Below are 72,089 nucleotides of genomic sequence, written 5' to 3'. Positions count from 1 at the left end.
TGGCCATAAATCTGTCCCATCTTCTCAAGGTTAACTTCAGTCTTCTGCTGGCTGAGAGGCTTCATCAGTAGATCCACCACATTCTCTGTGGAGTCTACTCTCTACACCTCAATGAATTTTTTTTTGAGGTATTCGCGTATGATGTAGAACGCTGCTCTATGTGCTTAGACTTCTGGTGGAACCTTGGCTCCTTAGCGAGGGCTATGGCACCATTGTTATCATAGTGCCGTATAATGACATCCGATGACATGACATCGAGCTCCATAATAAACTTTTTGAAGCAAAATACTTCCTTAGTAGCTTCAAAGATGATGATGTATTCAGCTTCTATGATTGAATCCATAATAATCGGTTATTTGGAACTCTTCCAACTAACCAAACCTTCATTACATAAGAATATACACCCCTATGTAAATCTTCTATCATCGACATCAGACATAAAGTTTGAATCAGTGTATCCCTCCACTTTCAGCTTAGATCCTCCTCCAAAGATCAAAATAAATTCTTAGTCCTTCTCAAGTACTTAAGGATGTTTTTCATAGCAATCCAGTATTTTTTATCTAGATTCAACTGATATCTGCTTGTGACACTCATGGTAAGGGCTATATCAAGTCGAATACATAGCATGGCATACATGAAGCTTCCTATAGCCGAACCATAAGGGATCTTGCTCATGCACTGGACCTCCTCAAGTGTATCAAGACACATCTTCTTGAAGAGATAGATCCCATGCCTAAGAGGTAAAAGTTTTCTCTTGAAGTTTTTCATACTGAACCTCTTCAGCATCTTCTCTATATATATTTTTATAAAAAATCTAGCATCCTTTTAGATCATCCTTATAGATCTTTATTTCAAAAATGTATGATGCTTCCCTAGGTCTTTCATGGATAATTCTTTTGACAACCATACCTTGACTAAGATTAGCAAGAGAATGTCATTTTCAATCAGGAGGATGCCATCCACATACAATACGAGAAATGTGACAACATTTTCACTGATCTTTTTAAACACATACGATTTCTCCTCACTTTTGATGAAATCAAATGATTTGATTATATCATTAAAGTGAGTATTCCAACTCTAAGATATTTGCTTAAATCTGTATATGAAACTTTATAACTTGCAGACATTGTGATCACTATCACTAAAAATAAAATTCATAGGCTACTCCATATAAATATCTTCCTCAAGATATCCATTTAAGAAGGTAGTTTTCACATCCATCAATCAGATTTTATAATCATAATATGCTGCAATAGCAAGCAGTGTCCAGATGGATTTCAGCATGGCAACTGGTGAAAAAATTTTTTGATAGCCAATACCTTTGCATTGACTATAATCTTTCACTACCAGTCTTGCCTTATAGATCTCTACCTTACCATCCGAATCTATTTTTTTTTTTATAGATCCATGTACATCCAGTAGATACTATACCTTCGGATGGATCTACTGAAGTCCAGATATGGTTGAAATGCATGAAGTTAATTTTTGACTTCATTACTTCTATTTTTTAAAGTCAACATCTAATATCGCCTTATAGATTTTGGGATCATCTCTATGATCCCTACTTCCATTAGGAATACTTTCTCTACGTCTTCTACAAATATACCTAAGTACTTTTTAGAAGGATGAAAAATCCTACTAGATGAGATGGAGGAGATACTATATCTACTGACTCACTATAAATAGGTTCTGTCTCTAGGACTCATGGCTCTTCAGAGACCCTCTCTTCGAGCTAAATTTTTCTCCTACTATCTCCATCCTGAATAAACTATTTTTTCAAGAAGACAATATGATGGCTCACAATCACATTATGATCCTCTAAAGGGTAAAAATACTATCCTATAGATTTCTTGGGATACCGTATGAATCGAGCCTTAATAGATCTGCCTCTAACTTATCCACCTGCTGTCGCTTGATATGGATTAGACATCTCCAAATCTTGAGGTAACCAAAACTTGGATTCTTAACATGCCATATCTCATACGACGTGGTAGGAACGGATTTAGAAGGAATCCTATTTAAAAGATAAATCATAGAAAGTAACGCATGTTCCTAAAGAAACAATAGAAGATCTATGAAGCTTATCATGGATCGGACCATATCCAATAGGATCATATTCCTCCTTTCGTATATCCAATTAAGCTGAGGTATTTTCAGAGGCATCTACTATGAGACTATGCCATTGTCCTTGAGATAGCTTTAGAATTCTTTATTAAGGTATTCACCTTCTCAATCTGATCGAAGAACCTTTATGAATTTTTTTGTTTGCTTTTTTACTTTATATCTAAACTTCTAGAATTTTTCAAAGACCTCAGATTTGTGTCGCATCAAGTACATATATCCATACCATGAATAATCATCAGTAAAGGTTATGAAGTAGAGATAACCACTCCTGACCTACTGATAAATACAATAATATAATATAAAAAATATTAAAATCTTTGATAATTATTCTATGTTATTTAGAATTTAATACTTTTTATGATTGTTTCAGAAATTATGGACCAATCAGCAACTCAAACTCAAATCAAGGACTAAAAGATGTGTCACGTGTATCTGAAAGTGGGCTTTGTGAAGGCCCATAGGCTTTGGTGTGGCAGGATGTACCAAGTGGTTAACGGTGCTATACGTGGGCTTTGCGAGACATTGGAGCTATACAAGACAACACTACTGAGGACCCACGCACGTGGATGCGCAAAAGAAAAGCGGCATCAGGCTTGGGTGCTAGGCACAAAAAGGAGGACTCATGCGGGTTTAGTAAATCATGAAGGATTGTTCTGAAAATTCCTTAGAGGAAAAAGTGCTGGGTGTGGTATTGAACACGGAACGTGCGCTAGGAGCAAAAGAAGAGAGTATACATGGTATTATTGAAAAAAATTTGTTTCTTTTTGGATTTTCTTTTAAGAGGGGACATGGGTTGCTAGGTTTTGTGACCTTTTAAAGCTATATAAAGAGATGTGGGGTGATTCTAGAGAATCCATCTCTCCCTTTCTTTCTCACGCCTCCCTTAGGTTCTTTAGCCACCTTGTTCTCACTTTCTTCCATCCTTCCAACACATAAGAAGAAAAGTCAATCAGGAGAAGATCGGCCCAAAGCCAAAGGAGGGAGAGAAAGAGCTAGATAGGAGATCTTAGCTTAGGTGATTTCTTTCTTTTGTTTATTTTCTATTTTGAATCCAACTCCAAGGCTCTTTAATGGCTTAGGAGTTGGAAGTTTATTGTAATCAAGATTTTAATATTCCATCAATAAATCTTCTTTTCTTTTATGTAAGTTAAATTCTACAACATTTAATTTTAGTATTAGGATAGTTTTATTTATTTTTTATAATTACTTTTCAGTACTAGAATTAGTTTCTTTTAATATTTTTAATCTTTTCTACACCTCTACCAAAATTATGTCTAGCTAAGCAACCCTCTAGGATTTGTGATAAAGCTAGAACCCTTTTTGGTTTTAGTATTTATGTGGATAATTGTTATTTCTTAAAGAGATCTCTCCTTCCATAAATCTCAATTTTTCTTTCTCTTTTAATCAATCTGGATGGATTATAGTTGGATCAAAATCTCTTCATAGTCCATGCTTAAGGTAATGATCAAAGATAGGTGACTAAAGTAGAGATTTATCATCATCCTTTTCTTTGTGCAACAAGGATTTGATAGATCATAGTTAGGTTAAGTTCTTTCAAAATCTATGATTATTTTAGTATAAAGAAAGATTAGTAATTTATTTAGTGCATGGGAACAAACTTGATAGGCTATTATTTTCTAGCTATTCATAGCCTATGCTTAGTTGTGTCATGTACTAAAAAGAGAAATTGAGCATAAAAAGAGAAACCAACCAAGTAAATACCTAAATCAAGGGTCCAGTGGATTCAAAAATCCTAGATTTCTAGATATTGCCTTTCTATATTTATTTCTTTTTCTACATCTTTAGTTTTTAATATAAATCATCATCTTCTTGTCAAAGCTCACCTGAGCAGCAATCTAACACAAACACAAAAACACTCAATTTTTCATAAGATCGATCTGTATTCGTCGAGCGTGCTACATTGCATACCGTACGCTTACGGTTACTTTTAAGACACATCACCTACACATCAAATGAGTCACACATATTAGTATGTATTAGAGCTAATATTTTAGTGATCCTTTCTCCACATCCCATAAAGGATAGCTTGACCATCTTTCTTTGAAGTCAGGACTCACAAACTGGATACGACTTAAAAGTCAATGGCTCGAAAAGGTCATCTTTCTCCAATTTATTAATTCTATCCTCTTCATATGTAGAGATGGCATCGGGTCAGGATCGGGATAGATTTCTAACTATCCAAATTCAAACCCAAATACCCAATAATCTACCCAAATACTATCGTGACTAAATTTTTTTTGCCTAAATCCATCTCAATCGAGTATCGAATAATTTGGATTTATCCAGTCCGAACCCACTTGAGTCACATTGAGTATTTTTTTTCATTTCTATCAACTCTAAAGTCATACTATCATTCCACAAATCATACCTGCCTTAAACAAATAAAATTAAAGAACACTTAGTTCCATGTTCAATCAAAATAAAATTAAAACTGTCTTAAGTAAATAAAATTCAACAATACTTAGTTCAACAATACTTAATTCCACGTTCAATTAAATAAAATTCAAATGTAATATAAATTTAATAGACCAAGACAATCAATAACAATACTTAGTTTCAATATCTCTGAAGTAAATAAAATTATAAATATAATTTAAAAAAAGCACATCTAAGTTTTAAGTTTCAAAAAAACTTCAACAATAATTAAACCTACTATCAATAGCCGATATTTGAAATTCAAGTTCAAATTTAAAATATACTAAAAATAGTAATCATATTGATGTATCTTGTAATTGCATGAATATTTTTTAGTCTTTATTTGGCTAAAATATTTTACATGAATAAGTTAAGATTTAGCAACTAGTAGGTGATAATTTATAAAATATATTTAATATAATATATATATTTTAAAATACTAAAATAGTTCAGATCGGATTCGAGTCGGTATCGAGTTGGGTGCATAACTATCTAATCCCGATCCGAACACAAAATTAAGCATTCGGGTTTTACCTAAACTTGGCCCAAACCCAATCAATGCGTTAACCACCCGACCAATCGGGTCGGGTTGGATTGGGTACCCACGGGTTTGTGTTTTGTTGCCATCCCTATCTATATGGCCTAGCCTAAGGTACCATAGATATCTTTAGTTTAGCTTATTTCTTGATCTCTTAGATCCTATAGTATTCACTACTTACTTATTAACATTGATACGCACATCAATATGCAAATGATAGAGATCATCAATCATAAAGGCATGTACAATAATTTTATTTTTAAAATAAATTATATATAAGTTCTTATTAAAATTAAATATGTAATCATCCTGTGATAGCACAGATATAGAAATCAAATTTCTGCTAGCTACAGATATATAAAAATAATCTCTAAGTTCTAAACTATATCCTAATGGTAATCACAGAAGATAGGTGTCTAAGATGACAGTAGCAACTCTTGCCCCATTGTCGACTCGAAGAGTAACTTCACCTTCTCTCAACTTCTATTTTTTTTAAATCCTGCATTAAAATACACAAATATGCACAAGAATCAGAATCTAAAATTCAACTGGAAGAAAAAAAAATTGTAAGATTAGTTTCTATAATAAGCAAGTCAAACATACCTTCAAAAGGTATGTCCTTCTTCCTGTTCTTCAAACTCGTCAGGTATAAAGCCTGTTCCACAGTAAGAACAGAACTTCTTGAACTCTTCAAGGTCACTTCAGCTATCACCAACATATTGAGTAATTCGGATAGGGTGCTTTCAATCTTATTCATATGATAGTTTGCAATAAACTGTCCATATGAATTAGGAAGGGATTACAGGATCGGATCCACTTACAAATCCCTATGCATGATCATTTTGAGCTTCTGAAGCTTTTCAATATTCTTGATCATTATCAAAAATAATCATCGACTGCCCATCATGTATCTTCACTCTGTAGAGTATCCTGAAGACCTCAAAGCGAGCTATGTAACTCTGCTCACCATATAACTCCTGCAGATGAGTCAGTATTTCTTTGACAGTCTTCATATCTTCATGCTGGCACTGTAATTTATTTGACATAGATGCTAAGATGTAGCACCTAGTCTGATTATCATCATCTACCCACTTGTCAAGTGCAGCTCGCTGATCAGGAGATGGATGAGCTAGCAACACAGGCATTTCTTGATCGAGAACATGAGTCAACTTCTTAAAATTGAGAACTATTCTCAGGTTCCTCAGCCAATCCTTATAGTTGATTCTGATCAACTTGTTAGTCTCTAGAATATGAGCTAGTTGGTTGGAAGTCGATATGATTAACTGCGGAGAGTAAAATTTTCTAATTAGATATTTGTACTTGATTTTAATTTACTTTAGAGACTTTAAAAACAAACATAACTCTCGCTATTTTTTCGAATCTCTCATACTCTTCGAATAGAGAAACGAAAATTCTTATGCGACTAGGATTTCAAGTGGATACTGTGGTCCCACTAATCTTCGTGCATCTCACCTAACAATTATTGGTGACGTGCAAACCAATGAGTGTATAACTCTTTGTCCATTGCTTCTCTAAGTAAATTACAGCGACATCGGTTTCTAAATCCTGTGGCCTTATCTAACAGTTATTGATTATATTTTTTAGTTAAGTCAGACCCACTGTTCATCAATAGGTGTAAAGTCATTATTAGGTCTCTCACCTAATAGTTATTAGACCTAACCCTATCTCTATCTTGGAGCATCTAATGCTAATAGAGTGGTTGCACCTTCTCAATGCAACTGAACCACTATGACTAGTATGTTGAGAACAATCAACGTCAGAAAGACGCCCCCATCTCTACAATGGTGGAAGATTACTAGACTTAATCCATATGAGAAGATTTATTAAGGTCTCTTTTAACCATTTACATCTTATGCAAATCTTTAATTGATTAGGGCATGGGTTCAGCTCAAATCACTAGGCACCCAAGTTCAATGATCACAGTTGGCTATGTAAGTAAAAGATTAATAGGTTCCGCTGTCAATGGCAACAATCCTAATTAAATAACCATTGTTCAATTATTTGTCTTAGACATCAATTGATCCTGATCAATTTCAAATTGGGTTAACCTAAGTGATTGAGGCTCGAGCCACTGAGCCAAGATCAAATTTTGGGTCAAGATTTTTAACACATGCAACTTAATCAATTTGATCTACAACTATTGATTCGATCTCGAGCAGTCTCAACCTAATCGCAATCAACTCCTTGATTCGATTAGATTAATTGCCCATCTCGATTAAGCCCATCATGTGCCAATCAAAAATTCTTAGACTCTAATCAAATTAGAGATCCAAATTAATCTACCTGTAAACCCAATGCGTAGAAATTTCAAATCTTAACATAAAATTTCAAATCTGAATTCAGATCTGAAATGGATTTTAGATCTAAACAAAACAATACCAAACTTTTTCAGATCTGAAAGAAAATAAATTTATTTCATATCTCAAAAAATTTTAGATCTGAAACAAACACATAATCACATCATATATAATGCAAAAATTTTAGATCTCATAATTTATAATGTTCAACATCATTCTAGGACAATGATATAGCATAATTGAGTTATGCTAGAGCAATCTTATGTCAAAATGATGTCGAACCAATTAATTAAATTCAGATCTAATTTTTGCATATCAGATTTCAGATCACATGCAATCATATTCATATCAGAACCATAGCTCTGATACCACTATTGGATTAGACTGTTTCATGCATGTAGTTTTAAAATTTTTTTCATATGCAGTGAAAATAAAAATAGATTAAACTTTTTAATCTAAACATGCATTAGATCTAATCTACTAAACCATCTAAAATGGATCTATGATACTAACATGTTCATGCCTTTGAAATATGATCTAAAATTTTAATCTACTAAGTGGAGATCCAATCTCCATATCTTTGCACGAATTGATCTACACCGCAGTCTATGATCGTGGATGTTTGGATTCTTTGAGCGGCACAAGCATCCGATCTTTACAGATATCCATACAAGATCTTGATCTGATGAAAAGCTTCTTAATCTCTTGAGGTGCTAGCTTTCTTGTGAAGATCACTTCCTGATAGTTGATTGAAGATCTTCTTCAATCTCTCAGACCCTCTCAGAGATGAAAAGGTGTTGGAGGAAGAAAAATAGGAAGAAGAACCCTTTCTTTTCTCTCTTCCTAGGACCCCATGCCACAAAGAGGACCATGCCTAGATGTCTCACGCCCAACTTCTTTTCCCTTCAGATTTTTCATGTAGAAATCTGATCACCTACTAACTCACATGCCCCCTTTATTTCTCTCCTTTTATTAGGCATCCAATAGGGAGATAAGGTTCAATCCTTATCAAATAAGGATTCGAATTCAGTTTGAACTCATCCTTATCCACTTAAGAAAAGAGGGAGGCATTGAGAAGGGTTGGCATGAGCATTCTCTATGCAAAAAACAAAATTTGCATGAAGAAGATTGGTGTGGATATGGAGCATGGCTTATTCTCATGGGGCGGGTGCTAGAGAGAAAAAGAGTTCCAGTCCAATGAGATTCTCAAGGTACTCAATTAAATCCTAATTAATTAGGATTTGGTTGCTTCAAGGAGAGAAAAAGTACTAGTCCAACTAGGAATCTAATCCTAACTAATTGGATCCTAATCTAATTAGAAAATTAGTTCAATCAAGTCCCAATCAAATCAGAAATTAGTCTCCTTTGCAATTGAGTTATCTCATAACTCAATTAGGTTTGATCTAATTAAACTCAAACCAAATCAAATTGAATGCAATTCAATTAGACTTGATCTTAATCCCATTGCTCAATCAAATTGAGCTAAATTACAATCCAATTGCTAATTAATCCTCCTACAACTCACTAACTCTTAGTGAATTATTTTATTTATAATTTTGTATCAGATTAATCATCAATCATATTGATAATTAGATTCAATTATAATTCATAATCATAACTCAACCTTCTGATCAGTTAAGAATCTCTATTGTATATGACCTCATATATTCTATTCTATCTGATAGTAAGATATATCGTGATCTCTATTACAATATCATTTAAAAATTTTTCAATAGATTAGAATGATTCCAACTCTATCCATCAAGAATCATCGATCATCAAGATGATACTCGATGAGTCTCATAATCTACCTGTGACACCTAGCAGTATATAGTGGCAATTCAGTAAAATAAAAATATTGAATCTCTAGGTGTAGTTATCGTGTGATTCAGTCATTCTATCATGAGTTTCGACTAGACGGAGATCATGGAGAACTCGTCAAATCTCATTGTCAGTCATATACAAGAATGGTTCGACTCGAGTTCATTTGTAAATTTTTATAAAAATTCTTTTTCAGTATTCACACTTTTTTCAGTCAAAAATTTTTTGAACTCAATTTTGTGAATTGCATAGGACTTTTCTTATCTACCAAGATCGATAGATTCTATCTAGGTACATCTTACTCCTAATAGTGAACCTGAACCTACTATAGCCAACATATACTGTAAGAACCCAAATGGCTAGGAGATCAAGTTTATATGTAGTCAAACTACAGTAGCCTCACTGTGAGTAGTCGAGATACCATAGGTCAAATGATCACTCACACCACTGTAGTATCGAGTAAACCACTGACGAGTGAATAGACATCCAAGTGATTTCTTATATTGATTATGCTTAGTATAAATTACTTTAACAACCACCTGTACTCTCATCCTAGTGTCTCCACATCGAAGATTCGAGACTCATCTGTCCGGAAGAGAAGTAATCCGTGCACTGATCTAATTGGATCGATCACCGTCCTTTATGATGATCCCTCGATCGGGAGCCTTTAAGAATTAATCATCAATAATATATCTCCTAAATTTTCAATACTTTGAGAATATATCTTATCATCTGTTAATCTCTTGGACGAATCATGGACATATAAAAATATAATTGGAGTAAAAATAGTCTTTTTATTCGTAAATAAAATTTACAAGTATAAATTTATGTCTTGGAATTACAATAAAGTCAGCTAACAATTGGCTCCCAAGACACACATCTAACAGACCTAACCCCACCCAAAATCATACAACGAGACCCATAAGTCTACTAACTCATTAACCCATGATCCAGAACCACCAATGTGACAACCCACAACCTAACAAATCAAATCCATGATCCTTCTTACCCATTAACCCACAATCTAGTAACCCATAATCCAAAACCCATACCCAATCAACAACTAACTCTTTAACCCGCTAAATTGAATCCAGAACCGATGCACTCGGATTCATTAATATATCAACCTGAACTCATCCATATCAACAAGTTTTTTTCCCTTGCAATTCAGCAACCTATTGCCAGATTGGCCAACCCCTTTTCTTTTCTCTTTTCAATCTACAATACTATTCTTTTTTCCTCACAATTCTTTTCTCTCTTCTATCTATGCTCCTCTTCGGCCCTCCACCATGCATCCATAATAGGAGGCCTCATTCTTTGAAGTGGACGACAACTGCATTCGCAATAATGACTCTCCTAGCCCTAACTCTAACCCTAATCCTAACCCTCCTTTCTTTTTTGATGATAAATAAAATGGAGATAGAAGGCTACTGTATCCACTACAGCATCCTTCCTAACCAATTCCCTCACATGATGCCTATACACACCAATGAGAAATTATTTTCCTCACATCATATTTTAAAGGATCAAAAAGTTGTCGGATGTCTGATAGCAATCTCCTAATATACCGATGAGGGAATAAAATTACTAAAAATGAAAAACTCAACCACTCCAATAGAACCTCCCCAATTCTATAAGTTTGATTTACTATACCACTCCCTATATATAGAGGACCACTAATTAGACTGATCCATTTGGTCCATTCCTTCTTTCTCCATCTATTAGATTTTCTCCATTCTCTGATGTCTTGTTAATGTGAAATGTTTTTGCTCCAATTAAGGCCAAATATCTCACCTCTTAAAGGGGTAAAGTGAGGTTCTGTCCAATCCTTTACTTGCTCAGTCAGAAGCCGAAACCCTTCTCCCTCTTCTATGACGAATGTGACAGCTTGCTGATATGGATGACAACTCAGCATAGGAGAGAATAGATGATTAACATGGTGCATGCCTTTTAACAGCCAACTTACCATCCATGTTGACTCAGCACCATCAGCAGAAGCGAGAGCACCGTAGTAAAGAGAATGTAAAACCCATTCTGTCCCCATCAAATAAATGGGTTGTGTATTCCCCTGATGTTTATGTACACTGGGTTTCAAAAATCCTTCCGATCAAATGCTTTTTTTCTCTTCCCTCTATACATTGTAAGACAGCAAAGCAAGGACAGCTTTTTTTTCCTCTTTCTGTGTGCTGCACTCCTCTTATACGGGACAGTTCAGAGCCCCTTCAAAAAGCCGACACCTGTCACAACACATGGCGTTATGGGAAGACTCTGACCTCCCCTTTCACGTATGGCATAAATGTGCTAGCTTAGCCAACAATGCTCCAATAGTGCAGCAAAATTTCGACAACTTTCTAATAATGCTCAAAATTTATGCTGAATTTCTTGGGAAACTAGGCCTAAAATTCAGGAATAAACTTTTATGTGTTTCTAAAATTCATGCTGGAAGGATGTTTAATTATGTTATACGTACACACGGATGGAAGAGGAGAGTACACCATATTGCCGAGGACAGGTGCTTTTCCTTCTATTGGTAAAAAAAGATTACTTTTTTTCTAATCCTAGTTGCATAAAATTAATTATATATTTTTATTTTTTAAAAAAATTTAACTCTGAGTATGCTTAAGTGTATACAAACAATCTAAACAAAGTAACTAAGTAAAAAATATTATATAAAATTTTTAATTAATTATAAATTTTTAAAATTTATTTAATATATAATTAATATGAGATTAAATATATGTCTGGTTGTGTCCTCACGTTAGCCATCCCATAAATTGGCTGAGAGCAGTCTATTTGAGCCATGGACCTGGATGTCAGGCGTGCATCAGATTTAGGCAGACTTGGGTTTGAGTCTAACCACACTTGCAACCGCATAGGATGCGACTCAACCATATAACCATTCACCACCCGTTCGATCTAAAACTGAACGGAAAATGGACGATGGACAAAATGTACGATAGTAACAGTTTTGCACCGTGCTGCTGTTACGGCCCACTCGCGGGAAAAACCACTGATGTACTCCGCTGGTACAGTGTACATCTCTGCATCCGCACCATCTGTTTAATAAGACCTTAAGATCCAACGGCTGCCATCTGCCTGGCGTCAAAAACATGATTCCGGTGCAGAAGCCCTCGTGTTTCACCCTCTCCACGACTTCATCTCCCGACCGTTACCTCTTCCCTGATGTTGTGACGCAGCAGCAACCAAGCTCCAGCTATAACATGATTCGAGTCCAACTCAAATCCACAGAGCCTTTTCCCAAATTTGGGAGGCTATTATGATGTTTTGAAGAGGAGGGAAAAAAAAATATATAAAAACATATAATTCTTATGGGAGAGCAGTTGATGAGAGAGTGCTCCATTTGGTATTATTGAGTATTTGTCTTTTTGATAGAAATATCAACCGTTTTTTTTTTTTTTTTAATTTTCCTGAGAGGAGTTATTTCTGCACTTCTTCTTTTTTGATTTTTTTTTAAGTAGCAAGGTATGTCCTTTGATGAGCCTGATGGGTTTAGGGTTTAAGGAGGAAACAATTCCAGTTCAGTGAGCTTGATGCTTTTCCTAGTCGATTTTGTCGGAGCTAGAATTCTGCTATATCTCCTTTGAACTGTTTGGTGAGTTTCTAATGGAATCCCTTTGCTGGTCTTATAGATTTAGGGTTTTGGCTCGGGAAAATTGCTTTAATCCATGCAAGAATGCTGTGTTGTCAAATTTGGGTGCACCTATTTGTCTTAACTACCACTGTTCTAACTCAAGGACTTCTGGATCTTCTGTTGTTCGTTCTACTGCAAGGGATCTAGCAGTTCTGGAAAGTCCTACTGCTAAAGAAGTGTTGATTCCCTTCCCTGGTTCTGCTTCTCAGCCCTTTCCACATTTGAGGCTTGAAAATGATCATTTGTGGAGTGCTTTAGAGATCGCAGAAGCTGTCGATGGGGAGATCGTCAGATGGGGTCCTTCAGGAACCATCACGACAGACACCCGAAAGCTGATGCCCGGGCAATGGTTCTTCGCCATTGCTGGCAAGAATTTTGATGGCCATGATTTTGTCACTCAGGAATTGGCTGATAAGGGGTGTGTAGGTGTCATAGGGAATAGGATTTGCAAGCACTGGCATGGGGGGTTCATTAAGGTGGAAGGTGATACCTTGTTTGGCCTTGAGAAGATGGCAAGGTATGCTAGGAATAGGTTTCATGGTGTTGTGGTGGGTTTAACAGGCAGTGTCGGAAAGACCACCACAAGAACCATGATAGCTCTTGCACTTGAGAGCCTTGGTCGTGTCTACCAGACCCATGGGAACTTGAATTATATGGTCGGAGTTGCTTTGACGCTGACTGGGATTCCCATGGATGCGAAGGCTTCAGTTGTGGAACTTGGGATGGGTGGGAAAGAGGGAGAGATTTTGGAATGGCACGAATGTGCCAGCCATCTGTGAGAGTGATTTTGAATGTAGGTCATGGTCATATGGAGCATTTCAGGAGTTTAAAGGAGGTTGCCAAAGCCAAAGGGGAGATTATGACAGAGGCTAAGCCAGGGGATATCTGTGTGTTGAATGCTGATGATCCACTAGTTATGAGCATTCCAGTTCCGGTTGGAGTTAAGAAGGTCTGATTCTTATCAATTATCTATATACTCTTCTTTTCTCTCCACTTTTACATAATTCTTTAAATTTATCTTATGGTCATTCTGTTGGTTATTATATTTATATTGATAAATATATATCATGTTAGTGTAATTGTAAATGTCAGAATCATGCATTGGCTACTATTTTCTGCATCTTGATTCTGTTAGTGAATATGTATTTCTTTTTCCAAAAAGTCATATACACATTGATGTATCAGTCAAGCTTGATATTTGGTGGTATTAGTTATACCACAAATTCAACATTTTAGTACTATGAACAACTAAAACATAAGATTAATCATAAAGAGGGTTTTTGGAAGTGATGCATCTAAATGTCCTTGCTAGGTCATGAATAAGGCCTTATGGCACAAAATGCTGTCCAAAAAGTACACGTTTGTAATTATGGTCATTAAGCACTAGTAATTATAAGAGACCAACCCTCCTCAAATTTTTCATCCAGCTTTATGAGGCTCCAAAAGATTTTTTTCTTGCTTTCTCCTTTAGCATCTGATAAGTAACCATAGTTGTTGGGTCAACTAATTAGTTATGGACTTCGAGTTGACTGGATTAGTATCACCAAGTGCTTGCTTGGATGGTATCATCCTTTCCACTTAGGCAAAGGGACGACAGTTTGGTTCTAGTTGGAGCCCATCCTCAAGAGGTTAGGTGGTATGGAGTAGAAAGGTGAGGATTAGCCCCTCCTGATCTTAAGAGTTAATAGGATTAGGTTAATAAAGATTGATAAAGTAATGAAAGCTTAAATTGTTACCATGTTTTCTCAATTTGTTAATATCATATGGAGACAAAAGCACAAGCAACTGAGTTCTAAAGTCTAAAAGAAGTAATGACCCTTTCTTCTGGTACGAGGTTACTGAAACCTGATCTCAAGTATGTGGCATACAAACACACAATCACCCCACTTTCCTGCCTAAGGAAATGCATGTGTTGATATTGTCATGGCAAAATCAATTGTAAGATGTCACTGGCCATTCAATGCTCTGTTTTGAACAGGGAAATATTTAAGATTGGTGCTGCCTTTGTTCGAGTTCATTTGAGCTATAAAAATGCCTGGATACCAGAATCAGTTATTATGTTTTGGACTTTGCTTTTAGTTTGTTTTAAGCTATAAAAGATGTTTCTATGGTCAAATCAGTTATTCTGTTCTTAAACATAGCTGTTATTTAAGGTGGTACCTTGCTTCTGGTGAGAATGGGTTGCAGATCAACTATATAACCCAAAAGAAAAAAAAATGTAACAGGAATGCTTTTATTTTGCAATGATAGTTCTTGTGAATTAATTATTAGACTTTTGACAAAACAAAATTGTGGATTCAGTGATGGTTGCTCTAATCATCTACAAACATAGATATGTCAAAACATGGTAAACCTCAACTATTATTATCCTATCTAAAGTACGTCATCTCGGTACTTTGCCCCATACTAGTGTCACCTTGTCACTGTGTTGGTATACTTAGTATGAGGACTGCTTCGGCATACTGACTATCAATATGCCCCCCATTCCAAATATTGATATCAAACTGGTATGGTACGATACATCTAGTACTATCTGTTTGGTACACCTAGTACCATCTGGTTCGGTATGGTATGGGCCATCTTGGTCTTATCTATATAGTTCAATCAAAGATGTAGGACAGGATTCTTGACAAATTTGTAGGATAGGATTACATGGTGACATAGCCATAACACGATATGTGGCACTATCCTATCATGTATCCAGTCATATCAAGAAGGCTTTATAACATAGTTGAAGAAATAGGTTTGTAATACCCACTGTTTCATGGCAGGTTTCTTCCAAGTAAAACTTAATTTTATGCATAGGTTTGTCTGATTTAATTAAGCCATGCAGTGACTTGAAGCTTGAGTCTTAGAGACTTGAGCCTGAACCTGACAAAACTGTCCAACTTCTATAGAATCCAAAAATGCATCTGCTGGTTTGTTTTCTTAAGTTATTTAAATTGTATATAAAACATGTTGTTGATTCTTCTCCATCTCAGAGTGTAAGGAAATCTATAAAATATTCTACCTAGTTAATGAGAACAAAAAGAATAAAATATCAAAATAAAATCATATCTCTATAGGGAGTTACTTAATCAGAAACATAATCAAGGCTATCGGTCATTTTCTTTCTTTCTCAGTTTTGAATATGTTATTTTTCTTCATTTAAAATATACTCAATTAATTGACCGCTGAATGAGTAAAATCCAATGCTTTGGAACTAATATCATTGAGCTTTGACTGATGGATCATGTTTTCAATTTTATGCAGTTTTTTTAATTTGGTTACTCATAGAATGTCTCTCATGCTTGTAACTAAAATCTTAATTTTATGTGCAAAATCCAGTTAATCTCTCCAACACTTTAACATGCTTCTGTAGCCTGAATCATGGATAATGTCAGCCTTTCACTTCCCTATTGTCTTTGGAGCATTGTTTTTATGGTTGATAGATGTGGATTGGCAGCTTTCTCAATGTAATTGTTTTACCAAAATTCTGTTAAAATGTCATATGTTTCATTTTAAATATAGTGAATGACATGGAATTCACTGCAATCATGTTTAGTGTTGCTTTAAAATTTAATGTCATTTAACAATCGCCTTGAAACTTCATACCTTGTGGATTGGTTTTAAGAGTGCTGTCCTAATCACTCCTATTGAGGGTTATATCCTTAACATAGTGCAAGTTCTCTTTCACTTTCTTTGTTATAGTCTTAACTATCTTTTATTAGACCTTCCCCTCCTTTCTTGACCATTGGACCAATTCTGCATGAATCCAATCCTCCTTTACTTATCAAACTTGCCTTTGGTTGAGCATGAGTGTACCTTTTTATTTGCATGGCTAACTTTTCTCTAACAAGAAAAACGAAAGTCTTAGAGCTTGTTTAAAGCAGTTATCCTTCATAAGTTTACTATATGCCTACCTTAGCATTTTCATCTATTCTATGTGCACATTGTGGAACTTGTGCTTCATTCTCATGCCATACCTCCATTTGTGCATAAACTGAACTCAAGGGGTACATTTTCATTAAATTTGTGGCTGTCGGATGAGGACACAAAAATTGTTCACTTTGGAGGGTAACACATGATTTCTCATACTTGATCTCTTTTTACCATGAGCTGATTACTTGATGTCAACTCTCCGCAGTTTTCATCTGTTTCAAGACTTGTATCAGAAGCATTTCAATTTTTTACACATTAGATAACAACGTCGAAGAGCATTAAACTTGAAGAGTTTGGCTAATAACTACAGAATCTCCAAAGCTCTGAGTATACTTGCACCATTTATTTTAAATTAATGCACTGTTGTTAAACTTATATCCATCTTGGAAACTTATGCAACCATTTCATTGTGCATAGCTGGTGGTTTGGTGCAAGTTGCACCCATAGTCACTGTTCATCATGTGCATTTATGATTCTGCAGTACTTGTCAGACTAACCTAACAGTTGGAATACAAATTAGCTGTATTTTATAGTTAAACTTCTTGATCATCTGTTAAAGTCACAAAATGATGCTGCAAGCTAGGCTGATGAAAAAGCATATACTCCTTTTCTGCAATAAAAATTGGGTTTGCCTGTATCCTTTTACTTTCTTTATGCTCATATCTATTTAAGAAATCATCATACTTCGTGGTTTTCTCCAGTTCATAATAAGGTATTCGACAGCTCAAATGAGCTTTGAATTTGCTGATGATGCTCCATGTTTTCTTCTTTGCTTTAGGTGCTTTTTGGCAGGAAAATAGGATGTGATGTCAGGTTGGTTTTGGCTGAAAGTATAGATGGAGGTTGTGCAGTTCGTGTAATCTTAGAAAGTAAAATTGGCACATATCATAAGCTGTTTTCATTCCCAAGTGAAAAGACTTCAGAAATGTAAGTTACTTTTATCATTCCCATCTGTGATGTGATATATGAGTAACTGTTTATGTTGCTGTAATTGCTGTATAATCTTGATTTTTTTTAAAATGCTAATTTTCTAAATATAGCATCCAAAAATCTGAAATAAAACTGGTAGTTATATTTACTCGTAGCAAACATGGAAATGTGAGAAGACACATTCCACTATTGAGCTGACAACGAGTTGGTAATCTCCATAAAAAGAAACTGAAAGAAAGAAAAAACGAGGCGATGATGTAAGAGTATATGCCTAACCTAATCAAGATCTCAAAGTAACTTCAACCAATTTCAGCTACATAAATGCTGGCCATTCCAAAAGTCAATGCAATCCAAGAATTACCAAGCTAAATCTAAATCCAATAACAAGTTGCCTAAAGGTTGATGGTTGTGGATTTATCTCATTCCTGACTTTCTATAAACTGTTGATGGATTACTTCCCACTTATATTGACCATTTGTCTCATAGTTAGGTGTTCTTAACTGAACAAATCCTGATATTTTAAGGTGGAGCCAAATTAGTCTTGCAAGCTAACCTCAGCAAAGACTCCAACAGAAATTTCTTCTTAGCTGAATAGAAACAATTCTCCCTTGGATTTGCAAAGAATTTACCCACTCCTGTCATCCACGACCTTCTCTTCAAAAGATATCCTGTGTGTGCAGAACCCTGCCTTGTCTTGTTTGTCTAAATAAATAGTATAATGATGACATGAGATTTACATTACACCTTAATATATATATATATATATATATATATATATATATGTATGTATATGGTCTAATTAATGCAGCTTGTTCCTCAAAATATTGATGCAAAAAGCCCCTTCCTCATCAATCACTAAACATGTATCCCATCATGATCAAAAACAACAAAAGGAACTTTAGAAAAATAGCTGAATAATACACATTTTCCTTACAAAATGTTGTTTTGAAATCGAGCTCTGGCACCCTGATCCATTCGGACCGTGCTCTCACCACAAAGCCAGCATTACTTCTTCTCCTTTCTCAATGTTGAATTACTAATACATATATTGGGCTGCAATCATTAGGTGGATATGTATTTTAATAACCAGCTTCAACAGAATCTCCTCTTCACTCAGTCTCCCTTGCTTCTTCCTTTGTTAAACAATGTTCCTCTTTAAAACCCCTTGAGGTGGTTCAAATCAAATGAAATTTTGTGACATGGAATCTGTAGGTCCTCATATTTGGTTATCATTGATGCTTATTAGTCCAAAAGCATAGCCATGGGTGTTTAAAATTTGCAAGAACAACTAGAACTTTGTCTTCTGCACCTACTTCTGCCAAAGATATTATGTTACAACAATTTAGTCACAGTTATTTAGCATGCATTCATCAAATCCTCCTCTGAGGCCCAATACAAAATTGAAACACAAGTCAACTATGTGGCAGTCTATCCATCCACCTGATACAATGAAGGATTAACCAAGGCATTTGTATCTGTACCTTTCTGAGTGTCCCTGAGCCAGAAAAGGCCATCAAATTCTGCTGTTTGTTGAATCTTGACTGATTTTTTCATTGTCTGAACTTAGAAGAACAAGAATTCATCTTAGGCTCAAAATGGAGGTTCAAACTTTGTTGGGTCCTTCATACTCATCTATAAGATATGCTGTTCCTGAACATTTTCAAAGATTTTGATGTTCTTAAATTGAAGGTAAACTGGATGATCCAAGGGAAAGATAAAGGTCAAATCTTGTGGGGAATGCACTTTTGTGGACCAACTAGTTGTTTAGGATATGTGGGATGATCTGAAGTAGACTTCTTTTGCCTAGGCTTCATGACATAACAAGCTATCACATCATTTCTTTAACCTTACAGTCTTCGACATAGCAACAGAAATACAACCTTCTGATATTCCTCATGTTTGAATCTTGAAAGGAGCCTCAATGGGTAGATTGTTATTTTGCTTTATGTACTATTACCATTAGCTGTCATCAAATGGAAACTGTGGAATAAAAACACTTTTGAGCCTAGAAGACAACTACTAAGCAAGAGTACACACGGGCGGAGAAGTATGGTGAGAGTGCTACCTTTTGGGTTCTAATCCAGAACCTATCCCCAGCACATGCACTTAGGGGTGGCAACTGGTGGACCAAGGTCCCATTGGCCAACATGGAAACATCAATTGCTTTTGGTTGGGTTTCATGCAAATATTTCTTTATTTAATGCGTCATGTCACCCTTTTTGTGATTACAAGCGAGATCAGGTCAAGCTGAATCTTGAAAATTGCTATTGCAGCTTTCTTCTAATCTTGAATAGGTTTTCTCTTCTTGTGCTTTGTGTTGATGGCTCTCTTTTATTCTTTTGTCTAGGATCTCAAGTAGATCATAAGCAAACCAGTTTCTTTTTTTCAGAAACACAGAGCTAGGTATTAGAGAGAAGCTAGATGGTGCATTCTCCACTTAAACTCATTCCAAGCTCTTTTTTTCAATGAAATAATCCAAGTCAGTTTATCTTACATCAAAACCAAAACTTCATAGTTGTCAATATAAGATTTGTTCTTTTGATTGACGGCAGCTATATATCATCTAAACCAGTGATTCCTATTTCATATCCGTTCTCAATATATGGTCATATACTATGTTTGTTATACTTTCTCAACATATTCTATATTTCACATGATTAAACTTGTTTGCTTATTCAGGGTTGAGTTTAAGATTCATGGTCCTGGCTTGCATTTAGCAATGGATGCATGTGCTGCTGCTGCAGTTGCCGTGTTGTTGGGGGTACGTCTACCCCAAATAGGAGAAGCCTTGTCAAGGTTTAGGCCTGTTCATATGAGGTCAGAAATGGAAATCACTAAACATGGCATCAAAATCATCAATGACACATACAATGCTAATCTTGCAAGCATGATGGCTGCGATCAAGTTATTGAAGTCTATGGATTGTGAAGGAAAAAGAGTTGCCATACTTGGAGATATGCTGGAACTTGGTGCAGCAGAGGCTGGGGCACACGAGCTTGCGCTGAAACTTTGCTTTGATGCCTGCATTGCGTTGGTTATGCTTGCTGGGAAAAGATTCACTGCAGCTGCTGAAAAATTAAATTTCTTGGGCAATTCTAATTTTCTTTGCGCCCGGGACTCAGCTTCCCTTGTTCCTAGAATTGCAGAAATGTTGACCACAGGTGATGTTGTTTTGGTGAAAGGCAGTCGAGGGATGCAGATGGAGAAAGTTGTTGACACAATTAAGATGATGGATGGCCGGTAGATAGTATGTGTGCATGATTGAAAGAAGTTTATATGTAATAAACTGTTGCTTTTATAATTAGAAAAGAGTTTCAGCAAGTAATTTCTTGAAACAGGTATATTTTTTAGTCATGAGAATGTAATTTCTGAGATGCATTATTGGAAGAATTCCATCATTTCTGCATTTTGGTTCCAGTTTTCTGCGAAATGTAAATTCTCTCTCATCTTATCTTCATTAAGCACAAGATCACAGGAGTCTGCAGCGAATTAACTGAGTTTTCTACCATATCGAAAATCTCCTTTCTGTAGAAGTTCAAAGTGTTGTCCAATTTGATTTATGTCAAGCAACATAACAGGATAATGCATACAATTAATGTACTTTTGTCCGGTGCCATGAACTTAGCTAAAAATGCCTAAAATCAAGAATTGAAAAGTTTTGGGTACCTATAATGGAGGAATTTGTGATCACTACATGAAAATCTTGGTAACATAACAAATATTGTGATTGATATATGGGAGTGGAATATTCAAACCATACGAATTTTGGTCCATGTATGTTTTAGGAAGCACAGAAAACAGCATGGATTGACTTATGTAGCTGACATCATGCATTTTGGCACTGAAGCAACCCTAGGAGCAGTATTGCCATATTCATATGATTACCAATCTTGGTCTTTTAGAAAAAATCTTCTCTTGCTATGAATTTCTACATAAATTCTGAAATCAAGATAGATTATAACACTACTAACAATAATATTGATAAAATAGTAATAAATTACATCAATAGAACTTGCTAGCTGGTCGACTACTAAAATTTCAATCTTAGTGGTTATACAGTCATGTTGCTGCCTGGGGCCTCCTAATTCCTGAAATGTGCTAGCGGCTATTGTAATAATGGTGGTTAGGTTAAGTCTTCTCATGTCTTAACAGTCTACAGAAGGTACCTTGCCAATCAATAACTTACTCCCATGCAGTGCCATTGCAAAAAATCCCTTGTCAATCAAGAACAGGACTTTGAGATGTGAACAAAAGATGCTTATAGTGGTCCTGAGTAATTTTCCATTCTTCTATTCTCTATATAAGTCAGAGCCTGCTATATAGTACAATGGTGCATGGATGCAGCTAGATTATGGCCCACTCAAACTCAAAGAATATTTGATTTATATTTCAATAATTTAATCTTCCATTTCTTCACTTTAAAGCTAATGTCAGGCTTTCCTCATTGGTTTGATCGATAATTAGTCAATTCACCGGGCAAATTGATCAATCATGTTCTGATTAAATGTCAGCCAATAAATTATTACTGACTAATCATACTAGATTGCAAGGCCAAGGACCCTCATCGGTTGATGGTTTACTTGATCTATTGAGTAATTCTCACCATAATTGATCAATCATTTGTTCTAATGGATCCAATCAAAGAAATATGGTAAAGTATGTAAATTAATTTCCACCAAAATTATATTTTATACTATGATCTATTACACAAAATTCTCTCAAATAGATCACTTGAAAATGGATATGCATGTCTATGTCTCAATTTTCCACAAACAAGTGGATCAAGTCAAAAGTAAACCCTAAGCTAAAGTAACTTTTTATAGTATATTGAACATATGAGTTTGAGTTTGAGTGGGTCATAAGCTATAGCTGCATCCATGGCACTGTTATAGCAGGCTCCATAACATGTCTAGAGGATAGAAGCATGGACCACTCACTGCACATACACTTGTAACCCCCACTTGCAAAATAATTTCAATAGATGATCAAGTTGCATCATGTATTCCCATGTTGTTCTTATACAATCTCCAATTTCTATGCAGCCACTTAGTCATCCTCTCATTTTCACATGCCAATGTGTTCTTGCTCAACTGTTGGAAAATTTATCAACAAACAGATAAAGAATTTAGGTGTCGATGTAGAAGTATCTACGTATACCATATTTTAATTTGCACTAGATGAACTCAACCAAAAAAAAAAAATATTTTGTTTGATGCATGAACCTAGAAGTAGAAAAGCAATTAGGATTTATAAATCTAAAGGCTAAAGGGAACTAATTAGAATCATATATATATATATATATAATTTATATTATATAATAATTAGTTAGTATAATGACACTATACTAACTAATTATTATATAATATAAATTATATATCTATCTATCTATATATATATATATATATATATATATATATATATATATATATATATATATATATATATGGTTGTAATAGCATCTCCAAGTTTTATAATGTCAAATTATTTTATGTCATATAATATATTAAATTATTTATTATAATAATAAATTAAGAGATATAATAATATATAATATTATATTTCTATTATAATTATGAAAATAGTAATGTTACAATAGAAAAGTACAATACTATAATGACTATTATAATAATATAATGATTATTATATTAAATAAAGTATTATATAGTTATTTTATACTCGAATAATCCATATAATAGATATATACTTATGATTATACTATATCTACTATGACATCAAATTATTTTATAGTGATATAACTACTATAGTAATTATAGTTGTTATAACTTAAAATAATACTATATTTTCTATTATAATTGCAAAAAAGGATAATTCTTATACTATATTAGAGAAATTAATAGTTTGCTGTTTTCAAAGAGATGATCGTAGTAGATTACTTGTCATCTTATATCTTTCGATGTAATACGACGAACTAGCTGTCATTGCATTTGTATTTTCAATTACAAATGACCAAATAGCAACAATTTTTGTAACTGCAATTTCAATTGTAGTATCTCAAGTTATAGCCTTTATTTATAGATGACCCGGACAACAGCTGCAGCATCTCACTTGGCCTTATACGATGAGTCATATTGGATAATGTTTTCTACAATCCATTTAGTTTTGGAATATATAAAACTAACTTGATTGTAAATGGGTGGGTTCAAATTGAAGATTTTATGACTTCATGAACCTCACCTATTGCAACCTTGCCTTTAAATTCTATGATCTTCTTGGATTACAACTTACAAAGATATGAACATAATGCTAAATTTGGCATTGGAGAACAATTTGACTGGAAGTAATGATTCAGAAGTTGGAAAATCCTAAAATTCATCAAAATTTTGGGTAACAAAGAAAGAAAAAATAAAATTTAAAAATATGAATTTCTAAAATACTTGTAAGTTTGTTTAATTAACATAAGCATAGAAGAGGTAAAACTAACAAATGATAGCAAGAAATATCATCTGATGGTATATAGTAATATTTCTTTATGAGATAAAAACTGCTTAAACTAGTCGTGAATGATAAAATCATGTATAAGCCATGAATAATTGAATAGTTCTAGATTGATTCATTTTTGGAAAACTATTCAGGAAATCACTTAATCAAGATAAAAACTGGAGAATGATTTGAAAATTTTCAATGCTCTAGAGAATATCATAACCATGGACATGATTTTTTTTTTTTTTTTTATCAAGCGATCCCAATTCGAAAAAAATGTTCTGCCAAAGTTATTGGTCTGCTTCTCAAAAGGAGATTCTTTACTTTGTTCAGAGTTCCCACTCACCTTTCCTTGGCCTCGAGGGTTCAGAAAGCTGAAGTAAGTGCTTCAGTCAAGAGTTCGTATTCAAAAGCAAATTATGATAGCTGGGGCCTCCGTATTTTGATCACTATCCCCCCAAAGAGGTAGGACCAAAAGGAGGGTCATTTTTGTTTGAACAACTACCTCTGGTCAAGGGCATTAGACCCAAGGTGAGGACATCATATACTAAATTCCACTGGCTATCATGGAATGCCATGGTTTTTGAGAAAGAATCTTGAGAATTTAAATACTGTTCACCAATCTCTGTTAGCTCTTCTATATTTGCTCTGACGGAGGCTTTAGTCTCCATGTTTTTAAGTTGTAAAGAAATTTTGGCTGGTCCTTTACTTGCAAAAAGGAATCTCTCGTTTCAATGTGATCCAACCGTTACCATGATGAGGGACACTGAGAGAATTAAACTAGTTTAAATTTAGATGGCAGGTTTTTGTAGGTGCAAATAGTTTAGTAGTTTCTAATTGTTACAATGCAACTAGCAAGTGTTAGGCCCAAAGCCCACAAACCCATTAAAAAGATCAAATGTTATCTGAATCCCCTCCTGCTGTATGTTCCCCACAATAGATAGGCTTGAGGAGGAGGGAGCAAAGGCCAAACAGAATGTCCCCAGTCCATCCACTGGGATCATATAATTCCTCGCCGGAAGTGTCAGCACCGTTCCACTAGAGAAGTAGAATGACACCGTCGGCACTTGCACGGTCCCGAACCCAGATAGATCATAGCATGTGTCGAAGATGGAGGTTGTGGGGGCCCGTGGGAGGCCCATGGTGCCCTGCACAAATCCATTCCTCATCGCCTCGTAGGCTAACATCGGCAGCCTTGTCACTGCTGTCCCGTGTCCATGATGACACCCCCATCCCCCATCTCTGACAGGCGAAACACCTCCTCCGGCACCGGCAAGCGAATTCCCCGACGCCGAGGCCCGCAAGCCCAATGTAGTAGAAACTAGGGGCCCGTGGGTTCTTATAAGTTGAACCCACGTTGCACCGGTCGGAACCGCTGCACCCCGGCCGAAGACCAATGACCCTGGCATCTCCATCCCCCGGCTAGCCAGACAGTAGCTAAAGGCACCGCCGGTTTGCCCACCGAGCTGGCCCATGAAGGACATTGGGCCTCCCCCAAGGCCCAATAAGCCTGCGGCCCCAACAAAGAGCCCACGGTTGTGGTGACCACATCCGATGGCCACATTCCGGACCTCGGTAGGGCCAAAAGTCAGCATCTCCATGGCCATGGCACCCTTGGTGTAGGATCCATCGCCATATGAGACCTCGTAGCGGCACCACCCTGCTTGGCAACTGGCGGCCCGGTCCAGTAAACCGCAAACTGCCGAATCACATCCGATGCTGTAGAAAGAGGCCGACTGGGCCGGGTCAAAGACTGGGTCGGCCTGATGGTAGCACTGGCTACAAGGCTGGCATTGGACCCAAGTTATATCACTACCCGAATCGATCACCATGTACTGCTCTCTTGGCGGGCTCCCAACGCCTACTCGGACGAAGTACTCGCCACTCCCTTCCTCCAAACCGGAGACCACCTCTGAACCGAAATCCTCCGAGGAGTAGGCCAGCCCGGTCGAAGCGGCGAGTCGGCGGGTTAGACCGGCGACCCTGCGGGCGTCCCGGTTCATTAGCTCTTGGAAGCGGTGATGGTGGCTGGAGTAGTTCCGGCTGGAGATGGTATCACGATGGACCAAGTTAAGAGCCCATTTGTTGGCCTTGTGGACGTGGGTCTTAGAAAGCTGGTGAAGGTTGGAGGTCTGGATCAGTAGTTCATGCACATTGAGGTACTGGAAATCTATGGTAGGAGTAGCCAAGGCCATATTTGCCGGTAGCAAGAGTAGAACTTGGGACACCACCATGAGGAGGAGCTCTTGCATTACTCTTGCTTGCTTGGGTTTTGATGGTTGATTTGGTGGTGGGAGGAGTTGGGATGAGAAGTGGGTGCTTAATTAGTGTTGGTGAGAAGTTGATTGGTTGTGCAAACTTATAGTGATGCTGGAAGCTTTAGTTCTACTCTTTTTTTTTTTTTGGTAAGGAGTTCTACTCTTTTAAGTATGCGTATTTTATTGGTTGTGCTGTTGGCTTTTGCAGTTGTGTGGCCTGCTTCCTGGTTAACGACAAGAGAAGTCTAATTCAAACTTGGCTGGGTGGAGCACTAGGAGATGACTGGATGTGAATGCAATATGAACAGCTAATGGAGCAATATAGAAAGGGTTCGGTGCGAGGCTTTTAATTCCTACAGTACAAAGCTGCGCTTAAAGGAAGGATATAGGGGAGTGTGATATGGAGTCGCGTTCCCACTTTTGACAAAATGGAGGGTCCCAGTCCTTTTGATGCAGAGAGCAGGCCAATTCAAATAGATGATGTTGAATAATTACGTGTGAGTGAAACAGTTTATAAGTGATACATGTGCCAAGGTTATTTATGTGTATTTAATGACCCATACTGTGATTCTTACTTTTGAGTTTTAGATGCCCACATGGAACTCGATTTTGGTAGCCCAAACCTAACTTGATACTTGATACTGATACTGTGGGTGGATTTTGGTAATCCTTCCTGGTTCCTGTTCATGATGTTTAAGCTTGATTAGAACCCGCATACAGATTGAATTTGATGGAGCGAACATAGAAATTATCCCATGTTTATGGGGGATTTGGAGGGATAGGAGGAGCTTTCGGCATGCCGGCGTAGATTATCCATTGTTTTTGTGCTGCCAGATGCCAGACTGAAGGGAGCCCACATAACTTATAAGTCTCTAAACTTTAAGGATAATGTAAAACAGCTTTTTATCAGAATCTAGCAACTCCTTGCATCCAAACATGGCTCAAAAAATGACTTTTATTCTTAAAAAACTGCATGGATAAACCTTTTTTCCTCATAAAACATGGTTATCCTTCTTTGTGTGGATATATGGATGTTGCTGTGGCAAAACATGGCCAGAATAACATGTCTTGATTTGGTGATTCCTGTTCTAAGGAGCTGGAATGAATTGGCTCCTGGGATCTCTTGAGAATTGCCGAGTCTTTCCCCCTCTTGTTTCATTGGGTACCCCCTATTCATCCATTCTTAAAGTTCAACCTCCATGGAGGTTTTGAAAGGAATTAATTGGGTACATAAACAAGAAGTTATGAAGTTATGCAAGCCTTAACAATTAAGATGAGCCGCGCAATGGCGCGTCATTGCTGGAAAGCATATCTTTGATTCCTAAAAGTAACCAATTTAGGATGGCTAAAATATTTTGTTCAGAAAAATCAAGCTTTCAAAAGTTCAGAAATTCCTAAAATGTATCGAGGATTTCCTTTTAATTATAACTAGCATGCAATTGGAAAATTGTACAATAATCTCATTTTTTGCAATTCACCACGTTGTGCTACAGTCTTGACCATGGCGTGCAATTGGATGTACATTATTACTAGTTCTTCATAAGCATAAAGATGACCCCTTCTTCCTTTCAGTGTACCAAGGCCAACCTAACTTGAATGGTAATTAATCCCTGGGTCATAATTTCCAACATTCACAAACCACTAATAACGCAAATAACAACTGCCGAAACTAACGAAAAGAAAAGAGAGCGCCAATAAGCTTGGATAAATGCTCCACATTCTATTCCAGGGCCAGTACCAAAATATATATTTACAATCACTTACAGTCATATGACCAGTTCCAATGAAGTAAATATTTACGTAAGTTAGCAAGGTATAATCTAAATCTAAGCCGACTGGGTTAAATGGTTCGCATGAAGCACACCTCAAAACCTCTAGGTTTCAATTACCAGGGACAATAGAACCATATGACCATAAACCCCAGACTTAGATGCAAAAAGAATTGAACAGATTATAATGAGCCACTTTCAAAACTCATCGGCCTCAAGGCTGGCACTCAACCCATAAATAGGTATCTGAGATCTTCCACCGTAAGACGAGTAGCATGACCACCAGTTTGGTCTTCTCCAAAAGCAGATGAAACCATCTTTCTCTTCTCTTCCTGCAATACAGCATTTTCAGTGCATATGTAAGACAGGCAGCAATTTTAAATTTGCATGATTATCTTGATGTGGATATAGAGATCATGCTGAAAATTTGGATCATATGGGAGGTTGCAGGAACAGACGCATATTCCAAGTAAAACTTGGTACATCCAGATTATGATAGATTTCTGGACATTCTTTAAAACTTTCAGGCTGCGGAGGCACCCTTCTTTACCTGCGAAGAGGTGCCAACATTGTGAAATATATGATTGATGTCTTGGTTGACACGCCTGTCCTCAATTGGAACCTTGAAATCTCTGGTAAGATATTAATCCAATTAATGAGTCAGAAGGGCATTGATCTTGCTGCCAATCTGTCCCCTAATACAGGCATCACAATCTTCAAACAGATATCTACGTACCTTCTCAACCGACATACATTCCTTTGTGAACTAGCTGAGAAGGTCATTTACATTTTAGGTTGGAATGTGATGACAACAAAGCATCATGAAATGGATGAACCACTAACAGCATGGGTATTACAGCATAAGAAAGCTGATAATTCAAATGAGCAAGGTTTATATGGAAATGGTAACTAGCACGTCCGGAAGATGCAGTAGATGATACCCAAGGTAACATTCAGATAATAGGGTACAGACTATGGACAAGGGACCTTTTAAGTCTATTTGTGTCCACTTAAAAAGCCCGGTGAACCATCATGTATGTTCCATTATATATTTTGGACTACTCGTAGGCTTGCAGATTAACCTGAAACATGAAACTGGAATGCTAACCATGAAACAGCTCTAGAAAATTCAAGTCCTTGTTGCACTTAGAAGTGCACTCTCCCATTCTCTCTGATAGCCGGTGGTAATCGTCAAACGTTAGGCAGTAACTAGCACTCATAATTAGGCAAAGGATAGAGCAAATGACATGACTCAGAAAGATGATTGATATCACTAGCCAATAATCTTATTCTGATTTAGACTATATTAATGCATCTTCATGCATGATTAGATTATCTTCCCTTAGCCTTTCACCACTTAAAATCTTCTCTCATTGGTTGTCATTTATGATTCCATTCCGATGACAACAAATATCATATTAGGGTCCAACAAATGGATGCCAACATAATGTGCTATCACAGAACTTTACCTGAAGAGCTAAAATGCGGTCTTCAACTGTATCCTTGATTGTTAATCGAGAAACAGTCACGGGACGAGTTTGCCCAATTCTGTGTGCTCGATCGACAGCTTGATCTTCAGTGGTTGGATTCCACCAAAGATCTAGAAGAATAACATGGCAAGCTGCAACCATGTTCAAGCCAAGATTTCCGGCTTTCAGTGACATGAGCATAACCCTCACCTGAGATGAAACTTGTCATAATTATCATCTGAGGATAAATGCACATCAGGCCAGAAACAGTAGAGCAGAGAATATGACAGATGAAAAACAAGCACCACTAAATAAATGTAATGCATGATGTTCAAGTATCAAACCTCTGGGTCAGTGTTGAAATCTTTCACAGCTCTGTCTCTTGAATTGAGAGACATTGTCCCATCTAGCCTCCTATATTGCATAAGAGACTGATTCAATGAAAATTCTAGTAAGTCCAGCATGCTTGTCCACTGGGAGAAAATGATAGCCTTGACTGGAATCTCTGGGTTTGAGTTCAACTGTGTGGATGTGTGAGTTACAACATTTGTGCCGGAGCCAAAACCATCTGTAATGAGATTGTCAGTTCCAGCTAGATAGCAACCATTTTCACTGCACAGTTCCAGACCAACTTTTGGCTTGCAAACTGAATTCAGGATATCAAGAGCTGCCCTAATTTTCGAAGAGATGTAACTACTTTGGGTGATTGAAGACTCCTCATCATTTGCAGAAGAACGCGATGAAGTACCATTTTCAAATTCATCAGAAATACAACTTCTCAGTGTAGCTCGTGAGAAAACTGAATCAGTGCCAAGTATGTCTCTGCAACCAGCTGCAGGACACAAATTATCATCTCCAGTCAAACGATCAGATACACACTGATAGCAGAAAACATGACCACACATTGTCACGACGGGATCCTCAGGTGGGTCCTGGGAAAGTATCACATTGTTAGCTCAACAGAACTTTATAAATTTGAAGAGGTAAAAAGATAACTGTCCCTTTATCGGGATCCATCCAAAGAAAGAAACTTCTAACCATTTGCTGAAAAGATAAACAACTAAGACAAAGCTAAGATGGCTATATGCACCCTTTAGAAGATAAAGGAATGCTTCACATAACAAGACGAAAGCTAACAGCAACACACATCAGACTTTCAATGAAAGCACTAAAACTTCACCCACCATTTGTAGACAAAGTGATTAGGCACTAGTTTGATACAAGGAAAGCACATAAAAACCATGGAAAGTAACCAAAATTTGCATAGAAGTTGTGAAAAAGAATATGGAAAGACTGTCCTTGCAAGAGAATGTAGTCTTTGATTGGAACTCATGACAAAATAATAATAATAATAAGAAGAAGAAGAAGAAGACCAAACACAAACTGAAATGCAGGGCTTATTGCTGGTAATGGAACGTTTCATACAAAATAGAATGTTTCCTAATAACTACTTTAATAATATACAGCCAAATGAGTCAGGAAATGATGACTCAAGGAACAAATATTTGAGTGCTTCAGTATGAAGTCAAAGATCAACTTTTGTCGAAGGAGAGCAAACTTACATGTGATGGATGTAAAGTATCCATCTCACAGCATGCATATCTCATCCATTTCCACCATGTAGATGTTAATAGAAACAACTGACTATTACAAGGTGGCTGAAGGTGTACAGGTGAACAAGGAGGGTGGGATCGGCATATCCTTTGCATAAACTGACAGATGATTTTATATGAGATTCGAATATATTAAGCATTTAGAAAATCTACCACTAACAAGGTATCTAACAACTTCTTCCTACCTTTTCATCCATGGAACTTTCACCATGTTATGTGGGCTATAGAAGATAAAACAACAAAATCAAAGACAACTAAGACGTCTCATGAAAATTGGATAGACTGTTGCACATAGATCAACTTAAGGGAAGGATACGCAGAACAACTTAAACGAAGGGTACCTGAGTCAAAGGAGAAAAGTTTCAAAGGCATCCTCCCACCACTCAAAATTCTGGGTAGAGGGACTCGTACAAGAAAGGAAAACCTGGGGGGATTGCAGAAATAAAATGGAAGGAATTGTTACTAAAGAAAATTCTAGCCTCACCTAACAAAATGAAGTTGTTACAAAATGCAGAAGGGAAATAATGGAGCTATTTAAATTAAGCAAGCTGAAGAAAATGGCATCAAAGACCTTACAAGGAACTAGAAGTTACATTACGAGTTTCATTAAGACTTAAGAACAAGATTTATTAGTGATGATGATTTGAGGATTTTGACAACTTTATTAGAGGTAGAATCAATTCATAAATCAAAATATCAAATTGATGTTCACTACAATAAACAGACAAACTTAGTAACGACTGCCATACTATTCCAACATAAAAAAAGTAAGCAACTAAATACAAACATGCAACTAAGTAACTAATAGAAAACTAAGGTAAAATTGATATTTAACATAATGCTGCAACATCTTTTTAAGAGATGTCATGATTCAGAAACTTATTGCCACATAACTCGGTAGTGGTGCACTATGAACCTGTATTAGTTAGATGTAAGCAAACAAGGGGCAGGTTCAGTTTCAAAAACAAGGTAGTTGTACATGTTTGGGAGCATATAATTAGCTGAGCTCTTGGAGTTGAGTACAACTTTTGGCCCAACTCAAAACCTTCAGGTCAAACTGTTGCAGTGTGGACACTCAACTAGGCCATTGAAGTTACCCAGGAGAGGAATCCAATCAAGCACCTCACCAGCTCCCCACCCAAATGTGAGCAGTCTTTTTGCACACGTGTGTGACATCTCCAGCAGTGTGTTAGCAGACAATCTACCTCTCAACCCACTTGATGCTTAAATCATAGAAAAACATGAAAATATCTATTAACGTAATCTGTTTTTATATCCACTTGATGCAAATGTTAGCGATATGCAACAACGTACGATTTTCCGTTTCTAGGCATTTTTTGATCTCAGCATCGATGACATGGATCTTCAATTTGGATGCCCTGTCATTGGTTTTTGAATCATTATATCTTTTAGCAAAAATCTATGCATAATCTGCAGTACAACTAGTGCTTTGATGAATCCAAGCACTTTATTGATATAATTACAAAGCATAAATCAAGTGCATGCCAAGCTCAACTCCTGATTTTTTTTTTCCTGCATACATGAATCCACATTACAAGTGACTGGATGAATAACTTGATGTAATTGATAATGTATGAATATTTGGGATTGTATTGGAAGGGAAGTAAGAAGCATGCGAGATGAGATGGCTTACACTACATATGCCACAAATTGCCAATGAACCTTCCAACTGATTCAGTAAATTGATCAGCATCTCCCTAGGAAGTTGCCTAGCCATATCTAAGGAGTCTTTTCCAACAGTATCTGAGTGATATCCTTTAACAAGGAGTGGATGGTCACAGGCCTGCCGTAGACGCAAAAGCATCAACAAAATATTTGCATAGTTTTGTTTCACAGTCCCAGCAGCAGCATATTCCTGCAATCAACGCAACTTAACATTTTTTTTTTGAACTTGCTAACAAGAAAATTCAACATCAGTCACTATAACTTTTTTGTTAAGCACAAGAAAACTAGCATTTAACTTTTATCAGGCTAAATTTATTCAAGGGTGTTAATTATATTAGAGTTGATCTTCAGATTTGTGCACTCAAACATATGCAAACAAGCATTTATAAAGCTGACCCCAAACCATTGAGACAGTACCCGACAGTGATGGTTATGGGTTTTAGATATTTCTTGGCTGTAAAAGGAGACAAATATCTAAACTCGTAACCATCACCATCAGGCACTGCGTCAATGGTTTGGGGTCAGCTTTATAAATGCTTGTTCACCAATTCCTGTTTAGGATCACCTCTGATATCATGGATTAAATAAAGAAATAAAATAAATGTATGCAAATAACTCCAGATGCGTCCTTAATTTCCAAGCCCCCCAATGTCATATTTCTTTTATATTTATAAATATATTAGGAATTATAAAAAAAATAAGTATTACTTGTTGATTGATTCTTTGTTTTTTATTTCAGAATCTAGATACCAAGACAGTCTAAATAGAGCTGACTTATGGCTACAGGCTATCAGGGAACCAGACTACATTAAAGCTGGAAACTGACTTTGGCTAGTCTGCAACTAGCCAGCATTCCTAAACAATTTCAGAGTTATAGGGGTTTGCACTAAATTCCTGTATATCAGCCACTAAAATGTAACATATGAAAGACCTGAAATCAAGGTTTCAAATCCTGTCGGACAGGGTTGTCCCAATTTTTTCATAAAATGGGACGTGTCGCCGTCCCGTTCTATCCTGACACTTGGGACAGAAGATGTCCCAAAGCGTCCCAATCGGAATGCTAGCGGGACGGCCTGTCCCAACACATAGGATGGTACCCCATCCTAGCGTCCCATGGGACATTCTAGGACATCCCGCTAGAATCTGAATCTTTGCCTAAAATGATATATAATAGTGTTTCTTGGTAAGGATAAAAATCTGATTGAATTAAAATCGAACTGGGAGTGACATTGCAACTATCCGGCTTCTTTCCACTTAGAAAAATCTATACTTATTATAATACATAAAAATGTTATGGACTGTACTCAAGATTGATCCTGATCTTATACATCTTAAACTATCGCAAAATATCTAAAAATTTATTGTTTACCTACCAGATTCAGCACTAGAAGTCATTAGAATTGAGCAAAACCAATTGTTTAACCATATAGATGACATAAGCAATATAGTAATCATCATCATCTTAGTTAAACAAAATGAAAATTGATTTTTTTGTTAAAATAAATAATATCTTAGACTATTAACTTTAAAAGCAGGAATCAAACTTACACAACTGAAAAATCTGCAAGTTTGACACAAGTTAATGATAAGCTTATCGGGATGCCTTTTTAATAGAATATTCAAGCAACTTATAAATGCTGAGATTTCCTTGCTACAGAATCGAAGAACCATTCATCGGAACTTGTATGAATTACATACCTTGAACTGTTGGCGTGAATCTGATTCCAGCCTCAAATAAAAAGCTCGTTCCTCTGTAGAGAACTCTACTCTTTTCATTGATATTGATTTTGGAGGCAATTTAAGAATTGGCTCTCCCTCTATCAGTGTGCCTGTAGCCAAACAGTTAATGGTAGGTCAACACTCACAGCACACAGATGTGATCCAGTGCACAAAGGCACAGGATAAACACCACACTTTAGTGTCGTATTATGATGACCAAAAAAAAAAAAAAAACCTAAATATCCAAATCAACAGAACTATTAGAGGACAATTATATCAAAGTGCCTCTCCTACCAAGCATGAAGGAGATATTCATGAAAAAAAAAATGCAAATTAAAGATAAAACTTCTTGACAAAGACGGCATATTTAGATCAAGGCCAAATATAGGAAATCATGGTACAACATGAGAGATCAAAGCAATTGAAAACTTGTTATACCACAAATAGATGTACATTGATCAATGTTAATGATCTGTCTTAAATTCTTTCATTTTTCTTTCTTGTTTGCTTTGCTCTATCAACTTGAAGGCTAAAGCAGGACCACATTATATTGTCCACATCATATATTTAATAAGCTAAAACAAAGGACAAAAAAATAGCTCAAAAAAACAGCATAGACACACAATTTTCCAATATACAGCCAACATCCCAACTCACAGGTCATCTTCTAGATACATAACTTTACCAAAATCTTTAATGGGTTTTCTAAATCAAAGAGTTCCCTCTACCACTTTCATGACACCTGATTAACCTTAAGACTAATTCATTCCTTTAGCATACAGGTCAGCACAACTAGTCTTTATTTTTTTCAAATATCCTTAATTTCAGGAGCATTGTCTTCCTCTAATCAAGTTTTCTTTCCAAAAAGGCATGAAGACACTCCGACCATCCAAACCATTAACATCACCCTATTCAATATATTCATTGGATGGGATGGGAATTTGGATTGTCACAGATGCTTCTAGAACCTCATGAAGTTATGACTGCATCAGACGGAATGTAGATGACCTTGTCAAATACACAAGAGAAGGAAATACTTAAGATGGAGATCAAGGATTAAAGTCCCATTACAGTAATGGACAGATCAGGTTGGACCAGAACAACCATTATTAGCAAGAATGAAGACAAAAAAAAATTAAAAAAGAAAAAATGTGCCTTGAGATAGTAGGCTGCCTAAGTGTGGAGATAACCATTCGTGTCTGTTTGAGCTGATACCAACCAGGAGGGACCAGATGTCCCTGTTTATGAAAGAACTAGTGTCCCAGATGCATCCCACGGCCCGTCGGGATGCACCCTGATCCAAATCCTTGATATATAGATAATAGAAGAATCAGTCGAGTCAAGGAATGCTGAACTAACCCAAACCAGGCAGCTTGGGCCTTACCAAACCAACACTGACCTGGGACAGTTGAGACATGCAAATTCGAGTTATAAATCGCTCCAATGCTTTTCTGCTAAGACATTCGCACCTCTTCGAAAACCTTCAAGGCTTTCTCTGTGGCTCTCCCCAATCTTCACCCTGCAATCCCTCTTCCGCTGCATCCTACTCACCGTCGGCAATCAATCCCTCATCTCAGGTCTCATCTCCACATCAATCCATGCTTGATTGTTCCCTGCCTCATCCTTGTAGACAACATCGCCACCCTCACCTCCACCTGCTCCTCGACAGCATCGGTCACTCTCTCTATCTCTTAGGTGAGCAGGGGCCTCGACACCCCCCCCCCCCGCCCCCGGGCCTTTTCTCTCCCTTCCCCTCCTTCCTCTGCCTCTTCCTCCCCCTCTCTTACTCTTCCTGTAGCTCGTCCCTCACCCTCCCTCTCCCTGTTTCAGTAAGCTCCAGCACGACACAGTACAGACTTGTACTGTACCATCTATGGGTCATGGGACTGGTTCAGTGAACCCTGAGGAGGGTGTTACAAGGACCAGAAGAACGAACTGTAGAATCTACAACTACAGGTCAATATCATATCATATTCAAATATCAGAAGTCCTCACAATCTTGTCTTAGCTGCATAAATAAAACTTCAATTACGATAACATTCAAGAATTTGTAATCTAGACTCTACATCTAACTAAAGGACTCTTAACATAAGTAAATTTTGTAATGAAAACACCAACAAATTACAGACTGAAATCCTCAGCCACCATGATATATTATAGAATTTGAGGTGGCCTTTCTGATAAGTTCAAGATCATCGGAACCTAATAGTAACGCAAAAGGTCACTGTTCCCAGAGCTTATTGGTTCCAAGTAAAAAGCAGCACATTTCATTCATTTGATTTAGAAGATATTTAAATCCATGCTACATCAAGTTTCTGGATGGTACTTTCATGTAAGCTTTGCAAATCTACTTTGGCATCCCTTTCACATTTCCTATCATCACTTTTATTTGGAAAATTAGCACTCCTTTTAAGTAATATTTAATGAACTTGGGCTATTGAGGCATCAAGCACCGATTGGTAACTTGGAAAGAAACACTTTCTAGCCTCTTGTTAGCAGGCCCATTCATTTCCTACTTGGTTTGGTTCTTGAGGAAAGCTAGCCTTTTGATTTGACAACATTATACTGATTGCAGAGGAAAATATAGATGGAAGCACTTCATCCACAACATGTCCTATCCTCCACAAGCTCATTAAAGGGTTCCATTTCTAGAATGCTATACCTAGAGGCAGAGCACTTTACAGTGACTTGGAGAGTGTTTCATGGTTGCACTTGCTTGTTAGATGCATTTGCTGATGTGCCATTATCCAGCTTGTGGTGTTCCTCATATGGACTCACGCAAATAGACCCCCTCTACCACCATCTATTCTATGTTACTCTGCTTCACCTTGTAAACACTGATTTCACAATTATATTATCAAACTTACGTTCTATTTTCTCATGAAAAGCTGAAGTTTCCGTTGATTCAAACATCTAAAACTCATGACACATCTCAGCTCTGCTGTTCATACACTTCAATATGTTTCATTGCAAATACGAGTAACCTTAGTCAAGAGTCCATAAGCATGCCACATTATGTGACATTGTACCAACTTGTTATATGTCCTATTAGGCTGCACATGCACTGGCATCTTGAGAAGAAAATGGTGAGTCCACTCATCACAGTATCTTATGTGTCACCTAGTTTTGTAGGTAGGGATGGTGCCATGTCCGGTTTGGATCAGATTGGCTCATTGACATCCAAACCCAAAGTACAAATAATGAACCCAACAGGAATCAGGTTTGAGTTGGGTATCTGAGAACAATCTGGTACTTATTATCTTGTTTACTTTTAGACTGTTTTTACAAGCTACTCAACACACCTCATAAGTTATTTTGTTAACAATAAGCATCATTAACATCACACCATAGTAACATTAGGATAAAGACAAGGGAAGATGAGTATCTATATTTGTATAACTAATACTTACTATCTGTGTACTTTTAGACAGTTTGTTGAAGCTACACAACACACCCAACATGTTACTTCATGAACAATAAACATCATTAACATCATGCAGCAGTAAACCTAGGACTAGAGGTAAGGGAGGATGAGTATCTCTGTATGTATACCTAGTATTTAGGTCTGTGTACTTTTAGACTGTTTTTTGAAGTTACCCAATATGTTGTTTCATGAACACATCATTAATATCATGCAGCAGTAACCCGAGGACTAGATGTACAGGAAGATGAGTGCGTACAGATGGAAGGATGGGTGGATGGATGGATAGACAGATCAGCCTAAACCCAAAGTTAACATGATGACATTTCAGATTTAAGTTTTGGACCCAAACCCAATGTGATAGGTTATGTCAACCCTTCTCAGATCCAAATCCAAGACCTCAAGTCAGGTCAGATCAGGTTAGGGGTGTTATCAGCCCCATCACCACATTTACTTACAGCTACATTGCTGGATGATGTGCCAATTTCAGATGCACACCAAGTCATGTGTGGGCACCAATACAGACAGAATGTTCCTAAATTATTCTTATCTTATGTAGTTCTATACCAATCTAAAGAAATTTGATAACCTCTTTATATTTCACAATCTTTGATAGCAACATCAGATAGTTTTTAAGATACAATTCAGTTGTTACACATGGTCAACATAAATAACTTAACATTGGGCTTTTATGGATTTATAATGTCAGATCAATCTCTTCATAAGATATGCTTCTTTGTGGGATCAGTAACATTTTATTGCAATTTAGTGGTAAATATGAGCAGACGTACACATCTTTTAATTATCATTAATACTATTTTGTAAGAAGCATATCAACGACCTGATTATTTGACAATGTTCATTACACCTACATACATATGTAAGCACATGAGTGCCCTGTGGTTATGGTGCATGTTGTATAACAATATACATATTTACATTGCTGATCCAACCTTTTGAAGTTTAGAGGACCCACTGACTCCAAAAACAAGACTATTATACGATATATACCATTATCCATTTAGCATGATATTGATAGAAATATCTTGCAAGTTTGTCTACATCCTCAGAAGTGGCCCTTATTACCAGAAATGTGTGTGGGCGTGTGCAAGTGGAGCTGGGTGCAGGTATGGGGAAACAGGTCCTTTGAAAAATCAATAAGAAAATGCATAGGAAGCCAATGCGAGGAGAAGGTTTTGATGAGAATTTGAAGCATGTATGCCACCCTAAGCAGAAGATTTCTACTACCAAGGACTCGCCTAGTTTGCCAAGCTTAGAAGTAAACCTTAGTATGTCCTTACCACCAAGACGATTAACCAAGATTACCCAGAAAAAACATTTCATATGCATTTAGATGCTTGTATAATCCAGTTTATGTTGGATGATGTGCACCATGTTGTTTGGATAAGCATCGCATGCCAAAGGCATGCCATCTTAGCAATGGAATTGAATGTACCGTACCATTTGAAGCTTGGCTCATGCTTGGTACTCCTTCATTTATTTAACATCTAGCTATCTATCTATTTCTGTGGTTGGGGGATGGGGGTTATATCAAATGCTTGGTACTCTTTGCACACACTCAGACAATAGCATGCCAAACATTGGCATGGTAATATGCCAAGTACTGTCAAATTGCGAATACAATGGTAAAGCACAAGTGTGGTACATAACATGTCATGCTATATTGTATTGCTTTGCACTTAAATCCAAGGTCAAATATGGGATAGCAGTCTACACATTGTAACACCATGGGGGTCTCCGTTAGCCAATATAATAGTCACCATATATGAATTAACATAAATCCTTGTTTCTTAAAAAACAAGCTACCAAGGTTCATGGGGTACTGGTATTAGGTGGTTGGTGGTCTAAAACATGCTAACTGAGCCACACTACATGAACTGGTGTCAACACAGCAGCCGACAGTTTTCGCTATTGTTCTACACATGTTATAAGGCTTAGTTTACAGCCAAAAATAAAAAAATTTGGTCTTCTCAGAAAAAAAGGAAAAACTCAGCAATTCTTAAACAACCCAAAAGGTCAAACTTTTTGCCAGTGTTTTTCCATATTTGGTGACTTTTTGAGCTTATCTACACAAGAATCCAATAAAAGAAGTGGAGTCACCTTGGGTGGATGTGTCTCTAGATCAACCTAAACTTTACTAAATCCTCTAAATTGGAGCAAAAGTCCCTCCATCATTGATGCAGAAGCATAGGGTTAAACTTTAAATAAATTATTTATTCTAACTGCTGTTTTACTGCTGCGAATTATTGTTCATGGGTTATTGTAATGCCGTTATTGTTTACGGATACTGTAGCTCAGGATTTATTTTAATAGTTTTTAATAGCTAGAATTTAAAGGAGTTAATTTAGGGTAGAGATTAAAAGAAACATTTATAACCCTAATATTTAAGTGCTGTAATATAGGTTTGCTGCCACTTTTGTTTCCTCCTTTAGTGGATGCAAGATATACTTCTCATTACCTCTATAGAAGGAATAAAGATTTGGCTTAGCACAATGCTCCATGTCATGATCATATAACCAAGGTCTTCCTATAAGGATATGGCCAATGTCCATAGACACAACATCACACAATATTTCATCATCCAAATTACCCCCCCATCATAAACTTTACCAAGGACCGAGAAGTAACCGGTATTTCATTACCCTTCATGAGCCAACAAATCTTGTAGGGATGAGGATGTTTTTCAATAAACAGCTTTAATTTTTCATCTTTCGAAATAACATTCTCCATACTACCTCCATCAATAACTAAATCACACACCTTCCCACCGCAAAGCACGCATGTCCGAAAAATGCTGCATCGCCTCCAATCTTCCTTTTCTTCCTTATTTGTGGTTGTCATCACTCTTTGAACCACCAACGATTCCCCTTGAACAGGATGGACATCTACTTCTTCACCTTCTTCTACACAATCATATCATAAACCGACTCTAGCTCATCATATTTATCGTTTTCTGGCTCTGCTAGATTCATTCGTCATTTGGGACATACATAAGAGTTATGATTCTTTTCTCCACAAGTGAAGTATCGACTTTGTGAGCTGTTGTTCCCTTTTAAAGTAGTAAGGGCAGAATTGTTTTGTCCACCATAACATACTACAGCCTTCCCCTTATCACTCGGGCCAAAAGTACTTGAGCCTCCTTAACTTGGCCGATTGTTTGCATAGATCTCTTGACTGGTTCGCTAAGCAGTTTGCTTACTTTTAGTACTTCAAACAGACCCTAGATCCTTTTGCATTGTATCATTGAATTTTCTGCCTAAGGGCTTCCTTGCACCATATCTCCACACTCATTTTTCTGCTAACAAAACATGTTGCCGAGCATCTTCAAGACTAAACAAACGAACAACCCCCATCTCATCTCTAATAGATTGGTTTAATCCAACAAGATAACGAGAAATTATCTATTCATTAGTTTCAACCAACCCTACTCGAATGGACAAGCTATAGAACTTTGAAGTATATTCTTCGACCGTCATACTTCGTTGCTTCAAGGAATGAAACTTCTTATACAACTCCATCGTATAATCAACCGACAAAAATTATTTCTGTAGCAACGTTTTCACGTGTTCCCAAGTGCTGACTTTGGTTTACCCTATCGCACACGTTGCTTTTCAACTCTCTTCCACCATTGAAGTGCAGTGCCCTTCAATTTAAGCTTCACAAACAACAGCTTTCTATTTTCAACCATGGGCTTCCACTCAAAATAATTCTCCAAACTAGTTTTCCAATCTAAATAATCTTCGACATGCATCTTTCTGTAGAAATCAGCAACTTCAATCTTGATTCTGCCATGATTTAGATCTAGGGCATGAACCATTCGCTCCTCCAATCTAGCTCGCACCACATTATCTATGGCTCCAGCATCATGAAAGGGATTGTCAAAATCTCTTGGATCAATTTCATCTTCTAGACCACCTTCTGGCATGTCTATTGGGTCATGGTCACCTTCCGAATTCTCCACACGGGCTGCCATAGGTTCCTGTCGCTATAAAGCTGGAACAACTCGCAACAAATCTTCAATCATATGCCACATCTTAGCCATATCTGCTTGCTAACATTGATTTCCTCTTCCGCGACCTCTAGCACGTCCAACCATGACTTAAGAACAAAAATCCTAATATGATCTAATAGGATCCTTGCTCTGATACCAAAATTGATATAGTAAAAGGAGAGGACAACAGGTATTGACAGATTATAGGCTAGAAAAAAATGTTAGGATTAAAGAAGGAATAATTAGGATTTTAGAAAAAGCTCAAGATTCTGAAATTTATTGATAAAAAAATGACAAAAAACGGTTGCAAACCTATATTACAGCACTTAAATACTAGGATTACAAATGTTTCTTTTAATCCCAACCCTAGATTAACTCCTTTAAATCTTAGACATTGAAAACTATTAAAATAAATCCTAAGCTACAATATTTGTTTACAATATTGGCACTATAATAACTCATGAACAGTAATTCGCTATAGTAAAATAGCAATTAAAATAAATAATCTATTTAAAATTTATCCCTATGCTCCTGCATCAATCACTCGCTTAAAATGAAGATAAAGTAGGTGAAATGGGAAGAGGAAAGAAAAAAGAAAAAAAGAAGACCCCTTTTGCCTTGATTTTGATTGAAAATAGGTAGTATCAGCAAGCAAGAAAAGGCACCATTTAGTACTAGTCAATATCAAGTGATGCCCCTGATTGATATCTCAACTAGAATTGGATACCACTGGTCCCTGTGACACAGCTCCGCAGCCCTCCCCCGAACGTCCACCACCCTCCTCCTCTCTCCCTCCTTCCTCTCCCTCTCCCTCCCACCTCTCTCTCTCTCCTTTTCCTCTCTCCCATTGTCCCTCTCCCCCTCCCTCTCTACCATGTTGGGATGTGCTCCACCGGCCTCCGCCAGTCTTCTCCCTCTCCCTTCCTCCCTCTCTCCCTCCCTCTTCCTCCCTCCCCCCTCCTCTCTCTCTCTCTCTTTCTCTCTCCTGTTCTCCCCTTCCCCCAACCTCTCAACTGTCAATACAGGCCCAGCATAGAACGGCATGGAGGCATACTGAACCATGCTGCCAGGAAACCAGCCCGGCCTCACTACCAGCACAGAGATCCTTGGTCTAGGCTAAACATAACTCCAAATTTGTTTTCTAATAATATTAAGCATAATCTTCTTTTGATTGCTAGTTGTCTGCACCAAGTAATTTATTGAAAGCACAAGTCCACCCTTCATTCTTTCAATGAATCATGTGGCTTGATTATCTTGCCTCAACCAATTTGCAAACTCCTATACATCAAAATTCCTAAAGTTATCCATGAATTATCACCTCCTCAAATCTAATGTTCCAGTAGCAGTAACACCCCATTCTTCATGCATCTATTCATTGTTCCCATATAACAATTTGTTAGCCTTTTTCTCTCCTTGTTGTCTTTAAAATATAAAAATCTAGAAAGGTAATTTGTGGATAGCATAACTAGCATATAACAAAATAATGCTGGCAGCGTGAGCTATTTATAGTACGTAAAATGCTGCTAATTATTTGTGAAGAGAATTTCATCAACAACATAAATCTATTTCCACCCCTTGAGGAGAGAAGACATGCTTGCATCAAAATGTACCAAAGCAAAGGGAGTAATGAAATTATACAACCTGATAACGCTGGCCATTTATTATAAAGTTTGTGTGATCTATCAAACTTGATCATAGAAGAATGATGATGATAATTCCTGCCAACACCAAGTTGTGGCCCAAATCCTACTTGTTTGGCCACTTTACTCATCGTGAAGTTGGTCTGTTTCTTATAGATCAAGAGTTGCATTTCTTTACTGTATGCTAATTATGTCATGTAGTAGATGCTTATGCTCCATTTTGCCAGTTCTGTTTATGAATGTTCCATTATCCTCTCAATTTATCTTTCATAGATGTTATATCTTGTTCACTTATGTTTTTTTTCCTATGGATGGATGTATTCCCTAATAGGTGCTTCCCTGAGGTTAGTTAATAGCTGTGATGATTTTAGATTATTCTTGAGGATCACAAGAAGGATGGGCCGCTCATCAGAGCAGAAAACTGTTATGCCCAATCAGGAGTCTATCTGCTCTCTTGTCGTCAAATGGCACATGCAGTGGCAAACTATTGTGCATTATGCCATCCAAGCAAATTTTGCACTTTGGTTTTACTTGCAGATGCATAAGCAGCAATGAATCTATCAAGTAATCATGCACTCAATACAGGAATTGGTAGAGTTACACATGGAAGTAATTACTGCATTTTTGTAGTCTGATGTGATTCAAACTTATTGTACAAATTTCTATTTTGTCGAGTTATTAATGGTGACAATTATTTTATGACATTGTCATGCTCTTGATCATTTTCAGTCACTGATCCTATTATCATTCACATAATGTGCATGGTAAATTGTTTGATTTCATGGTAGACATCCTAGTGCTTATTAGTTTCAAACACAATCAACAACCGGTCAAATTATTAGAATAGAGGAGTTCACAATTTTTGATGTGGGTTGGTGGGAAGGTAACCTCACCAGCTCAGCTGATGCATAACCATACATTTTCTAGCAGCAGGTAACCAACAAAGAATTCGTAGTTACAGGTTTCAGTTGCAGGCATTTATACAGAAAACAGTAGTTCCTACAAGTAGATATACAACTCCATGCAGACCAAAAAAGAATGGCTGCCATATTAACGGTTGACCTACAACTTAAGTTATAAGCAGCTAGAACCACAAGCAACCAAAAGCCCCTAAAGGTGATTCAATCCAAGTTTTTTTCAATCTCAGTAGAGACCCTACCCCAGTGGATAACTGGTGCAACTGATAAAATACACTGCATACTACTTGAAACAAGAGAACAGCTATAACATGTGGGTACTGCACCATATCAGACCCCTGTACACTGATCTTGTAGTAGCTCAGTACCAGCTAAAACAAGTCTATACAGAAAACATTGATATAATCAACAATAATAATCCCCAGAGTCATTTGGTGTCACGTTACAGTCTTTAAAATCCACATTTAAGACTACCAAAAAGCTACTGCAGCCTTACAAGCCAAATGAAAACTGCAAAGTTTGAAGGATTGTGGGAATCATCATGAAAAGTAAACATAGATGGTTTCCTGAAGATGAAATGAAGCCACAAAAGTATATGACACGTACTCCTAATTGTGTCTTGCTTCATCTTAATTATGAGCCCTAGAAGGAAGCTAATTGAGATTTATGTTCCCTTATAACTACATTATTTCTCAGCCTTTCCCTCATTGAGACAGTGATGTACATCATGCTCCTGCAACAAATGCACAATTTTCCAATTAGCTTACTTATGTACATAAATAAGCTACATTAATGACATAAATAATGACATTATTTATGTCCCTATTTCGCAAGCTTGCTTTAATGATTTTCATTTGCCATGAGATATGAGCACATTTTCCCAATCAAACAAGCATTAAACTGTGATTATCCCCAAAGTCTCCAATGAAGTAAGAAACAGCAACATGTTATGAATGGTAATGGAGGAACAAAGCATGCTGTATCACAGTTAGAACCTAAGAAATACCTCCAACCAGAGGGCCAAACCAACACAATATCTAGCTTATAATCAGATATTGGAAGTACCTTTTGTGCGACGGAGCAGCACAGTCCTCAAGACTGCTTGAAGTTTTTTATACCCCTGGCTAGCATTTCTGGATATGGGGTATTTTATTGAGGCACAGAAGGAACTATAGACAGCATATGGATCATATTTGAGGAACCGAAAGTAGCTGTAAAGATCATCAATTGCATTCTGCATAGGTGTTCCCGATAAACACCACCTTCTTTTGGCTCGAAGACCACAGCAGGCTCTAGCCACTTGGGTTCTGTGATTCTTTATTGTTTGAGCTTCATCTAGTACAACCCTAAACCATCGAACTCTAGCAAGTGGGCCACTGCCCAAGTCAAAGTGGGAATCCTTGAGTCCTTTCCCTTTTTTCTTCACCTTGTTCTGTCTGTTTGATGTCTGCTTCCTTTTCTTGTTAGAAGAAAACTCTGACATTAATCCACATCTATCAAGGTTTCTTTGTTCTCCATCATCATCATCTGCTGTAGACTGCTTTGGCACTTCATTAGTTACAATAGAATATGTCGTTAGAACAACATCATATTTCGCCAAATCACTAGGATTTTTCGTCCGTGCACCTCCATGATAGACTAAAACAGATAGCTTAGCACTGTTTGTCACTTTCTCATCCAGCTCCCGAGCCCACTGCCTCAGAACACTTGCAGGGCAGACCACCAAAGTACCTGCTGCTGGCCTTGACTTGTGAGATGCACGCATTGATGTACTGGCCACAGGTTCCTGTTTTAATTCATCCGTTGCAATCTGCTTTGCCTTATCCACTTCAGTGACTCCATCATCATCCTCATCTAAGTTTAAGGCTACAGATTTTATGTGGCTTGAATCACCAGATGTGAACTCAGATTGCTGAGTCATCTGCTTTTGTATTAGAGCTATCATCGACACTGTCTTACCAAGGCCCTGTCACATAACAGCATGCTTAGCCTTTAAAGAATGACGATTGAACGAAGAAACATACCACATATTCCAAAATCTCAGAGTCATTATTATAAGGTAACCTGATCATCTGCAAGAATTCCACCTGCACACAGCACACTTTTCTCTTTCTGAATCATCCAAGCTAAGGCTATTTTCTGTGGACATGAAGGTTTTACCCAAAGTCACACATTGACATAATTAAAGGGGAAAAAAACACTTTTGAGCAGGTACCATACCTGGTGCTTTAAAAGGGAAACAGCCAAAAGCCCCTCAGGCAGATCATCTTCTAATTTTGGCTGACCAAGATTCTGCACAAAACAATAATAGAAACCTCAGTTGCGATTTTTCTTTCTTGTTAGTAAAATCAACTTCATAGGAAAATGATCCCTTGAACCAGACGGTATCACTTCTCTCTGAATTTACAGGTGTCAACAATCACTTTAGCATGTCCCTAAGTCAAATACACTGGCTATCGAAACTTATATTCCTTGATTACATAATTATGATTAAGGATACTGTGATACGAGATGAAAGTCAGGAAGCAGATGGTGTAACAAAAAGAATATAAAAAGTAGAGCATTAAATAAGTTTATTTATACATCTCTAGACCTTGTCTTCTTTTTTAAAAGACTTATAAAAAAAAAAAACAAAAATGCCAAAAAGTAACAGGTTTGGAAAGAAAAATCAACCTGGCATATAGACATCAAAATGGAACTAGAAAAGCAACAACAACAAACCTTTGCATTTAAATCTCACCAAAAAGCATAGCACAAAAGAGAACTCTATGAGAAGTTTCATGAAGCTCTATTATCTCAACGATATCAATAAAATGTCTTTAACATAAAGAAATGAAGACATAAATCATGATTCCTCGAGGATTGAAAAGATCTATGCCTTAAAGAAAGGCAATAGAAAAACTTAAAGGAAACCATGTCAAGGTCATTCTTTAAAGCTTATACTTCCATAAAGTGAAGCATACACCTCAAATTGATTGCTGAGCCAGAGAACCATAAACCATATAGCTTATTATGTGATGTTTGTTAAAAACTTAAAAAGGAAAGCTTCACTAATAAAATAATTATCAATATGATGAATATATCCTCTTGGAATACATCAACATATTCAATTAATTTACTCTCTGCTCAAAGGTTTGCTTGATGCCTGTGGTTCCCTAGCCATTGACAAAGGAAAGAATGTTTCACAACCCAGTGGTTCACTAGCCATTGACAAAGGAAAAAATGTTCCACAACTCATGAAAATGCTTCAGAATATAACAAAAACATATGATGGAGTCACCAAAATTTCTCCTAGCACAAGTAAAAGAAGATGACATGAAGCTATATTAGGTTTAGAACTACCTGCAATGCTTCTTGATATATTACCCTCTCATCATGCTCGATTCTCCTATCTTCTCCTATGCTTAAGTGATTTTGTGCATCACTAACACCACCTGACTGAAAACTGTTAATAGACTTTCCATGCATCAATGATGAAGGTAGGACCCTAACGTTACCAGCATTACCAAATGTATGACCATCGTCTGCCACACACACACAAAAAAAAAAAAAGAATGTCTTTACTAACTTGTGAACATCGCTTACTCCTGCATAGTGAGTAAATTTGCCTTGAAAAATAAATCACCTCTGTACTCCGTTGAAGTTTTCAGAGTGGTATTATTGAAATTTTTTTCTTTCATGAATGCCATTGGTAGAACTCTCTGCACACCAGCAGCTGAACTAGCTCCGACAGAGCTAGAAGATTCCATGTGAAAATCACCTTTGCCCCATCTCTCATTTGTAGCTTTTGCAGTACTGGTACCAGATTTCTCATGTCCAATTGAGAATGATGGAAACTTTTGTGCACCATCAGCAATATTCGCTCCCAAAGAGAAAGATGATTTTGCCTGAAAATTACTAATGTCTCTGGCCTCTGTCAAAGATTTTGGCTGAGAGTTGGAAATAGATTTACCATTTAGAACTGACGAAGGTAGAATTCGACCTTTACCATTGATTCCATACGCATGAAATTCATCATTATTCCTGGCTGTATCGACTACCTTACCATCAGATACATTAGTTCTTACAGAATCATGTTCTGTCCCAGGAAAATTATGGATCTGACTCCCTCCTTCATAGTCTAGAGAACTTTTTGATGCAGTTCCATGCATGGCAGGCTGCAAAGATGATGGAAGAACTCTCCTTGGACCATTTTGGGTCTGGTCCTCATTGAGGATCCGTCTATCATTGGCAATGTCATTCAAATTCACTTCAGACCTTCTATAATGCCCCACTGGTGCAAGTTCCTTCTGTTGGGAAGAAAGAACAGGCCCTATATGGGATCCAATGCTAGGTTCTGATGCATGTTTGAAATTTGTTCGCTGAGAAAAAGATGGAAGAATCCTCCTTTGAGAATGCTGAGATAAGGAATTTGCATCCATACCCCATTCAGTAGATATTGCATCTGAACCAAAGTTGGTACTCGGGCTCGGTTCTGCATGTATGTCTAGTTCTGCAATATGAATAGGCCTTTCGGAAGGTAAAATCCTTGCTTCATCTCTTTCAACACGACCAGCCCCTCCATGAGGTACAAGACGGCCTTCATCTCTTCCACTGCTTCTAATACTATGTCCTGAATTTTCATTAGATATGATTGTTGGTTCCACACTGCTCATATAAGATCGTGGGGCTGATGTTCCTTCACCACCATTAGAAATGGAATGTGATGGGAGTTTCAAGCCAGAATCATGATTCTGACCAATGAACCTCTCGGAAGTATTTCTCCACTGGCCACTAGCACCATTTTTGTATGACCTATCTTGTAATCCAAAAGGTCTAATTTCAAGATCATCTTCACTTTCTGAAGAATCAATCTCAATGATGTCCATATGAGGCAACAAATAGTTAGAAGTCTCTTCTGCAATAAGCTCAGTAAAAGAGGGGCTGACGGATGTTCCTAACTGTTGATAGTAATGACTGTGAAACTAAAAGAGATTTTATCATCAGCCCTACACCTGCTCAACAAATTCCTGCAGTAAATATCAAATTTTACCCAATGAGCTAAAAATCCAACTTACTGGGATCGACTGTAGAACAATTGATATTGGCCTGAAGATCCATTCTCTTAAAAAACTGCACCATCTGCAAGTGGTCTGAAAGAGATCATATAGAGGGTATGCATGATCTAGCATCTACTGTAACCATAAACTGCACATAGATCATACCTTGATAAGTTGCACAGTGATAAGAAAAATGGATACATGATCAAAAAAAAATGTTAAAGTGTTTGAATTCAACCAACTGAAGAATAAGGACAATTTGCAACAGATCAACAAGTCACATTAAAAGAGTACAATCTATTGGATTTCACCTTTGGTAGAACCATAATTAATTGACCAATTGGCTTTTTTTCCAGTACAAAAATTGACTTTTGAGTTTTTAACCAGGCATTGTTATGGCCTACCACCATTGTCATGACAGGGTTTTCTTTTGTTGGGGAGTAAACATTGTCAAGACAAGCTCTGTCATGTAAACCTTTGTCATTTGAATCTTACAAAACTCTATCAAGGTTACTTCAGGTCCTCCTCCCCGTCTTAATGGACAAATCAAAATGATCAAATCAAGGTTCGCCGTACTGGTACCGGACCCCGTACCGATGAAATTATGTTTAATGTCGGTACGCGGTTCGATACGGTACGGTAATGTCGGTACACTTCGGTATGACGTACCGATACGAGACCGGTACGGTACGATACGGACGGTACGGGGCGGTACAGGGCGGTATGGCATTCCATGGATCAAATACTAGGATACTCAGGGTGGGAAAGGTTACACCTGTTGTTGCTTGAAGACCTCTCCCCTGATCTACACTTAAGGTTTCCCCTTCAACAAATTTATTTAGATGGTACAATAACAAGAATGTCAAACAGTCAGCCAGATCAGCCTTCTGATACTTAATTGTTAGATTGCCTTGTTCATATTTTTTTAAAAAAGCAGGATGAAGAAAAAAGGCACATCTACAGTTAAATCTTAAACAAGATGTTCTTGGATTGAGCAAAACTGGAATTTGTAGTATTGTTTGATCTTCACATAATGGCAAGACTGAGGAGAAAGTTTCCTAAGAAAATAACAAAACTAACTACATTGTGCAGATAAGAATTCTAAGCAATAAGGCATATTCGTGCATAAGATGAATGCAGCATATTCTATAGGGTCAATGTCTAGTCAGCTAGGAAGCACAGGGTTAATAGACTGAAATGTTGGAGAAAAAGATCTGAACAAACATAAGCTGCAGTGATAAAATTTCCACTTATGACGGTCATTTGAAACATGGGATGGAAGCAATCTAGGGAGAAAAGATCTCTCTTTTTGGCCATTAAAGATTTGATAATGGGGATAGGACCAAGATATAAATTAAACTAATGACAAAGTTGTGAAAGTTTGGTTTGAATATTAAGATAAAAATAATATTTGGCAATTGCATAGACATTGGAAATTACATACATACTGTGAACAGCCAAAACAACAAAAAATGGAACAACTCTTGCTGGTCTTGCTGGTTATGCCTATGGCTACATATTGCAGGTTCAATCAACTTATATAGATGCACAATGGTGATATGACAAACCCCTCCGAAACCATAAAGTATGACCATTAGGTTCAGGTATCACCATAAATGGCAGTATACAAAAATTGTATGAAGGATGTAAGCATTTAAAAGATCGTGCACACCCTCTTATAATAACCTGGGCCAAAGGTCCCCAATCCTATTATTGCTCATTCTTGATTAACAAGTTTACAAATTTCATCATTTGACCTACCTCAGAAAGACTTGTAAGCCAAAAAGGTCACTAGGACCATAACCCATGGGTTTAAAAAAGCACTTCCCAATCTGGGAGGGATGGACTATTTATCTTAAGTACCAGGAACACTCCAGGGATTTTATTAGGAAGAGGCTAGTTCACATCAATCTAGTGTTCTGGAATTGTCTTAGAATGAAGGTGGGAAAATAGAATCAATTTGTGAAACAATTATCAAACTTTTCATATCAGATAGGAAGCAGCCCCCATCCTCCACTTTTGGTCCATCTAGTTCAAACAATTTTAGAAAAAGGCACAAATGATAACAGATTTCAAGATGCCACCACCAGCCTAGTACAGGATGATACTAACAAACAGCCTTCACCTTCAGTGATAACCTAGATGGACTGGCAGTAAACAATTGAAAGATGGTCACAATCTTTAATAATCAGTCAAGTATCCTAATGTAGAACCTCCAATAAATCCTGCACTCTAAGACACAGCTTTTCCATTATTGCTGGAGTGCATGTGTTTCCAACTGCATCATCTCCACCCCATAAATGACTTCCTTCAATAGATCTCCACATTCACCCCTATACATCCAAGACCATTAAAGGACTGCTTCCACTTCCTCAGCTTACTCATTCCTGAGACTTGTCGACCTTTTTAAATTCCCTTTTTTCAAACCCATTCTCAATCTACCATCCCTTGGCCCGCTTGTTGATATTTCCTTCTAAATTAGACTGATCATGTCTCAAAAACCTACCATGTAAGCAAGTCGTTGACTCCACTCTGCTTCAAAAACCAGGCACCAAGAGCAAATGCCCCATCACATTAAACAAGGATTACTATATCAGGTCATCTGAACCCCAAAACACCATGTTCACCAACCCTGCGCTTTTGATCGTGGAATTCACCTAACAAAGAATCGAACCCAACAGAGAAACATAATAACACAAAACAGCATGTTCAAAACTAAATTTTCAATTCAAGTTACCCGTTTTACAATCAGGATCAGAACAAAGAACAATCTACCAGGCAATGCATCCAAGAAAGTAGACCGCAGCGGCTAAGAAGGCATATAAACAGAGATATAAAAGAACAAAAAAGCAATCTTTCGTTGCAAATTTAATTGAGAAGGAAGAAGAAATCGAGAAAGAAACTTACGCTCGCATGAGAAGGCCCCCGATCAATGGAAGAAGGGTTTAAGAAAAATAAACAAAAAGGCACGATTTTTTCCCGGGGCGCAGCAAGAAATCCCTCCAGAAACCCTAATCTCGGGGGGAAAACACCGAGCAAAGAGAAGGGAACGGAGACCAGGGGATTCGATTTGTGGATTTCGTGCGAGGAAAGACGGAGCGAAGGGAAAGGAACGATGTGATTACGGGGAGTGAACACCAGATGGACGGCTACGATTGATGCATGCTAAGATTGCGAGGCACGTGCGTTGGCTTTGGGTTCGGACTTCGGAGTTTGAGTTTGAGAGCCTTACGTTGGAACTGCCAGCGGCCGTTCGGGGTTTGACTCAGAACAGGAAACAGCTGTTCAGTTTGATCACGGCCGTTCGCCTGTCTGATGTTACATCTGATTAACAATTTAAAGCAAGGCGAGACCTCTCGCACCAGAGGAAAATCATGTTGAGCTGTACTACCCGTACGTGGTTTCACTGCCCTCAAAATTACAAACCATGCAGTAATAACACAATAATACAATGATATTTACCAACCCATCCATACATGATCCAATAGTAAATAGTAATACAGGAGCTAACTAAAGTTTAAATTTTGAAAAGACATGAAAATAATGTTTACCAAAAAAAAAATCTGAAAAAAATTATCTCATAATTAATTTTTTATGACACATTATTTTTCATATTTATCTCCTGATCAGAAAATTCTCCCTTCCCTTCCTCTCTTGGGAGTTTTTGGAGCCCATACATTGTATTTTTTTAGAGATTCCTTTCTATATATTTTAAATTTTAAAAAATAAATTTAATAAGGGTCGTTACAAAAATATATTAAATTTTTTTAATGGAGTAATATAATTAAAGGTATTTTTGCACTTGAAAAATTAAGAAATTAAACCACTTCTATTAGTTTAAAGATAAATAATCTAAGGACTAATTAATGTTATTATAAAAATAAATTATTTTTTAATAAAATAATTTAATTATAGGTATTTTTTAAATTAAAATTTAGGTAATTAAACCATTTTTATATAGTTTATAGCTATATGCATCGCTATCCATCATGCCATCCTAGAGGTCTTTGTCCTAGAAATAATAAATTAGTTTTATATATTTTATTTTGTTTCTATTGAGGAGAAATTATTAAATAATATTAGATATCTTTCTAAAAGCATGCTTGAACCCTTGGATTTTAATGTAGTTTGTCTCTAATGTAATCATGAAAAAATCATTTAATAAGTAGGTCTTATTTTTCACCTATGTTTTAAACCTTGAAAAAAATGACATTCACATATTCTAATAAGTAATTATTACTTAACTAACTTTAGAACACTTAATGACGTAACATTGCTTAGCACATAAGAAATATGGAGAATAATTTTGTGATCTTAGAATATAGAAATTTTGTACTTACTTTAAGAGATTAGGAGAGAGGCTTTTTTTTATTTTCGTAGTGGTTATAACGCACATGCAAGTGGGATTAGGTGCTAATAGCTTGCCTCGTAAAATTATTTAAGTTTTAAAAATTAATGATTATAGAGGGTATGGGAATTTTATTACTGTATAAATTTGAATTTAAGGAGAGTTTGCCCCTTTTGACTCTTTGAACTCTAGTAATGTTAGAATCCCTTATTGTAGAAATCTAAAATAGTTTAAATATATATAACTAGAGTTACTCTAAGAATTAAAAAATTAAAAAATAAAGTTGCTTTTACATACCATTTAGGATTTGAGATATAAGTATCATGTTCCAAATCCATACCTGATTTGGTCATATCACACAGCCATATAAATCCTAAAATGGAGTCCTACAAATCATATAAGATCTATAAGATGACTCCATTCTTCAAACTTCTGGTCAAACACATCCAAAACTATGTGTCCTGTAACTCTGAAAAAGTAAAGGAAGGTTGTGAGCTTTACAATCCAATAAAAATCCCCCACACTCACATCAGCATGAATATAAAATATCTTTATTCAATAGATAAGAAAATAGTAAGGTTATATATCAATAATTTGAATAATGCTGAATATAACAATATATATACTATAAAACACATACCAATATATACATCAATTCTAACTGTATAGCTACTCAATTGCATGTATATCACCATACAATAATATCAAGATATATATCGCTTATATATCATCCAAGCAACAATTGGATTCAACAATATTTCAGTGAAATTATCTTTGATTATCTGATTAATATAATTGAATCATTACCACATTATCACTCCGGCACTAGACTAGATGCACTCACAATCCAGCCCTTGACAAGCTAAACACACACCGTGTTTCTATCCATAGCTAGCTACCAGATCTAAACCCACGATTGACATTACAAATATCATATTTCATACATGCTGGTTAGTCTAGATATCTTTCAATTAAATATGGTTCATTATCTTAATTTGATTTCGGTACTGGACTAGTCACGATCATGCTGTAATCTATGGTAAAATAAAATATCTTAGTCCACGACTGATATGCCATATTTTACACATAGCTGACTAGTCCACATGCTTCGCTTTTTCTAAGCTTATAGTTATATAAATTATTATTTGACTTTCTCGTATTTGACTAATTACAACCATGCTCCAGCTTGTGGTAGGCCAAACATAATGTTGCATCTAGTCCAAGGCTGATCCAACATATACACTATATTTCTTGTATGGCCAATTAGTCCAAACATCACCTATGTCCCATCCATGTTATTAAAGTTACAATCTAATTTTTGATATAAGATTAGTCACAATCATGCTCCAACTTGCGATAGATCAAAAACGGTGTCGCATGCTAGTTTGAAACTAATCCTGTCTATACACCATATTTCTTGTATGATCGATTAATCTAAATATCGCTCACACACCATTAATTTATATTAAATCATGACTTTCTTTATTCCACATAATATCTATAATTAAATATCAATTATCATGAACCATGCAACATCAATTTATCAACACATAATATACTAGCCAATATATAAATAAAATACATAATCATGCAAGTATAGTTGTATATAAAATTTTCATAATCATAAAGATGATTGTATCAAAGAACCCTTACCTTTATTGATACTATGAATACTAACCTACTCCTGGATTTACGAACTCAAAACAGTATCTAACCCAACACGCCATCTTACCCAGACAATTGCTCACTCATAGATCTAGACCCATCAAAGCAATGGTAAATATTCAAAATTTATGATGAAGAAAATTTCAAAAGACTAGAATAGATGGTCATGCTTTGCTAGTCTGAGACTCTTGATCTCACAATATCAATCTATAACACCTCCTGGTATCAACTCAAACTCACAAAATACTTTTAGACCCCCCACTTGTCCAGTAGATGTGTATAGAGAGAAAGAGTGCAGATGAGATAAAAAGGGAAGAGAGGAAAGATGGAATCATTTTTTATTTTCTATATATCTCTCTCTATCTGTTTTTTTTTCTTCTTGAAAAATAAAGGAAGACAACCCCCCTCCTATAGCAACAATCTCAACCCACGACTAGCGACCCCTCGATAACGACAGCCCGTGGTACTAACCCCTCGATAGCAATGGCTGTAGTAATGGCTTGTCACGATGGTGGTTGGTAAAGGAAAAGATCAAAAAAATAAAAAACAAAACAGGGGAGAAGAGCAAAAAATAGAGGAAGGGCTTGTTCAATCAAATTTGATGACTTTTCAGTGCTACCCCAAGTGGCAAGCCAATGGATTGAGAGAGGGAGGAGAAAAGACTATGGGGGTTCTTTGCCATGTTTCTGATGAAGGATTAGCAATGACTTGGCTAAGGGATGCTCAATGAAAGCCACAAGAAATCAATGCTCTCGCTAGTGATTGATCGGCTTTGGGGGTGGGGTGACTTGAGGGTAGAGGAGATCTTTGTTATAGGTCCAAAATTTTTAGGATTTAGCAAGCCTAAGAACCCTTTTTCCAATCAAAATAGGAGAGGAGAAAAACTCTCATGGGAGTCTTACTTCCTTTTCTTACATGCACAATGCGTGAAGCTTTCTTCGAATGCTTTATATTTCATATAGGAAAAAATAAAAGGATCAGGTCCTTACAATAAGATTGGCTATATCAGCTGCAAAACACACACATAAGCTTTGTATATTGCTCTAGCTGCATTAGATCTAACTAAGTCCATAGGTTCATACCAAGGCCCATAGAAAATCATGTAATAAACCTTCAAGTAGACTATCTAACTAAAACGTTTGGCCAAACACAAAAAATAATGATTATAAAAATAAAAAATAAATAAAAAAGATGCTCTTAGATGTGGGATGTCAACATTCCACATCTGAGATGGTGAAAGACACCCTCTCCCTCCCCTATCTTTTCCAAGTTTGTCAATAATCCAACTAGCTAATGTTACTACAAGATGAAAAAATATTATAACATATTTAAAACAATAATATAAACTAATTTTCATGTTTTCATGCCAGGGTTGAAATCAGGAATTTTATGCAGGGGAGTATCATTATTATCTAATGATTTCTTGATGAACCTTAATTATAATTCTAATTCTTACAAGTAAACATAATATATAAAATTTTACAATTTATTTGAAAATAATGTATTCAATATATTGTCTATCAACATAAAGTTTCTTAATCACAAAAGCATAAAAATACTATAATTGTTCTCAACATGTTTCCATATTTTGGTATAATTGTATAATAGCTTCATTATTAATAATATTAAATATATTCTTTTAATATAAGTAATAAATATATAATTCATCCATTGATCGTCTATTCAATTATGCAATCAACATTTTTTATGATACTCATAATTGGAAGCTATTTCAACTGTAGCTATCATAATTTATGTGATCAATTCCTATGATAAGTTCATTATAAATTAATGGATACAAAATATTTTTTTTTTCATTTTTTTTTCAAGCAAGATCACCAATCTTTTGTTGTCGGAGTGCAATATTATACCATGTAGTATGATATAAATATTCATCTGATTATGTCATGCCAAACGATGCATTAGAGAAAAATTAACTAGATAAAACGACAACTAGATGAGCCTTTCTTTACGGAAACATGAGAATTAAATACACTGTATAGATTAGCGGATTGGGCTTTTATAAATTAATTGTTAAGCTCTTTGAGCACCTTTGTATTTAGATCAGATTGATGATCACCATGAACATGCTCACTTTTCTTATATGTTATTGTTAATAAGCATTGGGGCTTCATATTTTCTTTGAGCTTAATTTTGAAAATTATTAGCCCTCCATTATAAGCTTCGGATTTTACTTTCTTCTTTCAATTTCAAAAACATTTTGCAACAAAAGTCTGCCCACTTCTTTTATTCTAATATCTAATATAAAGTGGTTACAATCAACAATATATTTATTTTATGTTTGTACTTTATCCAAATTTGTACTCATGAAACCAATTTTAGTTTAACCTTCTTAAGTAGTCACCTTTAACTAAGCTCCATAGGAAATTATGATTAAGAGATTCATAAAGAAGCTTTTATAAATAAAACATTTGCATGTAATCAAAATTGTTGGAACTTGTATATGAAACACATGAACATAATCCGTGAGCCAAGGAGAGTATTGCATAAGAGACCCACCGATTGAGACCAATCCTCTGTTGGGGCACACCCAAGATGACATGATAAAGTCGCACCAGCTATGGACACAAACCTGCCAATTGGACCAGCTGTGCAGGTGAGGCCTGCACCTAACATCCATGATTAACAACTTCGATTCAAAGGAAGTGGAAGAGATTCCTCCCTCAATAAAAGGCCATATCATGGCTTAACATCTATAGAGCTTGGCCTAACAAACTTATAGATTTTAGCTAGCAGCCTATGGGCTCAACCTCTATGCAAAAGAGGTGTGAAGAAGATCTTCAGGTTAGCATGCAAGCACTCGAGAGAAGGACAAGGCTGAAAGGGAGGAGGAAGGAGAATTCTCTCCGCTCTTTCGGCTATGACTTTCTTTTTTTCTATTATTCCTAAAGTTTCAACTAACTTAAGCATTGAAAGATCTCCCATCGGAATACCCCAGACAAGTGTAGATTTTTTTTGCAAGTACTCTTCAGCATTGTAGATTTCGGACAGCATCTAGCTCCAGCCACACAACACCTCTCCAGAGCATTGCAGCAATAAATTGGCACTAGAGAAAGGATTTTGTTTCCTTGGAGAGAAAAAAAGGATGGTGCGGATGAGAGGGCAAAACTCCACCGCCTCTCATCGGTAATCCATCCATTGTAGCTAGAGAATACTGCCTACGAGTCCATTACAGTACAACCTCCAACCATGATAGATTCACCGCCGCTTGATATTCGTACTCACTAGATCTAAGCACCGACCAACACTGTGCAGCAACTACAATAAGTGATGGAGCGACAACAACAGCATATGAAGCTGAACCCCCAAGCGGTTTTCTCCCATCTCAGTTGGCGATCTTGCCCTCATAGTATGAGATATGCATCGTGGCGATACTCCCATTGCTCTCCCACTATTACAGCTCATTCCTCTCTTGTTGGAGCTTCATGGGGAGGCATGCTCGAGAAGCTCTTCCTCCACTAATGATTTGGTCCTAACCTACCTTGCTAGTTCTAGAAGATCTCGATAAGAGGAGGAACTCAACAAAAGTGTTCAGGATATCAAATGTGACCTTGGTGAAGTCCAAAATGGGTCTCACCAGAGTAACGATAGCCTTGACTTCAACTCTCAATCACCATTCATCTAGACCATCCTGGATGAACATGATCCCAAATCAGTTTAAGGTATTCTAGTTGGAGCCACATGATGGTTCCACAGATCTTTTTGATCACCTGTAGGGTTATAGAATCCTCATGATGCTGCAGGATACCTCAAACGCCATTCTCTACCTCATCTTTCCGGCCACCCTCAGAAAGTTGGCATAGGTGTGATATTTTGGACTTCAACCAGGATCAATTCATTCATTCAAGCATCTCGATAGACTATTTGTTACATATTTTAATAGCTACTGACCTCAACCAAGAAACTCTAATGACTCTTCTCTTTCTAGTAAGAAGAGGACAAGTCACTAGATGACTATATCATGCGCTTCAACACCACCATGCTCGAGGAGTGAAGCCTCGATGAGTCAGTGGCAATGTCAATGCTTAAAATGAGGGCTACAGAATGAGTGCCTTATTTTCTCCCTCGATAAGAAGTTTTCGAGGGACCATACTAGCCTGCTAGCCTGAACTTGAAGATACGCTCAAGCAAAAAAAGTTTGAGAGTTGCACAAGCAGGTGGAAGCAAAGAAGATCTCTTGTAAGAAGAGAGACTAGAAAGATCCTCGAGTGGCCCAAGCTAAAAGGGAACCTTCTCGACCATAGAAGAGCTATTGACCGAGGAGTCTGCCTCAATGGTTCCGCAGCTACCCTCCTCTGTCTGCCTCTCGATCCTAAATTCTGATGGAGATCGAGGGTCAAAAGTCTCTGCAATGACTTGAGCCGATGAAGTTTCATCCAGATAGGAGAAGCAAGAGGAAGTACTACTACTTCCATCGTGACCATGATTATGATACCGAAAAATACCACCAACTCAAGGATGAGATCAAGACCTTGATCTAGAGAAGCTATCTTAGCAAGTATGTTTAGGACTGATGAAATCAAGCACTCGATGAGAAAAATAATAACAATCAATCAATGACTGGTGTCATCAAGACCATCTCTATCCTAGCTGGCGGTGTGGAGGGTAGGAGACCAAATTAAGGAGGAAAAGGAGATGGTGTTTGGGGGCATCATTTTTCTTTCTAATTTTTGAGGAAAGTTAATGGCACCATCATCACACTGTCGACGATAGCCAGCCATAATATAAATATAATTTTAGTTTATAATAAAAATTTACTGACATTTCGTTCAATAATGCTTTTTGAAGGATAAAATTTTCAGTCGACCCAAGAAAGGTGGTGACAGGGCCGAAGTAAAGTCAAACGAGGCTCGACCCCGTGATGGTGCCTCCAAGGCAACCACAAAAATCTCATAAGGCTCGCGATTATCTAACCGAGGAAATCGGATCCTTTGCTACACCCCACACATGATGAGGCCTCAAATTCTCTATTGCTTAGAGGCTGAAGGTGGCTTAGTATCCGAAAAAAGATGAAAAGTGCTCCAAGATTTTTTAGAACATTGAGATCCAATCGATGCTAAGATCTGAGAACACCCAAGCCAATGTCTTACCTTACTGAGCAACATGATGCTCCTTGCCCACGAATGGATCGAAGTGAAGGCCATGATGATGGAAGTGTAGGAGCTAACCCTTCGAAAACCCTATACAGCCCACTGAAGTTAGTCACGGCCCACTCACATAAGAAAATAGGTTATTAACGATGATAAATAATCCAATCTCCATCGCTAATAATATTAACGACGGACTCCCATCACTAAAAGTTCATCGAAAGTAAAATCATCGCTAATTATTATTATTAACGATGGCAATAAGTTCGTCGCTAATACGTGTAATTAGCATGATATTAGTGACAATAAAATCATTACTAATATTTTTTTATTTTAATTTTTTTAATTAAAATTTTAAAAAATTATTAGCCACAACATTGCTAATGCTAATGCCATCAGTTATAGTCTTTACCAACGCAATTAGCATCACTAATACCATCGCTAATAATTTTTTTAAAAAATTTATAATTAATTTTTTTAAACCTATTTTAATCATAATAACAAGTAATTATATTTTTTAAAATATATTATAAATAAAATAATAATTATTTATCACAATCATAAATATAAAATTAATTATATTATATTAAAAATATAAATTATATAATTTTATAAATTTATACTATTTTATAAGTATCAAAATTACATATATATCTAAAAAAAATTATGTGAGATCCTCCTCATCATCCTCCTCATCTTTCTCCTACTTCTGTATGTCCTCTCCAACAACTGATGAATAAAAGCCAAATGTCCTAACTCTTTATAATGAAAAAATAAAATATTATTAAAATTAATAATATATTAAAATTAATAATATTATTAAAATTAATAATATTATTAAAATTAATAATATTATTAATAATATTATTAATTTAAATATTATTAATATTTAAATTAATAATATTTAAATTTAAATATTATAAATTTATGATAATCAGATAAATTTAATTTTAAATATTTAAAATTTAAAAAGATAGGAATAGGATGTGGCGACGACGATGAAGCTGTCGCCATCGCTAATACTCACAGTACGACGGTGGCGTGGGTCTGACAGTTGGGCACTCCGAATGAGAGAGGTGGGGTCATGGGTCCATCTGGCAAAGAGAGGGCAGGGGGAGAAGGAAACGATGGGAGGTCCGATCCGGCAAGGAGAAAGGTAGGGGGAGAATAGGGAGGCGATGGGTGGTCCGATCCGACAAAGGGAGTGGCAGGGGGAGAAGGGGGGCTGACGGGGGGTCCGATCCGGCAAGAAGAGGGGTGGAGAAAGAAAAAAAAGGCCGAACGATGAGATGCCAACTCTAGGAGGCGATCGAAAAGAAGGGGGAGCTCGAGGATGCGAGCTTAGGGAAGAAGAGGGAAGGCCGGATAGCAGGACATCAGCTCTGGGACACGACCGGTAGTGCCAAGGAAGAAAGGGGTGGAGGTTCGAAAAGCTTCGATCAGATGCGAGGATGTCAAATCTGAGGTGAGGATGATGGCACGAGGCTGGGGGGAGGAGGCTAGGGGCTCCGACGGTGCGATGGGGGAGAACGACGACTGGAGAAAGGGAGCTAGCGAGGGAGCAAGGGGAGGATTTTTGTGAGCCCATCGGGGATCTGGGGGGTTATTAGGGCTTAATTATTAGTGACGATATTATTTAATTGCTAATACCATTGCTAATAATAATTAATTCGTTAATAACAAAATCACTGTCACTAATAATTATTTAAACTTATTATGACAAAAAAAAATTTCGTCGTAATAATTTATCGATAAACGTCGTTATTAGCGAGGACTAGTTACCCATTGCTAATAGTCTATTTTCTTGTAGTGACTATAGTCGACACAATCCACTGCAGTCGATGTGGCCTATTGAAACCAATCATAGACCACTATAGTCAACATGGCTCACTGAAGCTAGCCACGGCCCACTATAGTCGACATGACCTACTAAAACGAACCTAACCTACTGAAACTAGCCACAATCCACTATAGTTGATATGGCTCACTGTAACCAATATGGCCTACTGAAGCCAGCCACGATCCACTATAGCCGATACAGCCCACTATAGCTGATATGGCTCACTGAAACCAATCTTATCCACTAAGACCCACTATAATCTATCTAATCGACTGAACTTAGCGATGGCCCACTATAGCTGGCACGGCCCATTATAGCCGATATGGCACTCTGAAGCCAACTTGGCCCATTGAAGCCAACCACGGCCCACTAAAGCCAACTTAGCCCACCATAGTCGATACAGTCCATTGTAGTCAATAAGACTCACTAAAGCCACATGGCTCAATAAAGACCAATGGGGGCTAACCCTCCAGGGATCCCATGTTGCTAGCAGAAGCCGGTGATCACAATAGGAGAAAGGTTAGCTCATCCAATGACCCCACCTAAAGAAAGAAGAAGCACCAGATGACACATCCAAGAAAACTTTAATAAAATGAGCACTTCATTCAAAAGGTTCATGTACATTCTGAAAGAACTCATTACAAATTAGTTTTAATTAAGAAATGCTTGTTACAACAAAGAAAGAAGAAAGACAAAGCTTGGGCCCGACTGATGCCCCCGGACCACAAGCCGAGCCCTAGCCAATGCAACTCTTGATGGAGAGTACAGAACTTTCTATTTTGTGATAAGCACCGACCTCTACAAAAGGACATGGGGGATGGCATGATTGTTTCCTCTATGGAAACCCATCCACCTCCAGGATCTTCCTTCAAGAAGGATCAAAATGCTATACTGAGGGAGATAAGAGACAAGTCTTCTAAAAAGGCCCAAGACCTTTTTGTGGAGGATAATGCATTTGAAGCCTCTAAGCGGCCGCCATCGTGGCCCCACGGCTAGAGCGACGGGATTTTCCAACACCTCCCATGCCAAAGTAGAAGGATTGCTGAAGCATTTCCTAGAAGCATACTGCGATTGATCGAAGGAAAATGGAGATCTCCGAAGATAGAGAAGAGCGCCGATGATTCTTTGACATTGGATAAGATGGCACCACCATGACATTATGGAAGATAATGGAGGCAATACCAATCCTAAGCAGTAGAACCCCCATTTATAGAGGGGCAGGCCTAGGTGCATTCAAATGCCTCACTGAACGTATGACAAATATCACCATCTAAAAGGCCTCAGAGACTATGCTTCTTAGAAAGTAGATGCTGACATAAATGTGAAGCCCCTCCAAGTCTCCAGATTGTATGGTTCTCTACTGCGCAATCCCTAAGATGAATCATCTTCTCTAATATGTGAAATGCAATGCGATACCAATCAACATCCAATGTTTGGCATACAAACAAGCCTGCAATTTTCAAAAATTCATTCACCACATATTGATGAAGCAAGTGCTTCAAATAAGATCAAGGGAGATCTCAGCTCAAGCATGGAAAATGACCCTATCGATCCATTCGAATCATTCGAGTCTTTGATCGAGGCAAAAAGAGCCAACCAATACAAAACATCGCAAAAAGCTTCATATGAAAGGTAAATACAATGAAAATATATTTTTCATTAACCAAAAATTTATTTACAAAATGATGCCAAAAAGAAGGCATAAAAAATGAGTACAAAAAGAGAAAGACCTAGTCTTCGTCCGAGGAAAACATTCCGACTTCTTCATCACTATTCTCAAGGCTAAAGCATCTCAAGTCCAACTTCGGGGCCCATCCGCTGCAGGCATATCTTACAGTACTGGAATCCCTAGATGAAGATAGTTGAAGAAGCCTCGATGAGCTCATCCTCAAAATCTACCGAAATCTTATAGTGTGCCATGCATATATACCTGACCTTAACGGAACCTTTACTATAGCCTCGATGGATCCCCCGTCTGCTCTCGAGTAATCAAGGGTCCACCCTAAGCCTTGCCAACTCTCCAGAGGGAGGTTGGGCCCTGCTTGACAGAAAGGGAGCTTGAAGCGACTCCAATGCAACCGACTTGTCCCTCGTCCCCATCAGAGGTCACGATAGGTCGAGGATAGGAAGCACCAGCTAGGTACTTCTTATCCTTTTGGACAAGGACTCTCTACTTAAGGAGCTCATCTTCTTATTCACTACTGATGTAATGGATGACAGCAATGGCTTCATGGCTACAAGATAAAAAAAAAGAGAATCTTTTTCTGACAGCTACAACAACAAAAGATCAACTGATGATGGGATGACAAAAAATTGATCGAGCATATGGTCTATTTATACAGACCATCGATCATGCAGCTTTGATCATCGAATCATTAAATCTTGCCACATGGCATGCCCCGATGAGTTCAGGGGCAATCTCCAGATTTCTTCTCTAAGAAGTATTATCCTGCAACTTCTTGAGCTCCCTCCATAATAAAGAGAGTGTGAGTCGCAAAATAATACATTATAAATCTTCAGGAGGTTTTTTCCTCAAGAGCAGTAATGCGAATGCATCTAAGAGAAAACCAGATCGACGGTTCAAATACCAAGGTGATTACTTCTTTTGCTCGAAGTCAAAAAGGCCACTTCAAACTCAGAAGTGGTTGGGGGGGGGGGGGGGTTGGGGGGTTATGTTGCGAAAGAGATCTCTCAATCAGGACCAATCGTCCATGGGGCGCACTCCAAATGATATGGTGAAGTCGCACCAGCTATAGACCTAGGCCTGCTAATTCGACCAGCCGTGCAAGTGAAGCCTCTGCTTGACATTCATGACTAATAATCTCAATTCAGAAAAAGTCGGAGCAATTCTTCTCTCAATAAAAAGCTAGAATATGGCCTAAAGGCCAGTAGAGTTAGATCTAATGAACTTATAGATTTTGGCTAGCTACTTATAGGCTCAATCTCCACACAAAAGAGATACGAAGGAGACTTTTAGATAAGCAAGCAAGTAAATACAAGCACTCGAGAGAAGGACAAATCCGAAAGGGAGGAGGAAGGGGAACTCTCTCGTTCTCTTGGCTCTAACTCTCTCTTCTCTCTACTGTTCCCAAAGCTCCAGCTAACTTAAACATCAGAAGATCCCCCGCCATAATACTTCTTGCGAGTGTGGACTTCTTTTATAGGTACTCTTCGACGTTATGGATCTCGGACGATATCTAGCTCCAGCCACATCAACACCTCCCCAGAGCATTGCGGCAACAAAGAGATTTAATCACCAGAGTTTTTTACGTCTTCACTTGGATCGAGATTGTACATCATGATATTGCTGCCTTGGCCGCATCTAAAACCTCACTTACAATTGAAATCGGAAACTTTAATGTATCGCAGATTTTTTGGATTTTTCTATGCCCCTAAGTTTGCTTTTAGGTATGTTTTTAGACAACAAATTAACCTGCATCATATATCAAACAAAACCTCAAAGTCTTCTTTTCATTGCACTATTGTCCATAATGAAAGTGGTAATCTTTCATGCAGTGGACAGGTGTGATTTCTTAGTGGCAAGGGTACGACTGAATGATACATGCGGTCTCTTACCAGCAAAATTTAAGCTTTAACACCATAAACATGCAGCTTGGTTTCCAAATTTTCAATTCCCAAAATAACCTTTAGGTCATATTTAGAATATCCAGTAGGGCTGGCTTTCTTGCTGAATTCATAAACAACCTAGTTGGATATGGTCCATATTAAACTAATACTCATGCAGCTTTTTTTTTTGTTTTTTGGGTAAACATACTCATGCAGTTCAAAATCCTATAGGAGGGGGATCCTTTTTTTTCTTTCCATTAGGTTAGCACTTGGGCAACTCTTAAGAAGACTGGGCTAATAAGCCCGATTCCTATCGGAATATCCAAACAGGCCTTCAAACGTTTCTTCTTTACTGAGAAGACCGAGCAAACATCAGACAAGTATTACATTAGCGGGAACAAAAGAAAAAGCAGATAGAACAAGCTATTATAACAAAGCTGAGGTTCCAGAACCAGCTTATGGAACTAGTAGTGAATGGTTTCCTAGACAATAGAAGATACAGGCTACTCCATAACACCAATTGGTAAGAGGATTTTTTGTTAAGCAAGACATGGTTAGTTCTCTTTGCACAAGGTTCCATAGGTTGGCAGGACTAAGTAATCCCATATCTTCCTAATGGTACAAGTAAGCGGGGTTGCTCATCTCCATCCACTGCAGAGACATCTGGAATGGGTGAAGCCTTGAAACTTATATGATGGGCTAAAAATGATTTCTATATATTCAAACAGAGTAGCAGAAAGTAGCAATCTATTCTTTTCTTGTTCAAGATCTCTCCAATTTGTAGTTTGTTTTCCAGTGTTAGCCAAATGAAGATGCTCTCTCTGGGCCAACAATGCATGCCAAAAATTCCATGTGCTTCAAAATCGGAGTAATAGTAACATGTTGGTTATAGAAAAAGTTAAACTTATCTTGATTAAAAATGCAATATGCCTAATAAATATTAAACAATTTTACAAAGAAGGCATGTACCTAATCCATGCTATATTTTTTTAAAAAAAATTATCATCACATGCATATAGGATCTAGGAATATCACCGACTTGATTTGTATCACTCTAACTACTATGAGTAGATGTAGATCAATCTAAAATTGAGATTCGTCGTGCGAGAAGTCAAACCATATACTGAACTTCTGAAGTCTGTTAACTTATTTGTTCCATCTCTAATTGAGACTTTTTTTTAGTTTGAAATTAGGCCATTTTTCGAGCTCTACAATTTGATGTTAATTCTTTGAGAGCTTAGCACATCTAGCAATAATAAATTTCATCTTTTCGGCCTCCAAGAAGCTAATCAAAGCAAAAATTTTCTTTTGAAGAGTTTGATAAAGTGGATGAAGGCGAAGTTGGTGCAGAAGGCAAGATTTATCTCTTATGAAATTTTAGCTTTTCTCATGATTATTTTTATCAATCGTATCTATTTTAGAAAAATATAACTTTTTTAACTGTATAGCATCTGATGAATTGTATAAGGGCAGGCTTACTAGTGGAAATAGGGATATTGTAACTTAGTTTTAATCATCATTTATGGAAAAAGAAGTGTTTTAAAATCTACTTGTACCCTTTTTTTTTTAATTTTTCAATTCTTTTAAGAGTTTCAGCCGGCCGAAGAATTTTTTTCCCCTGAGCTAATCTACATATTTTAATATCATTGGAATTAGTTATGCTTAAATCTCTTCTCAATCTCACATGGCCTAATAGGCCTGAAGTTGGCTGGCCTATATTTATTATGAGGCCTGATAGTAAGTCTGAGCTATTCATGGAGGGAGGGAGACTTAATTTTAAGCTGAATGCAATGATGGCAGGATTTAATCGTCTAAGATACATATAGTAGAAGTATCAAAAAACTTCTATCATTTATATTATATTAAGGTTGTTTTCACAAAATAAAAGTGAGATAATAGCTGGTATTCAAATTTACCTCGTTAATACCTGGCCACCGCTTCTTCTCATGGGGATCACAACAATCATCCCAAAGCCATCTATATAATAATAATAAATGATACATAGATATTAGAAGTGGCATTCCGTATTGAGACGTAAGATTATAAATAATCTCTCACAATGCCATTATTAATTTTATTCTTTTTATTTTTTTATATTTTTTAATCTATCATCTGTCTATCTATATAATAATAGTAAAGTGATGCACGGATATCAGAAATGATTTTCCATCTTGATATGTAAGATTATAGAATAATTCTTGCAACACCACGTATCAATTTTATTTTTTTATTTTTTTTTATTTTTTAAAATAAAAATAAAAGCATCCATCTATCTATCTATATAATAATATCTATTTATATAATAACAGTAAAGGATATATGGATATTAGGGATGGTATTCTATGTTGACACGTAAAATTATAGATAATCCCTCCAAAGCCACGTATCAAGTTATATATTTTTTTATTTTTTATATTTTTTATATTTTTTTTTAAAATAAAATAAAAGCACAAATAGTATGATAAAAAAATAAAAAATATTTTAAATTATTATAACTCAATTTTATTCTAAAAAAAAAGAAAATAAGAAGCAGATAGAGTCGTGGCTGTTAAAAGTTAGAACCCTTTGCCCTCCTCCTACCCCACCACCAACGCCGCCTCCGAAGCTTGTATTCTCTGTCTCTAGCCATCCGCCATCATCCTCTTAAAAAAAATTAAATCTTGGTGATACGGCTATGGTGGAAAGATGGAGGAAGCTCCTCGAAAACAAATGAAACGGTCATCTTTAGAAAAAAGAATTCTTAGAGACCTTTTGATCTCATCATAGGATTAATGGTAAGAGCAATTTTAATGGAAAATATTATCATTATTATCAATTAAATCCTCGTAACGTGGGGGTTGAGTGCTAGTGTTTTGAATTTGAATCCAGATTTTGAAGTGTCTTGAAGATTAGCCACCAGAGAAAAAGATTAGGACAAAGGATTAGATCTAATTCTCGATTAATTACTGAGTTTTATTGAGTGCATAGAAACTTCCTTGAATGCGAATCTTTCCTGTTAGGATTGCCACATATTCAAACCGCCCATTGTGGTTTCTCCGACCTCCTTTGATTGGGTTCGGCAAATTGTCAACTAGCTTCTTTCGAGTGTGACAAATGATGTCTCCAAGCATCATTATTTGGAGACCTTTTGGCTGGTCAATTCCAAAACTCCCAATCATCATTGCTTCATTTTGGTCTTGATGAGATACAGAGGAGTCTTCATAGTGAGGAATACTATAAGCAAACTACTTATTAGTAATGGCTAAATGCCATCGCTAATACTATTAGTGATGGCACACCATCGTCAATAAACCATCAAAAAAAGTTAGATGCTGAAGATTATTATTAGCGACGGCGAAAAAATCGCGCTAATAAAGTATTAGTGATAATAATTAGCGACGAATGTTCGTCGCTTATAATAATTTTCAAATTATTTTTTAATTAAAATTAAAAAATTAAAAAAATATATTAACAACTACTGTAAGCCATCGCTAACAAGCTACAGCCATCGTTAATAGTTGCAATGATATAAGCGATGGATTTAGCCATAGCTAATAATAATTTAAAAAAATAAAAAAATATATTTATTAAAATTGTATAATTAAATTAACAACTAACATATATTTATAGATACTATAACAACTAATAATTAACATCATAATCATAAATAAAAAATTAATATTATATAAAAAGTATGAATTATCCAATTATACAAGATAATATTGTTCAAATATCAAAATTTAATACATTACATCAAAACTAAAAAAATCAATTAAGATCTTCCTTCTCCTCCTCCTCTTATATGTCATTTGCAATAATAGATAGATGAGAGCCGGATATCCTAACATCCTGTAATGAAAAAAATAAAATATTATTAATAATTTTAGAAGTAAATTAATTGAAACCGTAAACTAAAGTAATCAGTGAGCCTTAAGCCTAAACATTTATAGAGGGTTATATTTTGATATACTCCTCCGATTCTCAAATAGATTATTCTTACATGTTCTATTCAATGATATGGAGCTATAGACACCTCCGACTAGTTCATCGAATGGTTAAATTAAATTTTGACCTCCTCGGTACCCTCTTCCTCTCACTTGAAGTTTAAACTGGTATGGAGGATATATTTTGATATACTCCTCCAATTATCGAATAGATTATTTGATACATTTCATTTGATGATACGAAACTATAGACATCCTTAATCATCCATCGGATGATTAGATTAATTTTGACCTCCTAGATACTTCCTTCTTCCACTTGAAGCCTAAACCAGCATGGAGAGATATATTTCGATATACTCGTCTGATTCTCAAATAGATTATTCTTACATATCCCATGCAATGATATAGACATATCTACACCTCTGACCTATCCATCGGATAGATAGATTGATTTTTGACCCCAAATTTTCTTTTTTGACTCAAGTCAACTATATAAAGCTTCTAAATATAAAAATTTAAAATAAGTAAAGAAATTTATTAATAATACTTGACTTATCTGCTATGATAGCTGTGACAATGAGCTCAGCTGATTACATAGATATGGATCTCAAAAATCTCAACGATGGTCTCATGAATAGTATTCTGGAAGCTCTGAGGTCACTGGCAAAAAAAACATCTGCACAACCTCCTCAACATGTGCATTACCCCACGTCTGGTCATCGAGGCTTGAGAGAAGAATGTTGAAGACCAGCAAATTGCTGGAGGATCGAAGCTATACCTGAACCTACTCACCCCTCCGGTGGCCTTGAGCCATCCTTCAAGGTTAACGAGGGGATAAGGGTTGGGTTTTGAAATGTCATGTATGCAGATTTTTAAAAACTTTGTTGAAATATGTAGCGAAAGATTAGATTAAAACTATTTTAATCTACACATGTATAGATCTAATCTAACATCTATGGATTTAGTTCATATGATGAAGATAAACGAGCATGCATCTGATTTCAAAACAAAATAAGACTTGTGATTAGATTGGCTATCCGTAGCGCTAAACTCCTTCTAAGTCTAGATCTGAAGATGTTTGCAAATTTCGAGGAAGTCCACATGCATCCACCTTCACGGGCATCCACATGGGGCTGATGTAGATCAGGAGTGTTCAAGTTCATCAAGGTGCTAGCTCTCTTTCAGATCTCACTTATTTAATTTGGATCTATCTCCTTCTTCAACTCTTCGTAAGATCAAAGGAAGAAGATCTGAAGAGGAAACTATGTGCAAACACCTTTCGCATAGGATCAGAAGAAGTGAAGAGGCAATTTGGGACGAGAGAACTCCTTCTCCCCTTTCTTTTTCTCTCTCTCTCTTTGTTGGTGCACTAGGGGTGGGCGCTAGAAAGGGGAGGCACGGAAGCAAATGGGGTGCTGAAAAAGGTTTCTGCATAGAAAAAATTCTACGTAGAAAAAAATCTCTACCCACTTCTCTTCCATACTTGCTAAATAAAGGTGTCCAATAACCTCAAACCGATAAGATTTATCCTTATTTTGAATCAAATTTAAAATTGGATAAAGTAAAGCCTTATCCGGAGGAGAGATAAGATCAGGGAAGAGGATGGGCACCCTCTCTATTTCTTACGTGCGCCAAAGAAGGGGGTATGCATCCCCATGCACGCCCCTCCTTTCTGATGTGAGAGAAGAGAGAGAGTCCTAGTAAATATGGGACTCTAGTATATAAACCAATTCGAATTCAATCTAGATTCAATTCGAATCTAATTCGAGCTGAATTCATTCCAGACTCAATTCTAATCTAATTAGGATCCAAATTTGAAACCCAAATGTCAAATTAAACTTAATTAGGTCAAGTCTAATCAAATTAAATTGGATTTAATTCAATTGAGACTTGAACCTCAATTTGATCTCA

The 72,089-nt window shown here is 36.8% G+C and overlaps 3 protein-coding genes across 6 annotated transcripts; 1 reads left to right on the top strand and 2 right to left on the bottom strand.

Moving 5' to 3' along the window:
* The first annotated feature begins 12,628 nt into the window (after positions 1-12,628).
* Positions 12,629-21,149, top strand: LOC105035157 (uncharacterized). Its single transcript, XM_073256589.1, is given in 4 exon segments — positions 12,629-13,639; positions 13,642-13,841; positions 17,592-17,740; positions 20,423-21,149. Coding segments are annotated over 4 exon segments (1,689 nt in total). The 5' UTR covers positions 12,629-12,864; the 3' UTR covers positions 20,988-21,149.
* Positions 21,150-25,006: 3,857 nt separating this feature from the next.
* Positions 25,007-26,495, bottom strand: LOC105035159 (protein ASPARTIC PROTEASE IN GUARD CELL 2-like). Its single transcript, XM_010910607.3, is given in 4 exon segments — positions 25,007-25,397; positions 25,400-25,471; positions 25,474-25,527; positions 25,530-26,495. Coding segments are annotated over 4 exon segments (1,395 nt in total). The 5' UTR covers positions 26,437-26,495; the 3' UTR covers positions 25,007-25,035.
* Positions 26,496-28,142: 1,647 nt separating this feature from the next.
* LOC105035156 (helicase-like transcription factor CHR28) lies at positions 28,143-52,827 on the bottom strand. 4 transcript variants are annotated; one of them, XM_010910603.4, is made up of 12 exons: positions 52,635-52,827; positions 49,746-49,875; positions 48,314-49,652; positions 48,031-48,212; positions 46,909-46,980; positions 46,753-46,827; positions 45,754-46,654; positions 34,678-34,808; positions 32,948-33,169; positions 30,025-30,612; positions 29,681-29,890; positions 28,143-28,543 (listed from the first exon to the last, which is right to left on the bottom strand). In XM_010910603.4, exons 2-12 carry the CDS (start codon positions 49,857-49,859, stop codon positions 28,439-28,441), a joined length of 3,939 nt encoding a protein of 1,312 aa, XP_010908905.1. In that variant the 5' UTR covers positions 49,860-49,875; positions 52,635-52,827; the 3' UTR covers positions 28,143-28,438. The 4 variants fall into 4 exon arrangements, with proteins under 4 accessions (XP_010908905.1, XP_019702811.1, XP_029117691.1 ...); XM_019847252.3 differs by having other exon boundaries at positions 49,746-49,809; XM_029261858.2 differs by lacking the exon at positions 49,746-49,875 and having other exon boundaries at positions 48,314-49,697.
* Positions 52,828-72,089: the final 19,262 nt, after the last annotated feature.

The sequence above is a fragment of the Elaeis guineensis genome, chromosome 4, assembly GCF_000442705.2.
Source record: "Elaeis guineensis isolate ETL-2024a chromosome 4, EG11, whole genome shotgun sequence".
NCBI classification, from domain to species: Eukaryota; Viridiplantae; Streptophyta; class Magnoliopsida; order Arecales; family Arecaceae; genus Elaeis; species Elaeis guineensis.
The sequence above is the reverse complement of the archived record's forward strand: the minus strand, read 5'-3'. Positions and strand labels throughout refer to the sequence as shown.

What these genes read in the sequence shown, in the direction of transcription:
- LOC105035156 (XM_010910603.4), bottom strand. Translation starts at nt 49,859, where the DNA reads ATGCTAGATCATGCATACCCTCTATATGATCTCTTTCAGACCACTTGC. An exon ending in TTTCCCTTTTAAAGCACCAG is followed by an intron (nt 46,828 to 46,908) that starts GTATGGTACCTG and finishes TCATGTCCACAG; the next exon opens with AAAATAGCCTTAGCTTGGAT. An exon ending in ATTTCAACACTGACCCAGAG is followed by an intron (nt 29,891 to 30,024) that starts GTTTGATACTTG and finishes GTTTCATCTCAG; the next exon opens with GTGAGGGTTATGCTCATGTC.